This window comes from Mesoplodon densirostris, chromosome 5 (assembly GCF_025265405.1).
Source record: "Mesoplodon densirostris isolate mMesDen1 chromosome 5, mMesDen1 primary haplotype, whole genome shotgun sequence".
Lineage (NCBI taxonomy): Eukaryota > Metazoa > Chordata > Mammalia > Artiodactyla > Ziphiidae > Mesoplodon > Mesoplodon densirostris.
Window position 1 is genome coordinate 136,995,165 of NC_082665.1, and position 66,815 is coordinate 137,061,979.

The following is a 66,815-nucleotide window of genomic DNA, read 5'->3' on the forward strand; positions in this document are numbered from 1 at the left end:
ACTCACCCAATCAGACAAAAGGCAGAGGAGAGGGGAGGCATTCATCAAGTTACAGGGAGGACTCCATCTGTTATCTTAGACCTCTGTTACCAAGGGACACAAGAGGAGATACTTGAAGGCAGTTTGAAAGAGTTTTATTTTACAGATTCTTAGTCCAAAGATTTCAAATTAGAAGCAGCAGCAGAAAAGGAGAAAAAAACCAAGTAAGCGTGATGAAGCCACCTACATCCTGGCATTCTGACATTTAACCTGGTGAGAAACGCCGTCGATGGTGAAGTTGCCTTTTCAGCGGGGTTCTGTCTGTTCACCTTCCATAATAAATGCAGTCAAAGGGGCAGTCACTTCTCATCGGTCACAAAGGTCTGGTTTTTGAACCTCACCCTCACAAGAGCCATTTCTCATCATGCCAAGCCAACAGAAGAAAGTTATTTTTTGCATGGCTGGGATGTTAAGTTTTGTGTGTGCCCTCGGAGCTGTGACAGCCCTGGGGACACCTTTGTGGATCAAAGCCACCTTCCTCTGTAAAACTGGGGCTCTGCTCGTCAACGCCTCGGGGCAGGAGCTGGACAAGTTCATGGGCGAGATGCAGTACGGGCTTTTCCATGGAGAGGGCGTGAGGCAATGCGGGCTGGGAGCAAGGCCCTTTCGGTTCTCATGTAAGTAACTATTGCATTTGAATTATTTAATACTTTAGGCAAACTCTTCCAAGTGTTGCAAGAAATTATTTTTAAGAGCCTGGCCCTGTCTATTGCAGGATTTTTTAAACAGGTATGAACTATTTGAAATACCTAGGTCTCTTCTGAGCAGTTTCTTCTTCCTAGTTTTTATTATTTCATTCTTGCTATTTTTCTTCTGACAACTTATAGTTCATGAGTTGCCAGGGAATTAAACTTTTTGAAAAGAAAAGCAATTAAAATTCTTAAATATTAATATTTATGTAAGAAATTATGGGCTCCTTTTTTAAAAGGGAGGAACTTGTGCAGCAGGAAAGCTGTAAGAGATGATCTTGGTTTTGGTCTTTAAAAAAGAACCAGTGTCATGGGCTTCTTAACCAACTCTAGCTGCTCTTCCCCCTTGCACAGAACTTTGTTTCCTGTCTACACCCTTATTTTCCCTCCTAGGAGCTTTGCTGTTGAAAAATATTCTTTTTTTTTTTTTTCCTTACCCAATTTGGAACGTTTGACTATAGAAATTTAAAATGATATGCTGTGCTAACTGGGAAAGAATTAGAAGCCTATTTAGGATAGAAAATTTGCCACTGATTAACCTTCGAATCACGTACAGAATATGAGACAGATTTTCCTGTCGCGATATTTGTGAAATGGAAGTGTTACCTGTAGTATTTACAACCTGTTTATCTTAAGAAGAGAATTTTAAAAAAATTACCATGTGAATAGGCAATTCATTAAATGAAAATTAATAAAAAGTCATTTGTTATATCTCTCCTAGTGCACATTCAGAAATTATTATTATTTCAAAAGGGCTGGTTTGGAACAATCTTATGAAGACACAGCCAGGAAATTACTGCATAAATCACTCTTCGGGAAAGGAGGTTACCAACTGAGGCATTTAAAATGAATTCTTATTTTGCCTGGGTATTTTTTTTCTAGCATAGGTAGAAGGCTAAATTAATTGAATTTATTATTAACGTATGCAGTGTCTAATTAAATTTCAGTGCTGGCCTATTTATATTTCTGCAACATTCCTGACAATTTCTTAGCAGTCATTGGACACCAACCTTCAACTCACATAGGCTGTTAAGTGATATGAATTTGCATAGGGCTCCAGAAAATCCCCAAGAATTAGTCTTCAGCTTTTCAAGAAATTATCATCTACTAGATTTGATGAAGTGGATACCCACCCTTTTCACTGCATGGCTTTAGTTCATTAAGGTAATGGGGCTCTTAGAGTTGCTTAGCTTCCCTTAGGGGGGAGAAAATACAAAGCAGAATGTCACGTGATTTGCAACTGTATTAAAAAACAAAAAAGAAAAAAGATGAGTGGAACGATTTAACCATGAGTCATTGGCAGCTAAAGTGTGAGTAAAGCTTCTCACAAATGAACTTAGACAAAAGCAGGGAGCCTACGGGGATTTTTCTGGAGCCTCTGCATTTTGTACAGTGAAATGAAGATAAACTTTACTCATAGCACAGGACATGTTCCAAAACAATATGTTTTCTAAACACTTACTTCACAGTAAGCGCTATGCGTATCTTGTCTCATTTAATCCTCACAGGGCCACAGTCCTCTCTGGTTCAGTGAAGGATTTTTTATGGCTGTGTCCTATGCCGGCCCTGTCTATAATGAAGTTGTTCTAATCAGGTGCCCCTTTGCTTTCTGTGAAGACTCACAGAGCTGGTGGGGTTTAAACAATACCCTAGCCTATCTCACAGGATTGCATTAGTCCCCATGATACTCTGAACATTTTCCCCAGCCTAGTGAAGAAAATCTTGCATTGGACGGTGCAAATTTAGTTGGAGATTTACTCTGAATAAATTGGGCATTGACAGTGTCCTTATTCTAAATGAATTTTTGCTTGGTTCTGCTGTACAAGTTTACCTGTGTTATTTTTATGTGCAATGTATGTGTCACTCTTAAAACCCAAATGTATGGTATAACGTGAGGATGAAGAATGGACCAGAAAAATAGTTAGGCGATGTTGTCGTATTTGTTCCTATTAAATGTTCCCTATTGACCATTCTATCTCTTTTAATTATCACAAAAATCTTCCCTGCCAGCATGCACAATTAAGCTGGGAAAACTTCTGCCTCGTTTACTCTGGCTGATTCTCATCCATTTATGGGTCAGTGATTCATCTTCTTGAGGTCACTAGCCTTCATACCTAGCACACAATTTCATTCATTATAATGAAGGACTGTTTTTCTTTCTAGGCAACACAACTGGTCGGCTTAGTTTTTCCTGATATGTCACCTGTAAAATTTTAATGATGATGTTTAAACTCTAAATGTAGTCATCAAGACAAAAAGTACCGGTTTTTGAGCTCAGGGTGTGTGGGTGTGTTTCTGTTTTGGTTTGAAACGGTGTAGAGCATCATCAAAATATGATACCCAAGAATCATTTGGTCTCAATCATTCCTAGAGATGCTGATCTCTTCATTGCCAAGACAGTTCAATGAGCTGGGGAAAACATATGGAATATTTTTTTTGACATGTGAAAAATAAAATGTAATCAATCACATATCACAGCTTGCAACTTGAGTCAGACTTTTTAAAGCATCTTGGACCTTATGATGGAAAATTTGGAAAAAGCTTAGCAGAAATTTAGCTGACTTCACATTTTAGAGAAGCAGTTTCTTGACCAAATGAGGCAGATGACCCAGACTGCAGAGGGAATGCTGAAACTACTTCGGTGAGCAAGCAGGTGGCTTCTCAAACATATTTTGAGGTAGAAGAGTTGGGATTCAGGGTCTCTGTGACCAACACTGAGAGTTGGCCCTCTGTCTCCATGGTCCCCTGCAAGTGTGACTCCTGTCTTCTGCTGTTCCCACCTGTTCCAGGTGATCTACTTGCATCTTTCCCATCACCCTACCTACACATGGCGGAGCTGCAAGGGGCTTTGACATACCTCCTTCTAGTAACAATACCTATCTCTCCCCCCTTCCTTAGCGCACTGCCTGTGTGGAAGCGGGCACGGTGCGGGTAGGAGGGACACCTATTGAGTTTGAGGAAGACTACCTGGTGGGAGGGAGGGGGGCAAGGAAGCCACCTGTACTGTGTCACCCAGCATGCAGGGCCCCTCTGGCCTTTTAGCTCGGGGTGGGCGGGGGGGTGATACTGTTTAGTCTCACTCACCCATTAAAACAGTCCAGCTGGGCTTCCCTGGTGGCACAGTGGTTGAGAGTCTGCCTGCCGATGCAGGGGACACGGGTTCGTGCCCCGGTCCGGGAAGATCCCACATGCCGCGGAGCGGCTGGGCCCGTGAGCCATGGCCGCTGCACCTGCGCCTGTGCTCCGCAACGGGAGAGGCCACGGTAGTGAGAGGCCCGCGTATCGCAAAAAACAAAACAAAACAAAAAAAACCAGTCCAGCTAATTGTGATGTTGTTTTCCTCCCATTGGGGGGAAAAAGTGATGAGTGGGATAGCAGATCGTAATGTTCAGGAATCACTAGCAGGAAGGGAAAGCCAAATGCTCACAGTCAAATAACTGTTTCCTCCTTTATCCTTTCCAGAGCTTAATGTCACTCTGTTATTTCAAGTCACCTTGTACTAAAAGCATTTAAGGATGTGTATTTCACTGCACGGAGAACCAGAGCCCCAAGAAGGCAAGGGGCTGTGTATCCCTCAAACCATCCCGTTTCTCCCTCAAACCAGGGCCTAGCATGATGCCTGTCCCAAAGGGGTACTTAGTAAATGTTTAAGCAATTGGCAATGCAATTTGCCACTCACTAGAGGTTAGACTTCCAGCAAATTATGTCACTTCGTTGGTTTTCAGTTCTTGCATCTATAAAATGGGAGGTGAAACTAGGCTCTTTCTAATGTCTCTTGCAGTTCAAACACTCTATGATCTATACAACAAGGGGCTGGCTGTTCTAGACAAGGCCGTTCCAGCTTTACATTTGCATGACTCTTCTAGCTTCAGTTGCTTGAAACCCCCACTGACAGGTTTTAGCCACCATCATTAGAAGTGGTGAGTTTTGTGTGCCTTGGCTCTTTCATTTTCAAAGCTCCTGAGTTTTAAAGTGAAGGATTCTGAAATACCTACCATTTATTAGGACCCAGATGAATTTCATTATCAAAGTGAATGCTTCTTTCCCCCCCCCCCATCCTAACCTTTTACTTTCTGTGTAGAAAATTGCAGGTTAAAAAAGGAGAACATAAAAAATGGGGAATTCTGGAATTCTAGGGAAATGGGTTAGTGGGTTCCAAAGAGCAGGAACAGCCATAAACACTCAAGTAATTAAGAGAGAATTATTGAGAAAGCAAAAAAAGGGAGAAAATCAAAAGGCAGGGAGAGGCTGCCTTACTTCCTTCCTTTTTTTTTTCTTTCATTTTTCCTAGAAACTCCTGTTCCATTCTCACTGAAAAGCTCCTCTTGCCTGAATCTGATTTCATAAACCGGTAAATGGCAAGAAATGAGGAGTGACTAGTGTATCTAACACTCCACGGGTATTCTTCACCCAAAGGCAGAACTTAAGCAGAAATCATCCTTAAATTAGCGAGAAATATGGAAAAGATGTTTTTGAGAAAAGGAACTTCTGGCTCACCTTGGCTAGTACAGGACAAGAATGTTAATTTCTCTTTCCTCCCTAACAACTACGTTTAATACCCTGACCAGAAAAAAAAATCCACAAAATCAGCCTTCTTTGACAATTGTAATTTTGCACATATGTGTACACACACACACACATGCACACACCTTCCTTCCCTTTAAATTACCCTCCACTCTAACAGCCAGTGAAGCCATTGACCTGGGCTTTCCTGAGAGATGAAGTAGAGGCTGACGTGACGGGGCTGCTTCTGAGGCTCTATGTGGCAGGTCCTCAGTGGAACTTCCAGAACTTAACCCTGGAGCGTGAACTTCACCTGTTGGAGGATGACTCCTAAACTGTCCTCACAATTTGCTGCTCTGCCTTCTCTTTTAGTCTCTGAGGGTGACTCATCTTCCCCAAGGACTTTCAGACAATCCAAAAGAAAAAAATACTAATTTCAGCTGCCCATTTATTGGGTGTCTCACGGGTGCCAGGCATTTTGCAGATATGAACTCCAACCCTTACATGGGAGGTGTTATGGTGCTACTTCTCTTGAACAAATACAGAAACTGGAAACTCAGAGAGGTCACAAAACCTTCCCAAAGACCCAGACCTAGTAGGTAGCAGACCTAGGATTGAAATTCTTGATCTGCTCGTTCCTCTGCCACATTCTGGCTCCTTACAATATGCAAAAAAGGATGCAAAGAGTTGAGGAAAATGTAAGAGTAGGACTCGGTTTCACCACCTATTTAAAATATTATGTAGGGTTGGTGAGGATGAGGAGAAAAAGGAACCTTTGTGCACTGTTGGTGGGAATGTAAATTGGTATACCCACTACCCACTATACTATGGAGGTTCCTCAAAAAATTAAAAATAGGACTACCACACAATCCAGCAATTCCACACCGAGATATTTATCCAAGAAAGCAAAAACACTAATTCCAAAAGATATACACAGCCCTATGTTCATAGCAGCATCATTTATAACAGCCAAGATAGAGAAACAAAGTATCCATCAACAGATGAATGGATAAAAAAAGATACGTTTTATGTATACAATGGAATATTACTCAGCCATAAAAAGAATGAAATCTTGCCACTTGTGACAATGTGGATCAAACTGGAGGGTGTTATACTTAGTAAAATGTCCCACAGAGAAAGACAAATACCATGTGTTTTCAATTATATATGCGGTGAATTGCAAAATACAAATACAACAAAACAGAAACAGACCTACAGATAACGGAGAACAAACTAGTGGTTAGCAGACGGGAGCTGGGTGGGGCAGGCAAAGTAGGGGAAGTGGATAAGGGGTACAAATTCCCAGTTATAAAATAAATAGTTATAAGGATGTAATATACAACACAGGAAATATAGTCAATATTGTATAACTTTGCAGTATAATCTATAAAAAGATCAAATTGCTATGTTGTACACCTGAAATTAATATAATATTGGAAGTCAACTATACTTCAATTTTTTTAAAAAAACCTCAAAGATGAGAAACAATTATATTGGTGCTTCACAAGAGATAGTTCTCATGTGACCAGGTGATGGTACTTGGCCTTAAGATTTGAATTCATTCATTTCCTCTTTATTTCACATTTCAGTGGCCCTGATATCTCAGTCCCAATCTTTGACCTTTGGAAAGTAAAACTGTCAAGCCAAGCCTGTTTAAGAATCTAGGTTGAGCAGGTCACATGGGTTATGTAATTATATTACCTTGATGTTGACAGTTTACGTTGCAGGCAGAGATATCTGACCGCACATGTGGTTAGCTGATTTAAAATCTCTGCCAACGAAAACCCACATGGTATGATCTTCAAAGTTAGCTACTTGGACTACAATAAATACTTCACCACAGCAATAGTGAAAATGGCAGCCTCCTTCCTGAGGTGACATGAACAGTTTCAAAACAGAGGCAGGGATGGAAAAAAAAAAAAAAAAAAAAGGTACATTTGATTCACTACAAAAACTGATATTTTTTTTATGAGGAATCAATGGGATAGATGGGATAGAATGAGTATAAATCCAGATCTCTTTTTTTTCAAGAGATGAAAAATAAAAACTCATTTTAATCTCTGAACTATATCAGGGTTTTCATAAAGCTAACGGCATATTTCTTTTCAAAACAAAACTCATCTAAATTAAACAGTGACAAATGTGCCTTTCGTCTAGTCATGCAGCTGAACACCCAGACTGGTTGTGGTGTGATGTTGTTTTATTACAGGTATGACGGCACTGATGAATAGCTAACTGTACCTGGCAGACGAATTCAGGCAGGATTCGTATTTCGCTCCCTCTCAGCATGTTATAACTGTGGCAAAGCCATTCTTGGGAGTTATTACCCCAATATAATCATACCCCATGGATTCACAGCAGTTAAATGGATTCTGTTATCAGAGACACAGATGCACCAAAGCATCTGCTGTCCCTCAGCCACTGTGGGTCATTAAGACTCACTGATGGGGCTGCTTCCAATAGGCTGGAGTCAGGTACATACAGTTCAGCTGAGAGAAATTCAGGCGCGGTACCAAGAAGACTGTATTTTAAATGGTTCTATCGTATCATCATGTCTCCTCCTTTTAAGTGCTGGGGTCACGGATTCCATTCTCCCTGACCACGGAGCCATCAGAAGCCTGGCTCCATACCTGGGTGTGCGACTAGGGGTGATATTAAAGGAGATGAATGCATTGAGTTTATGTCAGGGAATGTCTTTTGCTGGATTTTCATAATGACTGGCTGCAGATGGGCTGAGGGGAAAGTCAGATCAAGAGCATTTCTGTAAGAAGAAAAGAAATCTTCCCCCTTATTCCCTTTCAAGAAAATGAATAGCTGAGCACCAAGGGGCCAAATACAACTTCTTTTTGAAACCTACCTTTTATGCGAAGGACAAGTGGAGAAGAAAAACAGGACCTCTGAAGCTACCATCACGGCTTTAATCTAGGAGGAAGTGGAGGCACCATCGCTATCATCATTACCAGAGGGGCTGCCTTCATTCCGAGAGCTTCACAGATGGTGTTACCTGCAGTTTACATCTAGCCAGATGAAGACGAATAGGGTCGACGCGACCTAAACCATTAGATCAGTGGTCTGTAACCCTGGCTGTGATTTAGAATCACCCGGGGAGTCTTGAAAACTACTGATGCCAAGGCTCCATCCCAGACCAATTGAATCAGGATCTCTGGAGGTGGGGCCTGAGCACTGGATGGTTTAGAAGCTCCCCAAGTGATTCTAATGTGTAGCCACAGTTGAGAACTATTGCGGTGGATGACGGCCAAAACAGGTAGAATCAGGTGAGCCCAAGAGTCAGAAGCCCTCAGTGTTAGGGCTGGGCAGGTCACCAGAAGGAGGGCAGTGAGGAGAATCAGTATTTAGTATTGTTTCCACCCAGCTGGGGGGTTTTCTGCTCAAATTTGAGTTGGGATGCTTGCCTTCCATTCCTTTAGCTGCATATTTCTGTGAAGGGTCTCACACTTCATCCACACCCACCTGGCCTCGGAGGGAATGAGAGATCTGATGGATGGGTTTGCAGTAAGAAACTGAGTGTACTTGGCTCCCAGCCCCAGCGGCTTCAAAGCCTTCCCCTCTTTCTAAGTCTGCCCACCAGTTACCGGAGTCTGCTCTTCCCCTGGGCAGGGTAAGGAGCCAGCTCTGCCCTGGATAGGGAGGCCCTCGGCTGTCCAGCCCTGCCTGTGGCTGGCAGGGAGTGGGGGGGAGGCTCCTAACTCAGCGGAACCGGGTGGACGATCTAAACCACGTTCTTCAACACTTTATCAGAAATAAAGCGAATATCTTGGCCTCCACCTGCGTGTCTCCTGTGGAAGGGCCCTGCTCCTTCTAAGAGTCAGGAGTCCTCTTCAGAGGTGTGTCATCAGCCCAAGCATCATGTTAGACAACCATTACAGAGAATGTGCAAGCAATTGCACAAGGGAAACAGAAGCGAGAATGGGAACAGTAGATCAGACACTGAGGGGAGTGTGTGACAGGTATCAAATAAGTGATTAACTCTCAATCCAAAGTTCTTGGATTACGTACAGCAATAGTCACCCACCAGGTCAAGAAAAAAAAAAAAACCTCCGAGCTACAAGATAGTTTGCCTGACTTGCATGTAACCTAAGGGCTCCTCTGGGAGGATCTTAGATCCTACTGTACAGATATGACCCCACCTGTGGGCCAAATAACTCCTGTCCCTCCCAGTGGTCAAGGCTGAGACTTGAAAATGCCAGCACTCTCGCCGCACTGAGTTCTTACATCCACCGCTCTTGGTGGAACTACAACTCTTCTGCCATTCTCGTCATGTTAAAAAATATTTAAGCGATTACGTAAAATTTACAAAGAGCTCCCACATAAGTGATCTCACTGTGTCTCTCAAAAATTCTGTGACTTATTTCTATTACCACCCACATTTACAGGTAAGGGAGCTGAGGTAGCAGGGGCCCCCACGAGCAGTAAATGGAAAAAACTGATTAATCTCAGACTTTCCTAATTCCAAAAGCTGTGCTTTCCCAAACCTGCCATATTGTCCTTTGGTTAATGCCTGGCTATTTTTCTCTCTTCCCCCCAGCTCCCCGCCCTTCTTGCTTTGGTCATGCATGATATTCTAACCATCTCATAGTCTTGGTTAGTGCCTAAACATAGGTTTAGACCGGGTTTACTGATTCCTGTTTTAAGAATTGCAGGCTGAAAGATACGACTGCTAGACTGGAATCAGTAAGAGATAAAAAGAGAACCAAGTTTCAGGATAAAATATAACAGAAGAACCCAGGAGATAGAAATCAAATAAATTTTAAGGCAAGTGAAATGAAAGCCATACATTTATAGCAATCAAATAAAACATGGATTAATGGCAAGTAATAAAAGAACATACTTAGCAGTTAGCAAAAACAGTTTTTTTATCTTGTTACTTTCCAATATCTACTGAAAACAATGTAACCTCACATGTAAGACACAAATTCTTTGTAAGTTAGAGTATATGTGCCCTCATCCTGCTCACACCCCCCAAAAAAAGATCATTGGTGCTTATGTGCCCAAGTGTTCTTCTAGACTCTGAGGACACAAAGGGAATAAGCGAAACAACTAAGAATCTAGCAGAAGTGTTTTTAAATAACTGACCACTTATAAGAGCTGTACAGGTTCCTCAGTCAAGAAGGGCTAGGTTGTGTTTTAATAACAAACACGTCCAAATGTTATAGGTTTAAATCAACAAAGAATGGGAGTTCCCTGGTGGCCTAGTGGTTAGGATTCCAGGCTTTTTCACTGCCATGGCCCGGGTTCAATCCCTGGTCGGGGAACTGAGATCCCTCAAGCTGTGCAGCATGGCCAAACAAACAAACAAACAAAAAAAAAAAACCCCAACAAAGATTGATTTCTTGCTCACAGTATGTATTCGTCAGAGATTAGCTATAGGTCTGTTTCAGGATGCAGCCACCATCTGGAATGTCACCAGTGGTTGCAACAAAGAGCTGTGTAGGCTCTCACACTGGCAACTAAATTCTCCGACCCGGAACTGACACATGCCACTGCCACTATATTTTCTTGGCCAAGGTTGTTATGGGGCCTCCAAAGGGGCCAAAACGTGCAATCCTATCGTGAGAACAGAATGGAGAAGAACTAGAACTGTGGATGGTGGAATAGCACCCTTTACCATCACCATGAATGTTGTTCAGAAAGCTCAAAGAAGGAGAATTACTCTCTGTCAGGGCAAGGCACAGAGAAATCCAAGGAAAGGAAGGATTAGAGTTAGATTTCACTAAATGGCATTGAAGAAGCCACTCTGAGCAAAGGAACAGCATGAGCTGTATGAAGAACCTACTGTGGCCAGAGCGCAGAGGATGCATGAGAGACAAGGTGGAGAAGGAAGGTAAGGCTGGAGAGGAAGCTGGGACCAGAATGTGAGGGGCTTTGCTGAACGGAAGCAGTTAGCTTTATCCTGTGGGCATTGGGAGACCCTTTAAGGATGTTTAGCAGGTATGTGTCAGAACAGAAGATGGATTAGAAGACCAAAAGAGAGGTGGGGAGGAGAGTCAGAAGGCTCCTCCAAGATCTGGAGGTTCAAACCAAAGCACTGTCAGAGGGCTGGAAAGGGGAGCAGATATTTCCAAGATAATCAGAATCAAAAATCAACAGGACTTGGTGACAGAGGACGAACCCCAGATTTCCTCTGGAGGGACGGTTGTGATCATCCACCAAGCTAAATACAGAAGAGGAAAATTTAGAGAGATGAAGCTACTTTGGGTCATGTTTAATGAGGTTCACTTATGGGCCAGCAACAAGAGCCTGCATCAGTTACGCAGATCTGGAGGTCATGAGCGAGGCTGGGGCAGAGGCACAGTGCCGGGAATTGGCACATTGGAGGTGGTGGTTGGAGCTACAGCTGAAGAGGAGGCTTCCCAGAGAGGGGAATCGAATGAGAATGCAAAAGAAGATGTGTTCTAGAAAACACCAATATTTCCAGGTAGAGGAGGAGGGGCTTGCTAAGGAGACTGAGAGGGGATGATCAGTGAGCTGGGAGGGAACTGGCTGAGGGGGAACCGTGGGAGGAACCCTTCAACCAGGAAGCAATGGTCAACAGTCCTGACCACCACAGGGACATCACGTGGGAGACAACGAAGATAGCCCTGTGACTCTTACAGACGATCATGGGGTACCTTTGCTAAAGCAGGCTTGATGGAGTGGTCCTCCTTTAAGAAAGGAGGTCCTTGCAGGAGCTGAGGAAGGAATGAAATGTAAGGACCCAAAGAAAGACTGAGGTCAGGGAGTAGTTAGAAGAGTCCTAAGGCCAGGCTAGGGTGTGTGTGTGTGTGTGCGTGTGTGTGTGTGTGTGTACGTGCGCACGTGCGCAATGGGAGAATCTTGAGTATGCTTCTATGCTGAAGGGATAGACCAGTAGGGAGGAAAAAGCTGAAGACAGATAGGATACGTAGATAATTAGTGGATTTAGGAAGGACCCTGTGAAGCAAAAAAGGGTGTGAGAGCACAGGGAGGACGCCAAGCCTTGGACAGGAGAAAAAAGGTTTTCATTAAGAATGGAGGGAATGTTGGCCTGGACCAAAAACAAGGGTGGCCCTGGGGTACTGAAAAGTTGAGGGAATTCCTCAGATAGCCTCTGTTTTCTCTGTGAAATGGAACAGTTCAGTTCGCTAGATATTTTTGAGCCTTTTGTAGGCTAGGCAGAGAAGACTAAGGGAAATGGAGTTGGGATGTGACAGGTGCTTAAAAGCGGGGGGAGGTTTGGAATATCTGACGAGGGACAGAAGAGGGAAAGACTGGAAAAGGCTTTGCAGAAATGGGGTGCCACAGACCAGAGGCAAGACACACAGCCCAAGGAATAGAGCCCTACCCCCCTCCGGCCAAATGACAGCAGGAGGGTAAACTTCCTAAAGAGAGCATCCCTGTGACTGCGTTTTCACTCCCAGTCATTAACTTGTGACTTACTCAGCTCTGTTTCATAATAGTAGACCATAGTCATGAGGGTACCACAGCCTTCCTCAGTGCTGAGCGAGCTATGTGATATGGGTTCCCTTTCTCTCCTCTCCCTCCTGTGACTTGGCTGCCTTCTATTCTATTGGTAGAGTCAGTCCAATGACTAGTTTCTTCTAGCTCTGTTTCTGACTCCATATCTTGTCAGAAATCTCCACTTTCCAGACTTCACAGAGGGGAAATTGAGCTTTGAACCAGGAGTTTAACATGTTTGTTACAGACTATAACTCACCATCTTTAGGTTCCCTCGACCTTTCCATATCTAGATAGCATTCTCTTAGAAAGCATGCTGGCCCAAGTAATTCCTTTCCTGGGAATTCATCCAGAAAGGTTATTCCTGCTCATCACCCACCCTCATAATAAGAGAGAAAAAGGTATGTGCTTGAAAATGTTCATGGAAGCATTAGCTATAATACTGAAATAATGGAAGGCTACCTAATGGACAATACTGCATTGGTTTGATGGAAAATCCATGTAGTTATCTAAATGGTAGTTATGAAGACAATCTGTATGACATGGGAAATGCTTATATTCTGAGTAAAAAGAACAGAATGTGACCTTAAAACTTCATTATGATGATAGTAATGTACGAAATAAATATTAAGATGGACAAAGATTTGAAAGGAACAAAAATAAAGAAAAAGCTTGCTTTTTATGTTGGTGAGATTGTGGGTGAAATTTGTATCTTAATTTCCATTTCACTGTTATAATGTTGTTCAATTATAAGATCCCCCCATAAACAGTTGGACCTTTGCTCAAACTAACAGGAATATGGAGAGAGCAAGTCCATCTTCCCCCATCCTCCTGCCCTGCTAACAAAAAAGAGCTGTGTCATGTTCAAGTCTGCGACGGATTCTTTCACAAATCCCAAACCTTAAACCTTGTTATTAAACAGCCATCAGTTTCCATCTAACATGTTGACAATCTCCCAAGTATGTTGGATTAAAATTTTTCTTTTAATAAAGAGATTTGAAATTCCATTCCAGTTGCCAGCCAGGTCTTTCAACTTCTTAAAAGGAAAAAAAAAAAAAAAAAAAAAAAAAAAAACCACGCTGGCTCCTATCATCCCTTTGGCAACTATTCTATTTTATTTCCGCATTGTCCCAGATTCTCTCCAAAAACTCAATTCAGCTTCTATTACCACCAACCCCAGAAACAGCTTATATCAAGGTCACCAGTGACTGCCTGACTCAAAGGACAAATTCTGGTTCTCAACCAGAAACTCCCATCACACTTAAAACTGCCAACACCCTTCTTCTTCTCCTTTGGCCCTGAGGTCGCTATCTGTACGGTCCTCTCCTCTCTTTCCTTCCCTCCTCACCGATGTGGCGCTAACTCCTTTCCATTAGAATCACTGGTTTCCACCAAGAACCCCCAAACCTGCTAACCAGACTCCATCCCTGCATCCTACGCCAAGCAAAACGTATCCATCCAACACATCTGGGTCCAGAAGCTACATTATGCATTCTCCACAGCAGCAGAACCCCCTAAGGAGGTGAAAATTGATTCTTGGGGGCAAGAAAATATCCCTTACTCCTTAGAAAGTATGTATTATATGTGTATAAAGTACATATACAAATACAATACAGAAACCAATACACAATATATCTGTGGTATTAAAATTTCATAAGTGGGGCCTCCCTGGTGGCGCAGTGGTTAAGAGTCCGCCTGCCGATGCAGGGGATACGGGTTCGTGCCCCGGTCTGGGAGGATCCCATATGCCGCGGAGCGGCTGGGCCCGTGAGCCATGGCCGCTGGGCCTGTGCATCCGGAGCCTGTGCTCCGCAACGGGAGAGGCCACAACAGTGAGAGGCCCACATACCGCAAAAAGAAAAAAAAAAAAAAAAATTTCATAAGCGGAGGGTGATTAGGAGGAATGTCTAAAAAGACCCCTTGGATGAGAAGCAACAGTGAAAACAAAAGCTTGAGAAATACTGTTTTGCCAGCATTCTTAGGTGCTAGGAATACAGCAGTGGATAAAACAGACCAATGCACCTGTCCTCATGTTATGGGGGAAACAAAGAAACAAATAAGTAAAAATATACCACTTATCAAATGGTGATAATTACTATGGAGAAAAATAAAAACAACACAAGATGTTGGGAGTTCGGGGGTGGGGGGGTGACTGAGCAGGGGGTTGCAACTTTAAATAAAGAAGGCCTCCCCGAGAAAGTGGCATCTAAGTAAATACATGGAGGTAAAGGAGCAAGCCATGAGTTATCTAGGGAAATATACAGGCTGAGGGAACAGTATGTGCAAAGGCCCCGAGGTAGCAGTGTTCCTGGCTCGTTTGAAGTACAGTAAGGAGACTAGTGGCTGGAGCACACCAAGCAAGGAAACAGGTAGCAGATGAAGTCAGAGGTCTGACAAGAAGTCCAATCATGTACTGCCTAGTAGGCCATTGTATTGACTTGGCTTATACTCTGGGTGAGATTAGAATTTTCTAGAAGGGTTTGAGCAGGGGACTGAAATAACCCAATTCACTTTTTTTTGTGTGTGTGTGTGTGTGTGGTACGCGGGCCTCTCACTGTTGTGGCCTCTCCCGTTGCGGAGCACAGGCTCCAGACACACAGGCCCAGCGGCCATGGCTCACGGGCCTAGCCGCTCCGCGGCATGTGGGATCTTCCCGGACCGGGGCACAAACCCGTGTCCCCTGCATCGGCAGGCGGACTCTCAACCACTGCGCCACCAGGGAAGCCCCCAATTCACTTTTAAAAGATTCCACTGGCTACTGGGTTGAGAGCAGACTGCAGGATGGAAGGGTGGAAACAGGGAGACCAGTTAGGAAGCCCTTGCAGTCCTCCAAGTGAGAGATGGTGGTGGTTTAGACCAGGTGGAGCAGTGAAGACAGGGAGATGTGGTCAGGCTCTGAAGGTGGTGCCAGGAGGTTTTCCTGATGGATTAAACATGAAATGTGAGAGTTAGAGAAGCATCAAGGATGAGGCCAAGGAAGAACTGGACTGCCAGCAACCGAAGGCTTGCTAAAGGAAGAAGGCTAAGGGAAGCAAGGGTGAGAAGAGGAGATTATGAGTTCAGTTTGGGACACATTGAGATGCCTATTCAATATCCCAGTCCAGATGTTCAGTAGGTAATTGGAGGACATGCAAGGGTGGAATTCAGGGAGAAGTCTGGGCTGGAAACATCTGCTTGAGAGTACTTCCAGTTAAAGCCCTGATACTGCATAGAGCACCAGGGGAGTACGGGAAGAGGGTGAAGAGGTCAAGGAATGAGTTGTCCCCTGGATGGCTCAGGAGATGAGGTGAACCAACAAAGTAGTTCAAGATGGTAGCCAGGGAGGTAGCAAACCCAGGAGAGTGCAGTTTCTGCAAGCCAGGGGGAAGAAAGCATTTCCAGGAGGAGGGAATGAGCCGCTGTGTCAAACGTAGACCAGGTAAGATGAGGAGCAAGATGGACCGTTGGGTTTGGCAGCTGGAAGCTCTTTGGTGCCCTGGGAAATGTAGCATTAGTGCGATGGGTTCTAGAGAGAAAGTGGAGAGAGGAATGAGATGCTGAGAGTGTAGGCAACTCCCTGAGAGCTTTTGCTTTAAGGGAAACGGAGAAAGAGGGTAATAGCTGGAGAAGGACTTAAGTGAGATTTTTTGTTTTAAGATGAGAAAATGATAGCATGTTTGTGTGATGATGGAAATGACCTAACAGACGGGGAAAATTGATGCTGTGGCAGAAAGAGGAGAGAATTCCTCAGCAGTGTCTTTGAGGAAGTGGGAAGGGGTGGATTGTGGTGGAATTGGCCTTAGGGGCGCACCACAGCAGACCTCTACGGAACACCTACCAGGCGCTAGGTTCTCCATACGCTGATGTCATTGAATCCTCACAGATGTGAGAGAAAGGTGGGATTAGTCTTATTTTTCAGATAAGGAAATCAAGGTTTAGGGAGTTCAGAGAGTTAGAAAAGAAGCTGAAACATGAACTTCCTTTGTCAAATTTCAAATGCCTGGTCATTTCCCAGGCTGCCCATGGAACACTCTCATTTTACAGAGAGAAAGAGGGACCAATTAGCCTGCTCAGGGTCCCAGAGTGGACCAGAACCTGGGCGCCTGACTCTTGGCCCAGTGATCCTTTTCTTCTCTCTAACTAAGCTCTTCTTTCCTCCATGCCAAATGGTCACGTTTGCTGAGGTTATCGTTCCCGTCTGGAGGGCCCTGCTCATTCTAGACCTTGTTCCTCCTGCTTTTTTTTTTGTTTTCAGTAAGGCTTATAGAGGTATAACTACATACAATACACCTCATCCTTTTTAGGTGTACAGGTCTATGAATTTTGACTGATGCATAGAGGCATGTAAATACCACCACAATCAAGATATAGAACACTTCAATTACCCCCCAAATATCCCTGGTGCCCCTTTGTGGTCAATATCCTCCCCTACCCTCCACCCCTGGGCAACCACTGATCTGTTTTCTGTCCTTATCATTTTGCTTTTTCCAGAACATCACATATATGGAATCATACGATACGCAGCCTTTTGAATTCACTTACTTTCAGTTAGCATAATGCATTTCAGTACACCCATCCTATTGTATGCACCCACAGTCTGTTCCTTTGTATTACTAAGTAGTATTTTGTTTTATGGACAGGTCACAGCTTGTTTGTCCATTCACCAGTTGATGAATATTTAAGATGTGTTTCAATTTTTAGCAAATATGAATAAAGCCACTGTAAACATTTACATACAGATTTGTGAGTGGACATATGTTTTTAATGCTGTTAGGCAAATATCTAGGAGTGGGATTGCTGGGTCATATGTTAAGTCTATGGTCAGCTTTTTAAGTACTGAAACAATTGGATATCCATATGCAAAAAAAAAATTTAACCTTGGCCATATACAAAAAATAACTCAAAATGGATCATAGACTTAAATGTAAACCTAAAGCCAAAAAATGTCTAGAAGAAAAACATACAGGAAATTATTTGTGACCTTGCATTAGGGAAAGACTTCTTAGATTTGACCTCTAAACGTGATACATAAAAGAAAAAAACTCGGGCTTCCTTGGTGGTGCAGTGGTTGAGAGTCCGCCTGCCGATGCAGGGGACACGGGTTCGTGCCCCGGTCCGGGAGGATCCCACATGCCCCGGAGTGGCTAGGCCCGTGAGCTATGGCTGCTGAGCCTGCGCATCCGGAGCCTGTGCTCCGCAATGGGAGAGGCCACAACAGTGAGAGGCCCGCGTACCGCAAAAAAAAAAAAAAAAAAAAGAAAAGAAAAAAACTCATAAATTGGAATTCAGAAAAATAAGGACTGCTCTTCAAAAGATACTGATAAGAGAATGAAAAGACAAGTCACAAACTCAGAGAAAATATTTGTGAATTACTTATCTGATAAAGGGCTTGTATCCAGCATGCATAAACAATTCTCAAAACTCAATAATACTAGTAATAAACAATTCAATAAAAAATGCACAGAAGGGCTTCCCTGGTGGCGCAGTGGTTGAGAGTCCGCCTGCCGATGCAGGGGACACAGGTTCGTGCCCCGGTCTGGGAAGATCCCACATACTGCGGAGCGGCTGGGCCCATGAGCCATGGCCGCTGAGCCTACGCATCCGGAGTCTGTGCTCCGCAACGGGAGAGGCCGCAACAGAGAGAGGCCTGCGTACCGCAAAAAAAAAAAAAAAAAAAAAAAAAAAAAAAAAAATGCACAGAAGATATGAACAGACACTTCAACAAAAAAGATATATGGAAGGCAAGTAAACTCACAGAAGGATGCTCAACATCATTAGTCATTTGGCAAATGCAAATTAGAGCTACAAGATAAACTACACTTCTATTAAATGACTACAATTTTTAAAAACCTGCCAAGTGCCAGTAAGAATGCAGAACGACTGGGACCCTCATGCATTGCAGGTGGGAAGGTGAAATGGTACAGCCACTGTGGGAAACACTTGGCAGTTTCTTATAAAGTCACATATGTAGGAGCTGGGGGTGGAGGACAGCTTGACTACAAAGGGAGAACAGGAAGTTTTGGGAAATGTGGAATAGTTCCATAACCTGATTGTGGTGGTGGTCACAGGATCATAAGCATTTGTCAAAACTCACAGAACTGTACGCTAAAAAGAGAATTTTTTACTGTGTTAATTTTACTTTGGTCTTAACAATAGGGGGAGAAAGTAAAAGCCAAGGCAGCAATGCCACTGTGTGACTTTACATAAATTACTCAACTTCTCTGTGCTTTTTTTTTTAACCTGTACATGGAGGATAAAATAGTACTTTCCTTATATTGTTGTAAGAATTAAGTGTGTTGATTTATGCAATATTCCTAAAGCACATGGTACATAGTGAGTGCCATATAATTAGTGGCTGTTATTTTTATTCGTATTATTATTACTCACATATTTCTCTTTGAGGAAGTCTGGTAATGAAATAATGAAGAGAAAAGAAGGGTAATTAGGGGTTTGGGGTGGTTGAAGGATAAGGAGACCTAGACACATGGGCTCATAGACAGAATGGAGGAAATCAGTGATAAGGGAATGAAAGAGAGAGAGAGTAATGCTGAACCCACAGACCAAGCCTGTGCTGCTAACGCGGCATTGGCTGCCCGTCTTCATAAATAACTTCCTTCCCCTTGTCAACAGCTAATCAAGTAATTTCTCAAGGCCAGAAGCAACGCTGGATTAATGACAGCCCCTCCACAGATCAAAATGTTCAAATCCTTTTTCTGTGTTGTAATCCTACCCCTCAAAGAATGGAAAGGACCGAACAAATCTACCTCCTAGAGACACAATATCCAATATCATTAAAGTGACACCTCCCAATATTTATTTGAATGGTCTGCTCTCATCTTCCGCAAAGGAAAACTCCTATTAGTGTTGGCTGGAAAATGGAGGGTTGTTCTCAGAGTTCTGATTGGTCATTACAGACTCAGGGAATTTTCATCAAACAAAGAAACCTGATAAAATGTAAGCATAACATGCAGGGATTAGTGTACTCCTGGGTGACTTTCTCACAAGAGTAGGAATTTTAAGAGACTTCATAAGAATTAATATGCTCCACATGAAATTTATTTTAGCTTCTGGCTTTTCTTTCCAGGAGGCAAATCAGTGCAATTTCTTCTGCCTTTGTTTCAATTTGGTAACAAACCTCAATTTTCAGACGGGCTTCACCTAGCTGCCCCATCAGACACAAAGAGGTGGCTACATTTTCTACAAGTGGGGAGATGGAAGGAAGCAAGGTTTTTGATAACTGCTAGTCAAAACCAAGTCAACAGCTAACCAAGTGTAAGAATAACAGGTTGGATTGATGGAACTATCTCAACAGTTGGAATCTCTGGAGGGCTGGTGATCATAGACCGGCTGCTTCACTCTGTACCCCCAGAGCACAGGGCAGCGTGGACCAGTACAATCACTGACAGTCGAGGCTCAGCCCCTGTGCACTTCCACACCCCGCACCCTGCACCCTCTTCCAAACAAAGCAGAGGCATTTTCTTATTTTATCTTTATCTGTCCATCCAGCCAGCCAGCCATCTATCCATCCATCCAATTTCTAACTGATAAAGACTTTTCAAAACACGATACCTTTAACATAACCAACAAAATCAATAATAGTTATGTAATATCATCTAAAACTCAGTCCATGTTCAATTGTCCTTGGTTATCTGAAAATGTCTTTCATAAAGTTTTGTTCAGATCCCAAATAATACCTATACGTTGCATTTGGTTAGTACATCTCCTAAGTATCTTTTAATCTAGAACAGATGTGGGAATTTTTGTCTTCATTTATCCTTTTAATTGCTTTTTTAAAGTATTCATGTATTTATTGAATAGATAATGCTTGCAGAGTGGTAAAAAAATTTTTTCCAAACTGTACTAAAAAGTACATAATGAAATATCCCTCAGTCTCCTCCCCCAGAGGCCGTGTTACCAGTTTCATGTGTAATCCTCTAAAAATAGTCTCTACCTAGACAAGCATGCCTGTCCCCAGGCTGTAGCCTGGTAGATAAGAGTGAGGACATGAGTTCAAGTCTGTACTCTGCCACTTACTAAGTAAAAATCTTGGGCACATCGTCTCTGAGCCCCAGTTTTTTCCTCTGGTAAATAGAACTAATAATAGTACCTACCTCATGGTATTGCTGAGAGAATTAAATCAGATAAGTTAAGTACCTAAATAACTACTTGTTATTATATACATTCTCCTTTGGCTTTTTCCCAAATGATAGAATGAGGCACTTTTCTCTGTTTGGTGTGTTTTTTTCATCTAACATCGCATTTTTGATGATAATTCCACACCTGTTCTTAAAGATTTGCTTTATTGTTTGAAATCATTGACTTAATTCTGTTGTATGGATGCCATACTGATAGACATGTAAGTTATTTCCAACCTTTTGTTTTTACCAAAAAAATGCTGCCATGAATATCCTTGTACTATTTTATTGGATTCATATGCAAAATATCCATAGGATAAACTCCTGGAAGTAAAATTGCTGAGCTAAAGGATATGTGCATTTTCATTCTTTATAGGCAGTGCTCAGCTGCCCCAAAGGAAACTGTACCAATTTACACTCCCAAGAAAACGCACAAGGGTCTCCATTTCCCTACACCTTAGCTCACACAGGATATTACTAAATGTTTTCATCTTTGTAAATATGATTTGTGGAAAATGGTATCTCATAGATTTAGTGTGCATTTCTCTTATGGGAAGGTAAAAGAAATATAGCGCAAGTAAACCTCAGTAGTCAAATGACCTGCCCATGACTTCTGAGCAAGGACCCTGAGTGAGCGCCGGCAGGGCACAAACAAATGACCTTGTCTGTACTCATGAAGAGGATGTTCCCTATCTGATAGCACTAAGCATGTTTTATGCATGTCTGGATGTAGTTAGTTATATCTAGCAGTGGTGAAGGGTTTGTTCTGAACCCTTCAACCGGGTTGCAACTCCTTCACCTGGGTGCTTTCTGACACGTGGTCAGGAGCACAGCACTGTGGCCTTAGGACATGTATTTGCACAGCTGACCACTTCCTCCTTGAAACATTTTCTTCCCTTGGCCTCCTGCTGTCCAATCCATGGATTTGCTCCTAACTCACAAGCTCTCTTTCTCTCCTGGGCCCTTCTCTCCTCCAGCTACAGCTTCTCCACAGGTGATAGCCACTCCCCTGGCTTTAAATACGAGCTCCAGAACCAGGGTGAGGCCACAGAGGCACCTAGGTCATAAAAGTTAAGGAGACATTTACTCTTGGGCTTGTGCAAGGGCAGGCTTGGCCCCAGAGCGTGATTGTCTCCTTAAGTTTCCCTATTTGCCCTAGGTCCCTTGCTTTCCTCACCCTAGTTTCACCTCCTTAAATACCTCCACCCTCTCCCTGGACCTGCAGACAAATCCTATTTGTCCTCTCTACTTGGATATCCCAAACACAGCTCAAACTTAAAATATCTAAAACAGAACTCTTGCATCACTTCCCCCTCCCCTGGCCAAACCTGTTCCTTCTACTTATCTGTCTCAATAGCATCACCATTTATTCAGTTACTCTAGGAGTTATCCTTGATTTCTTTCTTTCAACAAGTTCTATCTTCCATCTCCACATCTGACAAGCTCTCACCACCTCTACACCTTAGGCCAGGCCTCCATCTCTTATCACTGTAAATACCCGCCACCTCCCCACACCCACCCCCAGCATCCCAGCTTCTACCCTCCCCCCCTCCCCTCCCCTCCCCCTCCCCCTCCCTTCCCCTCCCCTTCCCCTCCCCTTCCCCTCCCCCTTCCCTCCCCCCTCCCCCGTGTACTCATTACTCAGCAGCCAGAGCAATCTTTTCACATCATGAAGTAGATTAGGTCACTCTCCTACTTAAAACCCTCTAGTGGGAAAGAAGAGATATGGGAACATATGTATATGTATAACTGATTCACTTTGTTATAAAGCAGAAACTAACACACCATTGTAAAGCAAGTATACTCCAATAAAGATGTTAAAAAAAAAAAAACCTTCTAGTGGCTTCCAAATGAATTTAGCCTAAAGGCAGACCACCCCACCCCTGCCACCATGGTCAACAGACCAGGATCTAGTAGGTGCCAAGAATCTGATCCCAGCCTATAGCAACCCACTTCTTCCTCCGCCTCATTCGCCAGGAACCGTGGCCCACACCGGCACACTGCGGCCTCAGCTGTGTTCCTCTTCCCTGCAACGCTCTACCCCAGATCTTTATACAGGCACTTCCTTCTCAACATTCAGGTGTCAGCTCAGGCGTCACCTTCCTAACCACCCCCATCCACTCACCCAGTCACTCAAAATCCCATCACCCTGTCTTCTTTCTCCACAGCATTATCACAATCTGAAAGTGTCTTGTTATCAGTATGTAACAGCGGCTCAAAACTCAGGGGCTTGAAACAGAAATTTACCAGTTCAGCTGGGCAGTTCTTGATTGGGACTTTCCCTGGTGCAGTTAAACAGCAGCTGGGGTTGGAGTCATCTGGAGGCTTTTCTGGGCTGGATGTCTAAGGTTCTTCCCTCCCTTGTCTGGTGCCCCAGTGCTCCTCCGGGTGGCCTCCTTTTCCAGCAGAGAACTGGACTTCCTGCATGCCAGCTCAAGTCTCCAAGAGAAAAGAAGTGGAAATGGTTGGTCCTCTTATAAGCCAGGCCTGAAAGTGGCACAATGTATTTCTGCTGCCACATTCAAATGGTCAAAGCAGTCATAAGCCAGCCCAGGTTCAAGGGGATTGAGGAATAAATTCTACCTCTTAAAGCAGAAGTGACATATATGTAAAAGGAGGAAGGGAATTGATGGTGGCCTTCTTTGGCAATCAACTATCACATTCATTTGTTTACCTATTGTCTATCAACTCCCATTAGGTTATAAACTCCATAGGACAACAGGGACCTTGTCTATCTTATTTTATGGCTCTATTTCCAGCGCCTAGAACAATGTCTGGCAGACAACAGATGCTCAACAAATAAAGTTTGGGAAACTAAAATGGACTAAACTAAACTTCTCCAGTTTGGTTTTTCCAGATTCACTGATGCTAAGCATGCTGATGAGTCACCAGATAAGAGAAATCCTACATTTATAAAGTATTTCATTTCCTCTGCAAACAAGAAAAACTTGCCCTGAACACAAAATCTAGAAATAGATCTGGCATGTTTTCTAAATGGAAAATATTTCTTGTATCACCAGAAATTATTTTCCCACAGCTTGCGCTACATCAAAATATTGAAGTTGACTGAAAATACCCCATTCTTTAATCTTGGTGTGGACAAGAAACAATTTTTGGTTTTGTAGCAAAGGAAATATAGAAACCTCCTGATGTTTGAACTCCCCCAGTTCTGAAAATGTCATTACAAGTTAAGATAGACTTTTTTTTTTAAAGACTAATGAGAAATGTCATTAAAAGTTTGGTCATCAAAATGTATAGATTTTGATTATAAAGCCAGCACTTGTTTATTTAGGTAATTACATATGACCGAGGGCAAAAAAAAAAAAAAAAATTCCCTCAAATCTCCCCCTTTGCTAGTTTTTACTGGTGAGTTCTATAAAATAATCTCATGTTTAAACCTTTTTGTAAATCCCTTGTAAATTAGTAAGTGAGAATGTAATCACCTGAAGGATTTTAGTGATTTTTGAAGTTAAAAAAAAGAGGGATTTAATTTTTTTAAATTACACTTGCAGATGACCTCTGTTGAAATTTCCTCTAATCTTTGTTTTATCTTCAGTTTTCCCAGATTTGCTCAAAGCCATCCCAGTGAGTATCCACGTCAACGTCATTCTTTTCTCCACGATCCTTATCGTTTTAACCCTGGTGGGGACAGCCTTCTTCATGTACAATGCTTTCGGCAAGCCCTTTGAAACTCTGCATGGTCCACTGGGGTTGTATCTCTTGAGCTTCATTTCCGGTGAGTACAGAATTCTATCTCTGAAGACAAATGTGCTTTTCAATGTGCAAAAGACAGAGCTACCCAAATGTAAAGTGACAGTACATATACGTGGATGTTCACAGTGGCACTATCTGTGAGAGGAAAAAGTGGAGACAACTATAATTATCCAACAACAGGGAATTCAAGAAATTCATTATGGTGATCTATTTGACTAGATGGCATTGAACTATATTTTTGAAGAAGATGTAATCAAAAGGACAAGTGCTTGTATCAAAAAGTTAAGTGAAAAAAGCCATATGTAAGATTTTATAAACATGAACCTAATTTGATTTTATATATAAATAAAGAGAGGGCTTCACTGGTGGCGCAGGGGTTGGGAGTCCGCCTGCCGATGCAGAGGACACGGGTTCGTGTCCCGGTGCGGGAGGGTCCCGCGTGCCGTGGAGCAGCTGGGTCCGTGGGCCATGGCCGCTGGGCCTGCGCGTCCGGAGCCTGTGCTCCGCGGCGGGAGAGGCCACAACAGTGAGAGGCCCGCGTACCGCAAAAAAAATAATAAATAAAATAAATAAATAAATAAAGAGAATATATACATATATTGTATATAGACTCTCCTCCATATATATAGCCTCCATATATATACATAAATACATTATATATATATACACACACATAGAGAGAAAGAGAGTGTATTCTGTTGGTAATAGTTATCTCTGAGCAGTAAAATTATGGGTGATTTTCATTTTTTCTCATGCTTTCTACTATTTCCAAATATTCAGTAATATGCTTTTATTTATTCATAATCAGAAGAATAAATAAAAGCCATCAAAAAAGAGTAAAGAGCCAGTGTTCCACCCACACATGAGTTGCCATATTCAGGCCTATAGGGTCTTTGTGTAGCCTAAGTAGGTGTATCTGGGCAAGGAGAAAACTCTAAACCCAAAAATTAGTTCATTAATAAACATGTCCTACTCAATAACTAGGGCTGATGGGAAACAATATAAAACCCAGTCAGTGCCACAGGGTGCTTAGGATATATTTACAAGAAAGAGAAAGAGATGAGAAAATCAAAGTGTCTACATAACTCATATGCACCATCCTTCAGGGAGATCTCTGATTTCACCCCACTCCAAACTTGCAAAAAAGACTCAATGCTTTGTCGTATCCCCAGGAAGCAGGTAATTGTATTAGTGATTTCATGGAGAGATGAGAGAGAATACATCTCACACCAGCAAACAGTGTATTGAAGATCCATATCAGACTCTTCCTTCTCTGCAGCTGCCCTTTGGCTGCTAGCCCCCAGGCCACCAGCCCCCTTCCCTCTCTTGACACCACTCCCTTCTCCCTGCACAATTCAACTCCAGCCACAAACTCACACAGCTCCCTCTCTATCAAACAAAGCCTTGTAGTTAACGGGTGCTCCCTTGTCTTAGAAAGCAGTATATGAGCCTCTATTCATGATCACTTGAGCACCCTTTGTTACCAACCTGGGTTATTGGGCTCCTTAATCAATAGAAACTGGAAAAATGCAGAATTCAGGCAAGGCTTTACTGGGACTTGTGCTGAAGCACAAGGGAGTAAGACCAAGTAACAGGTGCCCTAGCTTGCTCGCTGAGGTGGGGGGAGCCGGTTCCTTAAATGGGGTGAGGGTGGGAGCAGATCGGTGGGTCAGGCTGGAGGGGTGACAGGTGGTCTGCTCACCCCCTTGGTGGTGCTGTGTGCAGGGATCCTGCACAGTACCCCGCTTTTGCTCCCCGCAACTCAGAAGTGGCAGTTGTGCTTTGACCTTTTTGTATCTTATTGTTCATAATTTGCCCCACGTGCGCATGTGTGCAGTGATTTTTAGTCCCTTGTAGTTTCTTTGTATTCTTTTGCTCGAGGAGACATTTGTCCAGGGGCAAGCACTCTGGCAAAGGGTCCCAGGTCTCAGCCTGTCTCAACCTCTTGGGGTCTTACGCCATCCACATCTTGCTATTCAAATAATTTACCCAATCCAAATAGTTCTCTCTCTAGCGGGGTTTCTGCTAATATTTTCTCCATATTTTTCACAAGCAAATAATACAGTTTCAATTGTGCAGAAATGATTACCCTATGACGGCAGTGTCTAAGTCCTTCTCATCTTTGGATCACTAGCGAAAGCATCCAGCATGGGCCTCTGCACACAGTAAACGATTCAATACATATTCACTGACTTGCGAAAGCAAGTCCCGAAGGAGATGTTAAGCCGGTCACTTCAACAGCACAGGTTAGAGGAATCAGAATGCGAATGGGATGGAATTAGCAGAGTAGACCTGCAGAGGCGGTGGGACAAGATCCAGAGAGAATCAGAAACTCTCGAGTAGGGCCCAGCCATCTGTGTTTTACCAAGCCCTCCAGGTGATTCTGATGCAAGTTCAGGTTTGAGAACCAGGGCTATAGGGAGTTGATTAAATAGATGTTGGAGGACTGAAAAACAAGGAGACGCTGAGGCAACTCAGAGATGGCAATGTCACAAAGCAGTGGCCAGCCCTTTGGGAACTCCTCAGCTGAGGCCCAGAGAAGTGCTACCCCGTGGCAAGGCCAGCCAGACCTTCCTCCCCTGCCCTGGTATCCTCCCTGTTGGTAGGACTGGGGCAGGTGACAAGGCAGACCCAGAGTGGGGGCAGTCTGCACCCAGCACCACAAAGCACAGAAAAGAAGAGCTGCTTTGATGCCAAGACACAGCAGCTTATTAAGTGGCACAGCCATCTCACACTCTGGCTTCTGCATGAAACTGAGAACAGCCCATTTGCAAGACAAATTATTTGACCGTTCTAACGGACGACCAAACTAACGGTATTTGAAAAGCAGGATGACTTAGAGAATGCAGACTTTAATCCAAGCCCCAGATCTTATCTCGGCTTTTGGCCAAGTCTAGTGCAAAGAAAACCTGAGCACAGAAATATATGCGGGAACACAGACCCTGGACTCACACTGTACTGTATTCATCCTTGAACTTGTTGCAAAAGCAGGTGCTCAGTAAAGGTTTGTGGATGAGGGAAGGAAGAGAGAAGGAGAAAGGAAAGAAGGAGCCAGCTCCAGATCTGCGTCTTACAGAGGATAAAGGCCTAGTGTTTCCAGATTATCTGTTTTTTTAAAAAACAGATAAAATTCTTTTTTTTTTTTTTTTTTTTTGCGGTACACGGGCCTCTCACTGTTGCGGCCTCTCCCGTTGCGGAGCACAGGCTCCGGACGCGCAGAGCCGGAGCACATGGCTCCGGCCATGGCTCACGGGCCCAGCTGCTCTGCGGCATGTGGGATCTTCCCGGACCGGGGCACGAACCCGTGTCCCCTGAATCGGCAGGCGGACTCAACCACTGCGCCACCAGGGATGCCCTAAAATTCTTATTTTTAAAATAAGAATTCTTATTTTTAAAAACCAGAATTTTCAACTATTTTTTAAAAACTGTGCCTGACAACGAAACATGTTTGAAGGTCAGATGGACTGATAGTTTGCGACCTCTAGAGGTAACAGGTCACTCTTGAATCACAGACTAAGTACTTCATTCCCTTTGATCTACATATAGTACCCGTAAGCCCCTGGAGGCTTGGAAAAGTTTATTGAAAGTTGTAATATTCACAGAGACCCCAGCTTTAAACCCCACTCGTGGAAAGATGGGGATTTCACGGCCCTTATCACAAACACTCGGAAAGTGAGCCAATGAATCACACACTCAGAGGCCAGAGCCTGTATTGGTGGGGGCGGGGGCAGGGGTCCCTTAATGCCCGCGGGAGTCACACTTCACTAGAGACCTCCTTCCCCTGGGGCAGCTCTCTTCTGCTGAGTTTCCTCCCCTGTTTCTCTACCCCGGCGGCCTCCCTCCTAGCCAGCAGAGAAAAACTCCTTCCTCCCTTTCCTTCTTCTCCTCCTACTCAGCCCTGGGTTCCCCAAGATGTCACCTTTCCTTGTGCTGATGTCATGCCAGGGCTCTTTCTTCAGCTGTCTACCTCCCTGCTGGATGGGACCCCCAGGCTTGGCATCCTCCTTGCGGGGAAGAGAAGGGAAAAGAGCTCTTCCTGCTGGTCTGTCTGGGACCTTGCATGCTGCCTAGAGTAACAATGCTGCGGGCATCTCCTTGTGTTCCCTGATGCACTGCAAGCCAGACCTCAGGGGGAGAAAAGGAAAGGGCGCCAACTTCTGGATGAGGTCGGCAAAGGTTTCAGTCACCACAGCCTACTTGTCCTTGTGGCCCAATATCCTGTTGCTCTCCTGGACCAGAAAAGTGCCTTCCACTTCTCATGGCCTTCAGTCTGGCTCACATTCCTCAGCCTTCTTCGTGTAACTTTTCTTCCCACTATCATTGTTCCATGAAACCCACCCAAGTCAGTTAATTTGCTCTTTCTCGTCTTATCAATCATAACCCAGGCCTGAGAAGTCTTTCCCTGAGTTAGGATTTTAGTAATATCTTAATGATCTCCCATGGTTCATTTTGGACAGTGATTCTCTTCCCGGACCATGCATTAGAATCACCAGAAGGAAGTTCCAAAAATACTGATGCTGGGTCCCACATCACAAATTGGAGTCTCTGGGGGTGGAGCCTGGGCACTGGTCTTTTTTTTTTTTTTTTTAAGGTTTCGTAGGTAATTCTAATGTGTGACCAGTGTCAAGAACCAACTGATACAGGTGCACTCATTTCATTTATTCAACAAACGCTGACTGAGTGCCACCACGAGGCAGCCATTATGAGAGGTGTTACCACAACCCATCAGGCACACAGTCCTGCCTTCGTGGAGCCTAAAATCTAGTGGGAGAGTCAACAGAAGTTTACATAGGGAATTAAAGATCACAATAAGGGTGATGAACAGGCTGTCATGATAGAGAATGAAGGGAAGGGAAGACCGGGTCTTGTTATGGTGGTCGGCAAAGGCTACTCCAGGTAGCTGAGTTCTAAAGATACAGAAAAGCTAAGGATCCTCAGAGAACTTCCCAAGGAGAGGAAAAAACACACATGAGGATGCTAGGGAAAGAGGCCAGCTTGTTGTAGGCACTGAAAGAAGGCCCATGTGGCTAGAGAACAGGCAGTGAGGGGAAAATGGCCCCCCAAAAAAAAATTAGGTCAGTTGGTGTCAGTTAATGTCAGACCTCAAAAGCCACGGCAAGCCTTTCAGAATGGATTCTGATTGCAGTGAGACACTTCTGAAGGTCCTTAAGAAGCTGTCTGATAGCTGATTTACCTTTTAATTTTTTATAAATTTATTTATTTTATTTTTGGCTGCATTGGGTCTTAGTTGCTGCGTGCGGGCTTTCTCTAGTTGAGGCGAGCAGGGTCTACTCTTCGTTGTGGTGCACAGGCTTCTCATTGCTGTGGCTTCTTTTGTGGAGCACGGGCTCTAGGCACTTGGGCTTCAGTAGTTGTGGTACATGGGCTCAGTAGTTGTGGCACATGGGCTTCGTTGCTCCCTGGCATGTGGGATCTTCCCGGAGCAGGGCTTGAACCCATGTCCCCTGCATTGGCAGGCGGATTCTCAACCGCTGCACCACCAGGGAAGTCCAACTGATTTCCCTTTTAAGAAATGTCTGGTGAAAGACTAGGCTATTGCATTGGAGATGGAGAGAGATGAATGTATTCTAAAAACATTTTGAAAGTAGATCCAAAATGTTTTGTAGGTAGCTTAAGCAATTAGTAGACAGTGGTGGCATTAACCCAGCTGAATAAGACAGGGGAGGAACAGGCTTAGAGTTTAGGGCAAAAAAGAAGTGGGGAGAGGAGCTTAGCATTAGAAATCAAGTGTTCCATTTAGGGCATGTCAAGTTTGAGATCCTATGACATGTTCAAGAGGACATGTCAAGCAGACAGTCAGATATATGAGTCTGGAGCTCAGAGAAGAGGTCTAGACAAAAAACATAAATTTAAGAGTTGTCAGGACATAGATATCATTCAAAGCAATGAAAATGGGTGAGATCATCTAGGAGGAGAATGTAGATAGAGAAAAATTGGCCTAGGACCAATCTCTGAATAACACCATCAGTTAATTTTTGGGTTGAGAAGAAAGAGGAGAAGGAGGCAGCAAAGGACACTGACTAGGTGTGTCTGGAGAGGAAGAAGGAAAATCAGGAGACGTGGTGTCCCAGAGGCTACAAGAGGGGGACGTTTCAAGAGTACAGGCCAACAATAGAAAACAAACTTATGGTCACCAAAGGGGGAAGCGGGTGGGGAAGGGATAAATTAGGAGTCTGGGATTAGCAGATACTGACAACTAGATATAAAACAGATAAACAGCAAGGCCTACTGTAGAGCACAGGGAACCATAGTCAGTATCCTGTGATAAACCATAATGGAAAAGAATATGAAAAAGGATATATGTACATACATACACGCATATATATATGAATAACTGAATCACTTTGCTGTACACCAGACACTAACACGACATTGTAAATCAACTACACTCCAATTAAAAGTTAAAAAAAAAAGTACAGATCAACAGTGAAGTATGGGAAAGGGAGGCCACCTGCGAGACTCAATGAGAGGTGGGGAAGGGTGTCAGGGGAAGGCAGAATGGGGAAAACAGGGTGAAAAACACTTTCCTCAAGGTTTATAACACAGTAGGAGAGAGAGAGGCACTCAAATTAAGGAGGTAGAGAAAGAGCAGGTGCCCAAATAGGAGGAGCTGAGTACAGCAGCAACTAGACCCATAGTTTCACACTGGAGCACTGATATACGCCTTTTATACATTCCATTCGAGAAGGTTCCCAATTGATGATAGAGAGTCTAACCCACATACGCGTGTAAGAGAGCAGGTTACCTGGAAGACTTGCCATGGATCCTTAGTGGAACATCCTAGACCGTTCAGGGAATATTCCCTGAGGATGCTATGAAATGTATTGGTTCAGGCCTTTTAGAGGTGATGAAAACCACTGAAATGTGGACTTATTGCAGCGTGTACTTATTATGCCTTCTCTTACATGTAGCATCATGTTTGAGTTACACCAAGCAAGGCTAACAAAGAAAATAACTGCCTTTCTTTAAAAAGGGGACACTCCTAATGTGGACATAATTAATTACGAAAATTACAGCCGTGGCATGGAACATAAATAAGCTCAGTCATATGTAAAACAAGAAGACAGGAAAATAAAGAGCAGTACAGAAATAGAAGGATGCTTAACGTTATATATCAGTTTCAGTATTAATAATATCCCAGCCTCTGTAATAAGTCTAGGGCATATTAATCTGCAACGGTTAGTGAAAAACCATCTGCAACTTAGTTCCACTTCAGTCCTTATGGAGGAGCTGTTGTTCAGAGTCTGAGAAAGATCCAGGGACACCTGGGCATTAAAGCCACAGAGCCGGAGGAAGGATAGGATTGGTGGTAGGAAAAGTCAGCCACAAAAAGACTAGTTTCTCAGCATAAACTTTGGAAGGAGGCCACAGAAGGAAGAGAAGTAATAGTAGCCAGCCCATGATGGTCAACGGACAAGGAATTTTGTCTTGAGATACAGGGCAGCATCTAAAGGTACAGAACCGTAGTGACGGGATTGCATTCAGGTCATTCACGGCAAGGACGCAACAGAAGGACTGTTTAACTCACTTTGCACAGGGCCCGGCCGTGCAGGACCTGGTGCAAGGAGATGCTCGATCTTGTCCTGTCACAACTGCAAAGAGACTCCTGCCCTGTTCAGAACATGCACACGTGTCTCCCCTCTGTTTCATTTAGAGTCACAACCCAAGTCCTTGCTACGACCGCCAAAGCAGCATTTGCTGTGCCCACCCTAGAAACCCGCACACATGCCTCACCTCTTACTCCCCTCTGCCTGGTTCTCTTCTTCTCTCTGCTCAAATCCCCCGGTTCCCTTTGCACTCGCTGTTCCCTCAGCTTGAAATGCTCTTCCCCTCAAATACCTACCTTCTCACCCCCTGACTTCTTCAAGAGGCACTAAAGTGTCAGCTTCTCTCTGAGGCCTCCCCAGGCCATCCCTCTTCCCTGCTTTAGTTTATTCTCCTTAGTACACATCACACTCTGATAAACTACAGAATGGAATTACTTATTTTGTTATAGCCTCTCTCTCCACTGTCTCTACCACTGGGAGCTCCATGAAGATAGGGATTTTTGTCTGCTTTATTCAGCGCTGTATCCCCAGGGCCCAGAATAGTTCAGTCAGCAACCAATAAGTATTTGTTGGTAACTGAATAAAACAGAAGCAGCTCTACATGTTTTCTAGCAACACATGACAATCTCCTTTTCTGAAAATCAGTTCAAATGAGAAAAAGATCTTTGCATGAATTACTCTTCTCACTAACATGACATTTGTAAAACTTAAGTTAGATATGGGCTCTTCAACTCTCCATTACAGAAGACATTATATCACAGGAGAAGGGGAAAAGCTGAACCCAACTGGTGTTATAACTTCCTCCACACCTGCTCTTTGGAAATACGTGACCAAATTCCTCTCCATCATGACCTCAAAATCTACTCTTCGGTATTAGCTTGCTTTACTAGTCTAGATGGTAGCCATCGGTCTCTAAAGCAGTTTGGAACTCGAGCAGCCTCCATTTGGGGAAGAAATCATGGCTGGAGACCTCACCAATAATAACTGACTTTCTAGTGAGATTACATAATTTCACAGAAAATTAGCACTTACACCTGAAACGTTGTGGCTTTTTCAACCCCATGTATCATCTCTCAAGACCCCTTAAAGAAGGAAATTTTCAACTTATCATTCTGTAGAGGAAATGGAATGCCTCTCACAGTTGTCATGGTAGGGGAGAAAAAGTTTTCACTCTTCCCTTCCACGTTCTTTGGCGGCCTCATAATTAAACTGACATAAGACAGGTTAACAGGAGAAGAACAAATTTAGTTTCATACGTACAGGAGCTCATAAAATATGAGACTCAAAGAACTGACCCAAGCAGGCCGCGTTTATACCTTTCAGACAAAGAAACAATAAATTTGTGAAAAATTGACCAAAGTAGTTTGGGCTTGGGGTAGTAAATTAGTGAAGAAGTAGCAAGGTTTGTTTACACAGCCATCTCGGCCCCGAATTCCCTATCTCTGGTGATAAGGATGCCTTCTACCCTCCAGGTGCAGGGAGGGTACGCTTCACATGGGAAACTTATTTCCTGATTTCAGGGAGACAGAGGAAGGTCAGAGGGTCCTTCTTGCACTAGTTGTTTCTTAAGTAACTTTAATTCAAAATAATCAGTCTGTTGAAGTGGTATATTTGGGAGTGGCAAATCCTGCTTCCCCTCATCATCTCTAAGAGAGTTTAAAGATGACATGTTAGGGCTTCCCTGGTGGCGCAGTGGTTGAGAGTCCGCCTGCCGATGCAGGGGGCACGGGTTCATGCCCCGGTCCGAGAGGATCCCACATGCCGCAGAGCGGCTGGGCCCGTGAGCCATGGCCGCTGAGCCTGCGCGTCCGGAGCCTGTGCTCCGCAACGGGAGAGGCCACAACAGTGAGAGGCCCGTGTACCACAAAAAAAAAAAAAAAAAAAAATGACATGTTAGCTTTCTGGAAATCTTGGCCATTACTTTAAATGGAATAGAAATTCTAATTTACTATTTCCCAGATGCAATCTTAGTGATAACAGGAGAAAAGTTTCAGAGGTTTTTTTCACCTTTGAGAACACATTTCTACTGAAACCCATGGTACCCTAGACTCCCATGGACCCTGGCAGGATCTTCCCACCCATAAAGTATAGTCACTCTCAGGGGTCACCGAGGGATAAAGAAGCAGCTTTCTTGTTGGCTGTGACCTTCATTCCCTATATTGCAAGGGACTGGAGGGGACAGGTGACCGATTCTGTAGTCTCAGCTGCCAGAGGAGAGCCCTGAGTGTGTAGTGTCTACTACATGACACATGTTTGTTAATTGACTGATAATTCATGGTGTGACAGCCCTATAACTCAGCTCTCCTATTCAGTCAGAAATTAACTCAGTAATCAAAGTCATTAAAAGGAGAAGGGAAAAAAAAAAAAAAAAACACTACGGTACCAGCCAGATGGTGGGGAAATCAAACACGTGAAAGGAAAATGGCTCGTCTTTGAGTAAGACACCCGGCAGCCTGGTTATGTTCCAAATTCTAGCTTGAGCAAGGCTCGTCGGGTTTCCCTAAATTTGGTGTACTTTAACCTTTCTTATGAGCTGGAGCAGTGTTGGTCAGATAGATAGACAAGGGGGAAATCTGTCCAAATGACCCCAGCTGAGTTTGGGCTCTTAGGTAACTGGGAGGAAGCATGCAGGCTTGATCCTAACCCTTGGGCAAGAACACAAATGAAAGCCCACATACCACGTGTCTCAACATTTAAAAGTTATAAGCTAATAGACTATTCAGTGAGACATGTTTCTCCTTCACCCTTGACACACGTCTCTCTAGGACCTGGACCTGGAGGCCAGATTCCAATTTAGACTTCTTGAGCCCTGGGAATTCTGCACCTGATGTGATGATGAGAGGAGGGCCGAGCCCTGTCTATTCGTCTCTCTTCCCGTGGCTGGTTCCATCCACACTGTAAAGGGCCTCGAGCATAAGTGTGTGAACACTCCACCGCGTATCCGAGCTCTAACCACGCCCCTCAAACAGCTGTTCCTTGGCCACCCTCAGGCCTGTAGAGCAGAAGCCACAAAATCCACCCCTGTGTAAATGGACCCAGGGAAGATGCTCGTGCCAGCCCAGGAAGTATGCTCAGGGCTGTTTGCGGAGGAAATTCCTGGGTCCCAGGGGTACCATCTGGCATGTGGTCAGGGACTCCAGATGGCCCCATCCCACTGACATCAAGCATTCCTCACCCCATGGGGAGGGGTGTCAACAGGAGCAAGAGGAGGACCCTCTAAATGTGGGACCCATAGCAGGAGCCCCCTTGCTGGAAGCAAAGGGCCAGACCGGAAAACGTGTTGAGCCCTGTTTTCACCACCACTCACATCCCTTACACACCTCTCTTCGTGTCCCCAGCAGCCAGGCCACAAACAGAAACTCTTCCTGGGTATCTTTTGGTCCATAAGCCATAAATAGGTATTGGTGGTCCCACATTTCCTTTAGAGCCAGGGACAGAGAGAGGCAAAAATATCCTAAATTCACACTGAGTTGTTTCCCTCCGCGTGTCCTAGTGTCGCTGAGGGGTTGGCAGAGACTCAGGCTGGGTGTCCATGCTCTGACTCTGAAATGACCAAGTTGACCTCATGGATAACCCCAGACTCCAGAGCAGAATCTCAGACCATCCTCTTAGCGACTACATCGTGTTTGGGAAGCTTGCATGCTTGAAGTATCAGCTTCAGCAAAGGGCTATGGGTCAGATACCCAAGCAACTTTTACTTTAAGAATTTGAAATGCAGTCTCAGTGTGATGCTTTCTCCTTAACAAAGCAGTACCTCTAAAATATTTAACAACTTGAAAAAGGAAACCGAGCTTGAATTTTCCTTTCAAGCACCAGGGAAATACAGTGTTTCGCTTCTGTCTGAAATTCACCATCTCCTCACACAAAGAGGTTCTTATGGTAAAAGCAATGGCATTTTCTCCACAATTTTCAAATAAAAGATAAAGAGAAAACAGCATCTCAGCTTTTTTGTTGGATCTAACAATAAAGGAATAATACAGTATTGCCACGGGAGAGCTCTGGTTTTAAGCTCAGAATACAAAAATAGGCTGACAATTTTTACAAAGGAATATTCTCCAAGGCTGGTGGGAAGTGAAGCTTCAAGAAAATTATATCACTTAATTACTTGGGGATGTATGATGGTGAGGCTCAAGCTGGTGGGAGCCGGTCCCAGGTGAAATTCTCACAGAAGAAATGGAATTTCACCTTTCCTCCTCACCCCCAGCCCAACCCCACCCCCATCTTACCAACCCAAGCCCAGCCTTTGGAAAAGGAATGGGAACATCATATGCATGACAGCACCTCATGTCTGGAGCGTCCTCCCCACACAGCCCAAGCCTCCCTTGGCTAACTTATCCTACAGCTACTTCCAAAGGACCTTCTAGGATGCTGCCCACCTTCTCAGTAATAGCCACCTGCACCTCCCTTACTATGACACCCACTGCGATTGGTTTATAACTGTTTTATCTGAGTTCCCTGCCCGATTATACTCTCTGTTACAGCAGAAACCATCTGCATTTTCTTTAATGTTGAAATCTCCACCACTATCCCCATGCTTGGCCCGTAATAAGTCTAATGGAACACATGAAGGAGTGAATTAATGAATGGGAACTGAAGCCACAATGTTGCTGCTCCCGGGGCATTTGAATTAACTGTAATTGGAGGCAAAAGCACTTACCCCTCCTCAAGGAGTCATAAACCTGATGGGAGAGCCTGTGGAGGAACGGGGCACTATAATATCAGTACGTTCTCTGTGGTGGCCTCTCTGATGGATTCAGGGGGTTTTTTGGCGTGTGGTGGAACGAAGCAAGGGATGATGGTAAAGACTTGCAAGACGAAAAAATACATAAAAACCAGAGGAACAGCTACCAGTTAGTGAGCACTTCTATGTGCCAATTCTAATACCAAGTGTTAATCTTGAATCATCTTTATTGTCCACATTTTATAGGCAAGGAAGTGGAGACTTGGAGGTTAAACTTGACTACTTTCACATAGCTACTGGCGGAATCAGGATTTGAACCCAAATTGGTTTGACCAAAGTCTGAAAGCCATCTCAGCAAGTTTCCTGTTAACTAGCGCCCCGCTGTGATGGCCTAGGATGCAGATGTAGCTGTGGGAGTCCTGGGAGCCCTGGCTCTCCTCGGTGCCCCTGACTCTGCCCCTCTGGCCACCTGCTTCTGCCCCCGTGCCATCCACCCATCTTGGGGGGGGCCTCTCATTCTCCATCCTCACGGGAGAGGGACCATTAGAGTTTCCAGGCACCACTCAACATGACGTGCTCCTGGCCTGCAGAGATCTCATCCAGGCCACAGCCACACCACTTAAGATTAGATTAGTCTACCAATGAGTGATAAATAAGGGGAAAATAATAATAATAATAATAATAATAGGGCTTCCCTGGTGGTGCAGTGGTTAAGAATCTGCCTGCCAATGCAAGGGACACGGGTTCGAGCCCTGGCCCGGGAAGATCCCACAAGCTGAGGAGCAACTCAGCCCGTGCGCCACAACTACTGAGCCTGAGGTCTAGAGCCCGCAAGCCACAACTACTGAGCCCACGTGCCACAACTACTGAAGCCCACGCACCTGGAGCCTGTGCTCCGCAACAAGAGAAGCCACCGCAATGAGAAGCCCACACACCGCAACGAAGAGAAGCCCCCGCTCGCCGCAACTAGAGGAAGCCCGTGCGCAGCAACGGAGACCCAACACAGCCAAAAATTAATTAATTAATTAACTAATTAATTAATAATGGGTTAAAAAAATACATGTTTATTATTCTCTCACACAAAAATCTAGAGGTTAAAGTCCACTGAAGACACTGGTGGCTCCCAGCGTCTGATATCCAAAATTCCTCCTTTCCTGTTTTTCCGTAATACATGGCTTCCATTTCTAAGGCTACCTTGTCCAAAACGTCTGCTGGTGCTCCAGCCATTGCATCCATATTTCAGCTACAGGAAGGAGGACAGGGGAAAGAGAGTGCAGGCCCCTAATACTGCACACTTCAAGGAAACTTTCCGGCCCCTACATCCCAGCCCCCCTCAACCAATGTAGCCCTCATTCAAGTCAGCCACATGCCCAGGTAAAAATCCTGAGTTCTATTACAAACAAGGAGAACAGATACTCTCCGCCTTGACACCTTATCCCTGGCTGCCTTTGCTCAGGGACACGTCTGGGCACCTGTGGCCATGTGGGAGCCCGAGGAGGGGGAGAAGCCATGTAAGCCTTCTGAAGGAAACCCTCAGCCCTTTCACAAGGGGGCTGGATGACTGCTATTTCTTCTGCATGACCTGTGAAGTACAGAGAAATTGTTCTTTTGAAGCCACACCATAGCAGTAGCTGCTTTATAGCCTGATTCCACCACTGTGCTTTTAAGGTGCCCAGCAATCCAGCCTTCTCCTCACGCAAAGTGGAACATCTCCCAGTCTTTGTAAGATCGGCTTGATTCTACCCACAACACCCCCGAAAGTCTTCTCACGCAGAGCCATAATCCAGGCACTACCAGCCATCGGTTGGAGAACCAGGCTCGTGATTACAAGTTTGAAATATATTTTTGCAGAAGAATGCAAATGAGGATGACGGGAAAAGGCTTTCTTTAGTTTGCACACAAACCCTCTTCCCTGTGCCTTACAATCAGGAAATATTTGTCCCAACATGCTGTTTGTTCTTTCTCTTGCAGGCTCCTGCGGCTGTCTTGTCATGATACTGTTTGCCTCTGAAGTGAAAATCCACCATCTCTCAGAAAAAATTGCAAATTATAAAGAAGGGACTTATGCCTACAAAACGCAAAGTGAAAAATACACCACTTCATTCTGGGTGGTTTTCATTTGCTTTTTTGTTCACTTTTTGAATGGGCTTCTAATACGATTTGCTGGATTTCAGTTCCCTTTTGCAAAATCTAAAGACACAGAGACAACGAATGTAGCTGCAGATCTAATGTACTGAAGGGCAAACATGGTTAATTTTGTCCAACCTTTTAGATGCACAAATTAAAGTACCAAACCCTCTGTGGTAATGTTTACAAACTATGTACTAAGGATACAGGCCAGGAGGTAAAGGGAGCAGAAAGAAGGCTTTGGAAGGTTGTTTAACCTGGTGGGAAATGGCTTCGCCTGGGTAGTCAAGACAGTTGACTAGAATGGACAAAGTGTTACTCCATATTCACACCAGAGTGCAAAATGCCTGCTCCATCAGGGAGGAATTGGAAGGCGTGGGGAATATATTTTAAGACAAATACTCTTTCTGATATATCTACATATTTGTTGCCACAGGTACCAGAAAACAGAGCTGGAATCATTTTCCTAAAATGAGAGTGCATTAAATGAGCATTGATAAAGTATATCAATGCACTTTTTTAAAGTCAGTTAAAGCACAGTCTTACTATCCATGCCTGTTGGTCAAAATGTGTAAACTTCTAAGAGGAAAAAAGAAGAAACACAGTACTTTCAACAGACGTAATTGCTGGGACCACTGAGGAATCGTGACAAATGATTCTTCCTAGTAAACTTGATGCAAAATGACTCATTGGGGCTGTTGCTTCTAACTTTTTAGTGTTTTCAAGCACTAATTCCCAATTATGAAATTATATTACATTCTGGGATTACAGCGATATCACTGTCATCTTGGGTTTTGGTTTGTCACAAAAGCATGACTCAAGTCAATTTTTTTTCCTGAATTACCCATGAAATTGATCTGCCGCTGACCAAAGGCCGCAAGTGAGCCTGGAACTGACCGTTCCTCTATCCTCCACCTGCTGCCCTCGAGAAAGCGCTCAGGAAGAGGCAGAGAATGACAGAGAACACACCACCAGGCCCCTCACCACCGCTGCTCGGTACTCAGCCGCCATACAAGAGGTTTTGAAAGTGCTGGTTTTAAAAAATACTGTTTTCTCTTCGGGAACAATTTACAAGAAAAAAACAACTGTCTGGGGCCTCCCTGGTGGCGCAGTGGTTAAGAGTCCGCCTGCCGATGCAGGGGATACGGGTTCGTGCCCCGGTCTGGGAGGATCCCATATGCCGCGGAGCGGCTGGGCCCGTGAGCCATGGCCGCTGGGCCTGCGCGTCCGGAGCCTGTGCTCCGCAACGGGAGAGGCCACAACAGTGAGAGGCCCACGTACCGCAAAAAGAAAAAAAAAAAAAAAAACAACTGTCTGTCTACCTGAGAAATAACTTGCTCTGATGGTGACCTGCAGCCCACAGGCTGACATCAGAACACTCCGTTTCCAGATGTTAATCTCTCTACCTTCATTCAGGAAATATATCTGGAGAATTTCTAGAAGACTACAAGTCAGTCTAGTGATGAAGAGGATGCTTATTTCAGTAACGGGCTAGCGGAGCCTAGTTCTGGAAGTCTTCACGAAACAGTTACATACAGAAGCATCTCGTGGTCCCGTCTGCTTCTTCAGAGCAGCTCCTCTAGGAGTGGGCAGCAAAGCACAAGGAACTTCACCGCCAAGGGTGACTGGTCTGAGGTCCTGGAAGTCCCCAGAGTCCCACTGGATCCCCCTCTCTCTTCTCAGCGTTTTGAAAAACTTCTAACACGAAGCTTTCTTCTTTAGAAAACAACTCCCTGGTTGTTCTCCGTTCTGTAAACAGAGAAACCTCAGCGCGGCAGCTGAAACCTCAGTGACAGCCTAATAGGCCAACTAACGATCTTCCTGATGGGAAGGAGAGGACTGCTGAGCCCCGCAAACTGGGTGGGACAGAAAAATACAAGCAGATGCACCCTGGGCCCTCAGAGGACAGCACTTAAGCTGTCCCCTTCTCTTCTCTCAGATGAAAGGCTTGTGACACACGGCCTGAGGGTAACCCTTCCAAGAGGGATATGGCCAGGACGTGCTCTGCGGCTCCCCCTGTGGGGATCGGAGGCCCCGGGGTGACAATCGTCGCCCTGTGTCCGACCTCCCACCCCAGGTGGCAGCCACTGTGTCACATTCTGTCTGGGACTCGGGGCCGCCTGCTGGCTCCAGGGCGGCAAACACAACACCACGGTTGGGGGCTCCTTTCCCGGGGTCCGTACACACCCTCAGCCCCCAGAACATCAGTGCTTATTACGCTGTGGGAAAGAAGGGCCAGAAGCTGTGAGAGCTGGGTCCTCTGGGCCAGCGCCGGCAGTGGACATGGCACAGGAGGGTGGCTTCCCTCTGTGCTCACTTGACAGTTTCCAAGTCTTTTGCTCTGGAGGTCCCATCGACTCCTTCGGAGCAGCTGTCCCCATGCCACTTTACAAGCATCCAAGGTTGATCACTTGGGCTGGTGACGCACACAGCACACAACCCTGGGGCAATTCCTCTCCTCTCTGGAGGCCCATTTGCAGGGAGAGAGGTGAGATGGGGAGGTCTGCCCGTCTCAGCTCTGGTGGAGGGAGGAGGGGTCCACACTGGCGGCAGCGTCAGGGTGCCCCAGCTAGGAGGAATACACTAGCCTGCCGTTACAGTGGATATTGTCCCAATCATGTACCCACGGCAACCCGAACAACTGGCCAGGGAGAGGCTGGGGAACAGAGAGCTTAAGCTCTCTCAATTTCCCTCAACCTGTCCCCTTCCAACACGACCCAGTATAGGTGAAAAGGGTGATGGTTTCGAGAAATGCTGCTTCAAGACCAGTCCCAAGCCACCAGCCCTGTTTCTCTAACTGCCTTGCTGCCCCTGACCCCTTCTATTTAGATGTTAGGAGGCTGTGCTATTTGGGTGCTCGGGGTGTGATCTGGTGGTCCGCCCGTTCTCAGTCCCCTTCCTCATGGTTCATGGCAGTCATTCATGGCTCAGGGCAGGTGGCTGCTTCAGCAGATAAGCCCCCTCCTCCAAGTGACCAGGGACAGAGCAATGCTGGTCAATTTCGAGGAGAGGTTCCTGCTCTTCTCTAAAGCAGAGAGAAAGACTGGGCAGGCCTGGGGCCCTGGCTTCCAGGATAAAATTCTCACTCAGGAAGACACCCCTTTGCTGATAAAAATGCAAGCTCAATACACTTACACTTTGATTTACAGACTTTGTGATTCCCCCGTATCCCCTTAGATAACCAGACACACCCGCCGTGTCATGCCCAGAGCTGGGCATGTTTGGAAGGTCCGAAGGAGCCCAAGGCCAACTGGATGACCCTGTCAGAAACTTCCAGAAAGTGTCCCCTGAGGGTCCTACAGGACAGTATCACACAATGGCGGTAGAGACCCTGGGGAATAACTATGGTGCTCTGAAAGCCACCCAACAATGAAAAGGCACACAGTATTGTAAATCAACTACACTTCAATAATTTTTTTTTCTTCGGTACACGGGCCTCTCACCGTTGTGGCCTCTCCCGTTGCGGAGCACAGGCTCCGGACGCGCAGGCTCAGCGGCCATGGCTCACGGGCCCAGCCGCTCCGCGGCACGTGGGATCTTCCCGGACCGGGGCACGAACCCGTATCCCCTGCATCGGCAGGCGGATTCTCAACCACTGTGCCACCAGGGAAGCCCTTCAATAATTTTTTAAAAGGCACATGTCTTGAAGGGTAATATCTCTTTACTATAGAGTCTTGGTTGGAGGGACTTCGACTCACTCGGATAGAACAGGATGAGTCGCAAGCTGGGTGTGTCCCTCCCTCGGCACAAGTTCTCTTCTCCCTGCGGGCCAGCAATCCAATCCTGGAGGAGGGGGAGAGTCTCAGGGGCTCCTGATATAGCCTCTGTTCCCTCCCTCCTCCAGTCTGGTTTGGAAGGGGGAGCACAGAGAAGATGTCTGGATCCTCAAGCAATTCAAGCCCATATGCCCCAACAGAGACACACAGTCTCGGGGCACACAAGCCGCTCACCCTGTCGTTGCAGCCTCCTCAGGTTCCAGTTTGTCACGGACTTTACCTAGTGCAAAAAAGGGTATCACATCTAATTCACAGGTATGCATTCTAAGATGCCCCAGCTCACTAACTGCACTTAAATTGCCATCCTTTCATTTAGCCAAGGAAAAGGAAGAGTACGCCTTCCCGTGGGGAAGGACCATGTTCGATGCACGTTCCTTCCAGACACCCCAGGAGAAGCTGCTGTAGACACTCGTCTGCTCCCACATAGGTGCTCCCTTCGCCCTGGTCTCTGGCTGTCACCCCCTCCCCACTGGCCCTCTGTGGCAGACACTGCTAGGCACTCCCCACCCCGGTCCACTCAGGAGCACAGCTGAGGCATGTTTCCCAGCTCCTTTGCAACTGGGGCCATGGGAGTGAGTCTGGATGGATGGGACTCACAGGCTCAAGTGACCCAGGCCATTTTCGGTCCTGGTCCTGAAGACCCTCCCATGCGATGCTGGAGCTCTGCCTTCCCCTGGCACTGCAGCCTGGGAGGTCATGGGATCCAAGTGGCGAGGCTACAAAGCAGAGGCAGTCTTCGTGACCTGCCCTGGAGCATGACAAGAGTGGTAAATAAACTCTCTGTAGAGCCGCTGAGTCTGGGCGGTTATTTGTTACTACTTAGCCTCGCCAACAAAGCCCTGCTCTCCAGGAAAGTTTTGCTTCATGACAGTGAGACGCTCTCTAAGTGCCTTGAGATACAGCCTGAGGCCAGGTACACCCTCCACCACCACCACTGAGTGGCTCCTCCTCAAAGCCATGGCCCTCTGGCCACATTACTCAACACCCCCCACCCCCGAAATGAAGACCAGAGAGTGAATTTTCTGCATAAATATCTAAAGAGTAAATAAAATACTTCTGCTATTGCTGGTATCCTTCAGGATTCTTTCCAAAGGACAATCAATAAGCCCCTTTTCATTCATTCAGAAAGGTTTTATCTTGCATCTACAGTGGATCTAGCTGCGTATAAGGCGTTGAAGATGGGGGGAGGAAATGTAGAGTCAGAAGAACATTCTTTCTTGATCTGTGGTTGAGAGCAGGGAAGAATATCTGTCGATATCCTTACTTCCTTTTTAAAGCTTCAATGTATTATTAAAGACAGAGCTTTAAAATTTGTGCAGTAAAAACTCCAACTAATCAGATGCGATTCCTTAACTACATAAATCCCCCCCAAATCAACAATTATCCTAGAGTTTCATTTTTCACAAAATGTTGTAAGAACTGTGAAATTCATTAAATAATGGCAAGGAAGGTTTTTTTTTAATGTATCTGAAAGAGCCAGGAGGGAGGGGGGAGGCTTCCATCACTGCCCAGGTTTGGGGTGTCACCTGGCTCATGCCTAGGCAGGTGGCCATTTTCCCTTCCACGGTACCACTTGCCCTTACTTCCCCCTCCTGAGGGGTCAGGGCACTTGGAGGAGGTATTTTTCCACAGTTCTGGGTCAGACGAGTCCTGAGTGAAGCCTTGGGGTCCTGAGCAGAGTCCTTCCTGCAAGGACACTGATGGGAAACCCTCTCCCTGCTGTCAGCTGAGGCTTCACCTGGACGGCAACGAGGGTGACACCCAGGCACTGCCTTCATTTCCCCAATATTCTCTGGTGCTGGAAAAAGATGGTACTTAGTCCAGCAGAGAGTCTAGGTTTAATCTAGGTGTACCTCTCCCCCTCCTGCCCATCCCCAGCCCCAGGAATTTTCTAGCTAGTTTGGAGACAAAAGCAAACTTTTACTTCAAGAATGTATCTGACTCTGTTTCACACCTAAATTAGTGACTACTGAACTTAACGTCACTTTTTAAGTCCAGCATCGTCACCCCCTTCTCCCCAAAGCTTATGTATAGCTCCCTGGACTGGGCAGAGGTATCTGGAATACAGGTGAAGAAGTGAAACTGACACAGGACAGTAGAAAAGCAAATAGAACCAGTGAAATTTTGTACCCTCCACCCAACACACACACATTAACATGAAACTGGCAACAAGGGCCTACTGTATAGCCCTGGAAACTATACTCAGTATTTTGTAATAACCTATAAGGGAAAAGAATGTTAAAAAGAATACATATATATATATATACAACTGCATCACTGTGCTGTACACCTGAAACTAACATGACATTGTAAATCAACTATACTTCAACTTTAAAAAAAAAACAAACTAGGAGCTCTTTTCTACACTTTTTTTTTTTCACTTTCTACCAAACTTCACAACTGTCCTCCCACCTGCACAAATATGCTATTTCCTTTTTTAAATTCATAAATATATAAATACATAAAGTATATTTATGCTATATCAATTAATCCTCTATTCTTTACCCCAAAAGAAAGAAAACTTCCTATTTTACTTAATATCTTGGTCAGTGAATATTTAATATAGGGAAAAAAAACCCACTTAAAACATCTTAACCGGGCCTCCCTGGTGGCGCAAGTGGTTGAGAGTCCGCCTGCCGATGCAGGGGATACGGGTTCGTGCCCCGGTCTGGGAGGATCCCATATGCCGCGGAGCGGCTGGGCCCGTGAGCCATGGCCGCTGAGCCTGCGCGTCCGGAGCCTGCGCGTCCGGAGCCTGTGCTCCGCAACGGGGGAGGCCACAACAGTGAGAGGCCCGCATACCGCAAAAAAAAAAAAAAAAAAAAACAAACATCTTAACCAAGGAAGGAAAGAGTGAGAACAAGAATGCATGGGAGAGAAATCCATCTGAAAGACATAAGGCATCTCCATCACACTAGTACACGAGGACGGCCCCAGGGAGAGGCAGATCTCGTGGAAAGCCAGTAGGACCAAGGTTGCCCTTCCCCTCCCTTCTCTTCTCTCCTACACCCTCGTGTGTGTGTGTGTGTGTGTGTGTGTGTGTGTGTGTGTGTGTGTGTGTGTGTGTGTGTGTGTGTGTGTCTAAGGCCACATGCCTCTGGCCCCTGTTTCTCCCTGTACCTCTAATTCACTTTCCTCTCTCTCTCTGCATACCAGCTTTCTTTGTTTTTTCAAAACATGAGGGGGAAAAGTCCAGCTCTACATTATCTGCAGGATCTACACTATCCCGAAGATCCAGAACCAATGAGTGAGAGGGAGTGGGGGAGGGAGGGAGGGAAGGAGGGGGAGAGAGAGAGAGAGAGAATGAAATCAGAATGATGCAGCCCAGCCTCTGCACCAGATGCCCTTGGTCACGTGCCCATCCTTACTCCAGGCAACTGAAGAAAGAGAGAGATGAGTCACAGCTGCAGGGAGGGGCTGGGCCCAGAGGATGAGAGAGAGAGAGAGAGAGAGAGAGAGAGAGTGTGTGTGTGTGTGTGTGTGTGTGTGAGTGTGTGTGTGTGTGTGTGAGGGGAGGTCTCCTAGAAGAGGATATGAGTTTGGCAGGTACCCCAAAACTACCCATCCCGGTCGGTTATGTGATTCTGCATCCTATATATTAATCTTTATTCCTTGTTATCTTTTAGTGTCATTTCCTGCCTTGTAATGACTCATCAAACTTCCTTCACAATTTCTTACCCATTTTATTGTTTTCTAAAATCAGAGAGAGAAAGACATGGAGATACACTGAGAGAAAGACGTGGAGACACAGCTTCACTTTTTCTCTGTGTAGCGCATTCACAGATATCCCAGCTGACCGAACAGTAAGTACTTCCTTAGAAGGGGGGAGGGGGAGGGACTCTCTAGATGATTTCTACGGATAAGGCAAAGCAGTTTCATTTCCAGATGTATTCATTCTGTTCTAAAGTGACAGCCTTTTCCCATCCTTTCTCTGGCCTTCTTCACCCACTTTATAGCACATCTGTGGCCAAACCCACACGTTCGTAATGAGCCAGGTGAGCAAAAGGGCCTGAGCAGAGATTGTTCTGATCATGTTTACAAACCCACATTTCTCTGCAAGAAGCTCACTTCAAGCCTTCTTATCTTCCTCCTGCCTTGCTTCCAGCTATTCTGTGAATCACATTAAAGTTCTTTATCTCATGAAACACATGCAGGATCAATAGCCATGCTTTCCCATGTGTTTAATGTCTGCTGAAGAAAGCGGCAGGGCCTGACTCACTATGGGCACGCTTGCCCCCCCTTGTTGCAGGAGATGCCATGTGAAGCCACAAAGCCCTGGCCATTGGGTTCAAGGTGAGAGCTCTCCAAGCCTTACCTGAGTGGCCTTTGGCTTGTGATATAGGCCCATAGCACATCCACAGAGCGTCCTGTTTTTTGGAGGATTCTTAAAGGAATTTCCTTCCAGTCTTGGTATTAGGATTTGTTGTTCTTCTTCCAAAGAACCATGGTTGGTTGGTTGTTTCAATGGTAGTATCACCACCACCCCAAACCTCCAAGTTGTTCAGTCACTGAAAAGCCTAAAGCCGCATCTGTGGCTCACTTGTGGCATCTAGGACTTCAAAGATACATGTTGTGTCCTAGTAACTAGCCTTATTCCTGGCTGGATTCGGGTTCCAATGATTTTTAAATTTTTTGAAATGTATTTACCTATTACTTCTACTTCTATTTTATGATAGCTTCATGAATTGTATACTACTTTAGAAGTTGCTGTAAGTTGTTTTGAACAAGCTGGGATATAAATTTTACAAATCCAAGTCTTTCCATCATCCTAGGACTACAAGGGCTTAAGGAAAGATGTAAATAAAATATAACCCAATCCTCAAAATGCTTTCTCCGTAAATCAATTCTGTTTCATCCACTGCTGAATCCCTAGAACAATGCCTGATGTGTGCTAAGCACTCAATAAATTTTTGTTGAATGATAATGGCCAATTTTCAACCCTTCTTTCTGTCCCAGAGCCCTGACTGCTTCTAATCTTTACTGAAGTCCCCAAACTCAGTCCCCTCCCTACCATCTTGCACGTACCCTTCCCCTTGGTTTCTGTCTAACCATAAATCTACCAGGGCTTTCACGCCTTCATTTTGGAGGGGGTGGTGATGTTGAGATATAAGGTCTATGGTACTGCCACATCTGCCCAATCTTTTGCCAATAACTGCCTACAACACTCCAGAGAAGATGCTGATGCTGATTCTAGTGAATGAATCAAATGACTTGCAAGCTATTGATTAAGCTTCAACCACATGCCCTACAGGAAAGATGTACAAGGCATTGGCCCCATCAGTTTCCTAAAATCACTGAAACTACACTGCCACTAAAATACAGCCTATTTTCTCAGTTAGTAAATTCAAATTGAACCAGCTTGTTGAAGCAGGAAAGAGACTTGGTTTAAGCCCAAACTCTTGCTCTCGCCATTTCTGTAATGTTGGGGCATCATCTAACTTTTCCTGACCTTTGTTGACCCATCTGAAACCAATCTAAATATCCCTAGACTTCCCCAGTAGATGAACATAAATAACAATCATACTAGATTTAATTTCCAAATTTCGATGGCTCTTAATAGTCAGCCCCCTGCCAAAAAGAGAACCAAGGCATTGCTTCCCGCCCTGCCCACCCACCCGAGTCCCTCCTACTTCATTCTGGAAGTTTCTAAGTCCTCCTGTTTCCTCTGCTATCCCAGCTCCCACACCAAGGCAGCTCACAGCCTACCTGCCTCTGAGGCTTCTATGACAAGACTGCTTTCCCAAGGCAAAGGAATTGTTCCCCAGGGACACTCTGCAACCCTAGGGTTCTAGAATGCATGGAGTCTGTGATAGAGAGAGGGCATGGGTAGAGAAGAGCACACTCTGTCACCTGTACCCCCCACTAGCCTTGTTTGTGCCTGGGATGTCACATATCTTTCAGGAAAGCCCAAAACCAGACCTGTAGGCTGAACGCAACCCAAATGCCACACATGGGATGGCATTCTCTCCTGTCACAAGTCCCTCTTCTCTCCTCTCCAGGCACCCAGCTACAAAATTTCCTTCTCTGGCCCAACAGGTCATGCTTAACAGCTCTTGTCGATGTCTTATAAATGCATCCAGAAAGGACCCTAGCCTACAACCTGTAGAGTCAGGGCTGGATCCAAAGCTGCATTATACATGAAAGACGACCCACTCAAAACACCTCTACAGTCCCTCTCGACTAAAGCAGCTAATGACTTGAAGGAATCCAGCCCTTCCTGGAGGGCACAGCAGGGCCAGGCAGGACAGCACGTCACTGGGAGCACTGACTTTGACTGTGCAGGAGTGAGGAGGTGGTACCAGGACCTGCCCTAACCTGGCAGCCCCACATCAGAGGCATTTGCGAGTCTGTTCTGCACAGGGTCCTGCCATGCAGACCAAAGAGGAAAGAAGGTGGACAGTAGGTATTTTAAGCCCTCAGTATTCCTTACTCATCTAATTTTAAGGCTTCTTCTTCCTTTTCTTTCTTCTTCAGTTATATTAGTACTACTTCCCTTTTTCCTTTAAGCAGTGAAAGGTTTATATCATATTTTTTAAATGGCTCACTTTGGACATTGGAAGCTTCTGTGTAGGGCAGCTTGGGAGTTTCTAAATCTGCTCCCTGCTCAGAAAGTTCAAAGCTATCTATATCTTCAGCACCTTTTGAGTTACAAATACCTCAGATTCCAAGTCAAAGTAATCAATGCCTTCAACCGAGGTATCACCCTGGCCCCCATTAAAGGTAAAGAGAACTATGTTGGCTCAGCAAGGTCACAGAGCCAGAGCAAGAGCAATGCAATGCCGATTTAGGTCTACTGGCTGGCCGTGGAGAGATGCTTAGGGACCTGGGGAGGCCATATCTGTGGAGGCGGCACCTGGGGAGGCCATATCTGTGGAGGCGGCATGGAGGAAGCAAGAACCCATCCTGGGGAGGGGACCTTGTGTGCAGTTGTTTCACAGCAAATTATCGAAAGGAAATGGCATGTTTGGATTTACGTTATAGAAGGACATGCTGGGGCCTGCTGAGGAGGGGTAGGAGCAGAGACTGGTCAACCAACAAGGACATTTTATAGAAACTCACCCAGGAGATGATGAGAGTCTGACTCAGGCAGTAAAGGGATGCAGAAACGTTTACGAGGCCAAATCGTCAGGGTCTGGTGATTGACCAAATGTGAGAAGTAGAGGTGAGTTCAGTTCTATACCAAAGTCTCTCTCCCCTACTGCAGTAGCTTGAATAAAATCTCTCTTGCCATTTTTAATAAGTGTCTGGTGGACATTTTTTCTGTTAAACCAAAGACAAGCTACCCAAATATGAAGTGGGTGAGGAGTGAGAAGACAGAATGTAGGACTAGAGCCTCCGAGGTCGGGCCCCCAGTTCAGTGAGAGCTAAATGCTTGGGAGGTGTCTTGGGGGCAAGAAGAAATAGCCAGAAAAACAGGAGAAACCAGGTCTTCTGCCTTCAAATCCAGTATAGCTAAGCTTGCTTGTGATTGCACAGAGTGTGGTGTGGATGCATACAAATGTGGAAACGTACACATGTGGGCACACACACAAGCAAACTAGGCAGCCAGCTGTGCAGTACAGTGCTAAATGGGGGTGGAGAGGGTCGAAAGCTCTTCCCTTTTGGCAGAAAGGCCACCTTTTCATTTCTGTTCTAACACATAAAATTATTTTATTAGAAAAAAATATGTTTTATTATGTAATTAGAATTAAGGCTGATTTGATCAGCCTGGGAGAGGTGTATATCTACAAATTCACATTTTTTACAGTGTCAATAATTATTGTTGGATCCTTTTCTAATGGCCAGTTTTGATTGGGAAAGAACATGGAAACAGAAGAAACCACAATTTACCTTTCACGTTGAGAGGGTGAAAGGGCACAGATTTATAAGATGAGGGCACCAAATGTTAAACACTGCCAAGTTTGCCAATAACAGGGTTTAGTTGAGGTTCTTGTACGGAAAAGAAACTAACCTAATAAACTGAAGCAAAGAAATGGAATTTATTGAAGGAATAAGGCATCTCACAGAATACAAAGACTTGCTGACCTCTAGGACCCTGGAAAGACTCCAGGTCCCAGGGTTTGTGATTGGCCCCTACAGACCTCAACCACTAGTAGGATTCTCTCACCATCATCTGTCCCTCCAGTCCAAATGCATATTCCCCAAATAAAAAATGAAGTCTGTTTGGGACAAGATTCTATGCCTGAATCAACCAGCTGGAACTGGGATGGGGTCATGTGCAGACGCAGGGCTCCTGGGGGCTCCCTCCGTGAGAAAGGCAGTGTGATCAGATTCGGGAAAGGTGCGGTGTACCTGGGCTCTGTCCATACATTACTTCCCAGCCAGGTGGCTCTTAACCCTTTATAAAGCCCAAGCACTTCCCCACAACTATTCTCATCCTCACAATTATCACATCTGTAGGCTAAGCAGGGACTCTTTCAGATGCAATGATGCCTTCTTTCAGGTGAGGAAGATGAGGCTTACAAAGCTTAGTGGACTTACCCAAGGTCACAGATAGACTAAGTAGAGGAGGCAGGTCTTAAACTTATGTCTCCTGTGCTGCAAAACCAGGTATATGAGTGTGGGTGTGGGAGAGACAGATGACTACATGGGTAGAAATGCATGAATAATAGGTAAGGGGGTGTCTGGATCAGAACAACCAGAACTGAAGGAATGTGGTCACTTGCACTCTCAAACTAAGCTATTTACAAGAGAGCAAGAAAAAGGGGAGGAGGGATCAGAATACAGATGGAGGAAAGAGAAAAGCAAGAAATAGACTCAGATCAAGAGGAAGACTTCTGGAATCCGCACATAAAACATACCTATAATGTATCAATGGCAGAGGCTATTCATGGCCCCCCACAATGGCTAGTCTCCCCTTACAATATAGTAAAAACATTCTTAGTAGAATGAATGGCTGCCCCACTAAGGGTTACATTTCCAATCTCCCTTCCAAGTAGTGGCCACATGGTTCTGGCTTTTGGGGTGTGAGCAAAAGTGACATATACAAATTCTTTGTCATGCTCTTAAAGGGCGTGTCTTTTACCCCTTCCCCCTTTCTACACTCTGGAATACAGAGTTAATGGCAGGAGGTAAAGCAGCCATATTGGACCATGAGGTACAAGCCAAGTATGAGGATGGCAGAGACACAAAATGGATAAAGCCTGGGTTCCTGATGATTAAGAAGCCACTATACTAATCACTGCCAACCCAGACTTATTTTCAATTCCAAGAAATAATTTTATTATGGTTATATTGAAGAAATAATATAATGCCATGCATCATGCAGTATTATAGTAGTCACTGGTAAATGCTAAATATTTACATGATAGATATGCAGGCTAAAAAAAAAAGTCAGTGTATATGGCTAGGGAATTTGTGGTAAGTTCTATGTCTTCTTTATCTACTTTAAGATTTAAACTGATTATATATCAATAGTGAAATTATTAATAAACTATATTCCATCAATTGAAATTTTTTGAATGCTTACAACTTTTAATACAATTATTCCTCTTCAAGGAATTTTTTTTTCTCATAGGGAAACTTTTTACCAGAAATTTCTATCAAAAACACAATGACGGTAATTATATACTTTTGGCTCTTGTGTGAGATTTCTCATACACTAAATTCCTTTAAAATACAAATTTTAAATCACTGGTTATGAACATTAAATATTTTAAACTTTTTACTATGGAAAATTTCAAATGTATACATGATTAGAGAAAGTAACACAATGAGCCCCTGTATACGTATTACACATCTTCAACTACTGACTCCTGACCGATTTTGTTTCATCTGTATGGCCTCATCCACTTCCAATCTTCCCCAAGTGGATTATTTTGAGGCAAATCACAGACATCACATCATTTCATCCATAAATATTTTAGCATATATCTCAGGATAAGGACCTTTTTTTAAAAACATGATCATCATACCATTCTTTGTTATTATCATTAAACATACAGTGTTTAATTTCCCCAATTATCTCATAAACTTTTCTGCAGGATCCAAATAAATTCCATACATTGCAATAAGTTGATACGTCTCTGTTAGTGTATAGGTTACTTGGACGTCTATGGAAAAGACCAACGATCTTCTGGCTTGTTTAAGCCACTGTTACTTGGAGTCTCTCTGTCACAACAAGGACATCCTAACACCCCATCTCTCCACTAGACCTGCAGGGGCCTAGGCCTAGAACCGCTGCAGGCTCCGGTCCTCAGGGCAGGCACGTGGCTCACTACCCTGCTCCCCAGGCCTGGACCGACCCAGACAAGGGCAGGACCAGAATCCAGCACCCGATCCTGTCTTGGGCTGAGATATTTCTAGTCCTTATCAGGCCACCCATCAGCCAGGGCAATAATCAGGACTTGTTGGAAGCACCAGATTTTCTCCAGAAGCAGCCCAGGTCTGTCTCACGTAAAGTCTGAATTTCTTTCCCACGTTGAGAAGGCGCTATACTGAGAATTGGTCAGTTTGTAAATTGACTAAGAGACCACCTAGGTCAGGGGTCAGTGAACTTTTTCCGTAAAGGGCCAAATAGTAATTATTTTAGGCTTGGCAGGCCATATGATCTCTGTTGCAACTACTCAACTCTGCTGTTGAGTCTGAAAGCAGCCATAGGCAGCATGTAAAAAAGTGAGTGTGGCTGTATTCCAACAAAACTTTATTTATGGACACAAACCGGGATTTCATATAATTTTCATAAATATTATAATGTACATTATTACAAATTATAGTTATGTATTGTCAAATTATACTATGAAATAGTAAAATATTTTATGTCATGAAATAGTATTCTTTTGATTTTAACCATTTAAAAATGTAAAAACCATTCTTAGCTTGCTGGCTGCACATAAACAGATGGCAGACCAGATTTGTTGGTCTGTGGGCTGTCATTTGTTAAGCCCTGATCTAGCCGAACCTTCTCATCACTTTTACTGAGAATTAAACTGAGGACCAGAGAGGTGAATTAATTCACCCAAAGTCACACAGCAAGTTGATGACAGAGGTCAAATTAGAACCCCAAATGTACCAAAGAGTAGAATACTCTAATATGCAAGAACAGGGTACTCAGGAACCATTTGAAAGGCCAAAGACAGAGAACCAGAGCTTATATTCAATGCCATATGGATACATAATGACAATAGACAGCTTGACTGCAGTGCCCGTTTCCTAGTAACCACAGTCTCTCTGATGAAAGATTGTTCCCACTTGTTATTTATAACTTATTTCCCAATTGGGAGGGTGAGTGATTGGTTTATATTTAGTTACAAGAGCCAGGGAAATCCTGATCTACCATCTCAGGATAGACACAAACCTTATAGCCACAGCTGCCGGGAGATGGGAGAAAGCAAAGGAAGCTGCAGTGTACAGTGTTGTCCCTGTAACCAACAGCAAGGGTCACATATAGCAATTACTGACTGCCTGACACAAAAAACAGATGGTGTGAGGGGAGACGGGAGGAAAGGGATGCATTCCTATTTATGCTCTACGGAAGCAGTCATTATGAAAAACCTCTCTGCACCTTGTTCATTACTGGGAGCATCTGTTAATTTTGCCTGCCTTTTGACTTTGTTAGCATTACTTTGCTTCTGGCTCCTAGAATTATTATTCATTCCTGAGAATGAATTCTGCTGTCTCTGAAGGGGCTTTCTTGATTCCATTGAAAATTAGGTGATCTAAAGTCCAGGAAGAGAGCACAAAGCCTTAAAAACCATGAACAGCCTATAAAAAGAAAAGAGTTCATGGGTCTGAGTCAAGAGATTCCAAGTGGGGTTGGGTAGAATTGACAAATAAAGCCAAAATCAGAGAAGGTATCCACTGAAGGGGTTATCTGGAGATTAGCTACTGTTGTCCAACCCCTTATTTTACTTCTACAGGCTCAGAGAGGGTGAGTGACTTTCATAAGATCACACAGCAGCTTAAGTGCATTCATATCTCTTTATTTGCTACCATGTGACCTTTCTGTTGCCTGAGCAGCTGCTACAAGGCAGAAAATATCTCAAAGCAGGCAGATGTGAAGCACCAACATGATGAATAGATGCAGAGCCTTCACTTCCTTCCATGCACAAATGTAAAGAAACAATTATGTGTCATTGCACAATACAGGAAAGTAGTCAAAAAGCAACATTTGTTAAAAGAGTGAGGAAGACAAGCCCTAAAACAATAACCCATCCCCACTTGTGTGGTGCTTTTTAGTTAACAGAGACCTTGCATTCCCCTGAGTTGTTTTGTAACAACTCTAAGAGGTTGACAGTGCAGGAAATGTCCCTATTTTAAAGAGAAACTGCTAAAAGTCATAAACACCTGCTATGTTCCACTGTTCCAAATGCTTCTTAGGTATTAATAAATCCTAATAGTGATACAATGATGTGGTTAAAATTACTATCTCCATTTTTCAAGGGTAGAAACTAAAGTGCAGAAAGGTGAAATGATTGGTCCAAGATCACTGCCAGTATCTAGATATGGTGGACACACCCTAGGTTGACCCCCCCAACAAGTCACTGTTCTATGTAATAACCTCCCCTTGAATGTTGGCAGGACTTGTGACTTGCTTCTTATCAACAGAATTTGGGATAAAGAAGTATATTACACAATGATAAAGGGGTCAATTCTCCAAGAACACATAGTAATTCCTAAAATGTATGTGCCTAACAACAGAGCATCAAACTTCATGAGGCAAAAACTGATAGAACTGCAAGGAGAAAATAGATGAATCCACTATCATAGTGCAAGACTTCAACACCCTCTCCAAGAAATGGGCAGATCCAGCAGGTGGAAAATCAGTAAGGACATAGTTCAATTCAACAATGCCATCAATCAACTGGATATAATTGACATATAGAATATTTCATCCAACTAATAATATATATTATTCTCAAGCTCACACAGAACATTCACCAAGATAGACCACATTCTGGGCAATAAAACACACCTAACATACCATAAGATGTTAGGTTGGTGCCCAAATCCTGGGCCATGAAACACATCTACCTGGTTCACTAGTTGAACTCTTAGAGTTGTTACAAAACCTAACAAATTTAAAAGAATAGAAATTGTGCAACGTCTATTCTTAGATTACAATGGAATTAAACTAGGAATCAATAATAGAAAGGTAACAGGGAAATCCCCAAATATGTGGAGATTAAACCACACACTTCTAAATAGCACATGGGTCAAAGAAGAAATCTCAAGACAAAAGTTAAAATATTTTAAACTAAAAGAAAATAAATCACAACTTATCAAAATTTGTGGAATGCAGCAAAAGCAGTGCTTAGAGGGAAATTTATAGCATTGAATGCATATATTAGTAAGGAAGATCTAAAATCAATCATCTAAATTTCCACCTTAGGAAACTAGAAAAAGAAGAGTAAATTCAATCCAAAGTAAGGCAAAGAAAATAAATCATAAAAATTAGAGCAGATATCAATAAAATTAAGAACAGGAAATCAATAGAGAAAATCTATGGAACCAAAAGCTGGTTCTTTGAAAAGATCGATAAAATCAATAAAGCTCTAGCCAGGCTAAGAAGAAAAGAGAGAGCATGACTAATATCAGAAATTAAAGAGAGGGAGAGACCTTCAAGATGGCAGAGGAGTAACATGTGGAGATCATCTTCCTCCCCACAAATACATCAGAAATACATCTACTTGTGGAACAACTCCTACAGACCACCTACTGAACACTGGCAGAAGACCTCAGACTTCCCAAGAGACAAAAAACTCTCCACATACCTGGGTAGGGCAAAAGAAAAAACAGAGACAAGAGAATAGGGATGGGACCTGCAACTCTGGGAGGGAGCTGTGAAGGAGGAAAAGTTTCCACACATTAGGAAGCCAGGGGGAGACAGGGGGATGATGGCGGGGAGTTTCTGAGCCACAAAGGAAAGCGCAGCAACAGGGGTGCAGAGGGCAAAATGGAGAGATTCCTGCACAGAAGATAGGTGCCACCCAGCACTCACCAGCCCGAGAGGCTTGTCTGCTCACCCACCGGGGCGGGCAGGGGCTGAGAGCTGAGGCTCAGGCTTTGGAGGTCAGGTCCCAGGGAGAGGACTGGGGTTGGCGGCATGAACACAGCCTGAAGGGGGCTAGTGCACCACAGCTAGCTGGGAGGGAGTCCGGGAAAAAGTCAAACTGCCTAAGAGGCAAGGGACCATTGTTTCGGGGTACATGAGAAGAGGGGATTCAGAGTACCGCCTAAATGAGTTCAAGAGACGGGTGTGAGCCGTGGCTATCAGCACAGATCCCAGAGACGGGCATGAGATGCTAAGGCTGCTGCTGCAGCCACCAAGAAACCTGTGTGCAAGCACAGGTCACTATCCACACATCCCCTCCCGGGAGCCTGTGCAGCCCGCCACTGCCAGGATCCCATGATCCAGGAACAACGTCCCCAGGAGAACACATGGCACACCTCAGGCTGTTGCAACGTCACGCCGGCCACTGCCACTGCAGGCTTGCCCCGCATTCCATACCCCTCCCTCACCCCAGCCTGAGTGAGCCAGAGCCCCCGAATAGGCTGCTCCTTTAAACCCGTCCTGTCTGGGCAAGGAACAGATGCCCTCAGGTGACCTACATGCAGAGGTGGGGCCAAATCCAAAGCTGAACCCCAGGAGCTGTGCAAAGAAGAGAAAGAGAAATTTCTCCGTGCAGCCTCAGGAGCAGCAGATTAAACCTCCACAATCAACTTGATGCACCCTGCATCTGTGGAATACCTGAATAGACAACGAATCATCCCAAAATTGAGGCGGTGGACTTTGGGAGGAACGATATATATATTTTCTTCCTTTTTCTCTTTTTGTTAGTGTGTATGTGTATGCTTCTTTGTGTGATTTTGTCTGTTTAGCTTTGCTTTAACATTTGTCCTAGGGCTCTGTCTGTCCATTTTTTTGTTGGTTTTGTTTTGTTTTGTTTTGTTTTGTGTATAGATTTAGCACTTGTTATCATCGGTAGATTTATTTTTTGGCTTGGTTACTATCTTCTTTCTTTCTTTCTTTTTTTCTCTTTTTTATTACTTTTTAATATTTTTAATTTTTAATATTTTTTAACAATTTTATTTTATTTATTTTCTTTCTCTTTTTCTCCCTTTTCTTCTGAGCCATGTGGCTGACAGGGTTTTGCTGCTCTGGCTGGATGTCAGGCCTGTGCCTCTGAGTTGGGAGAGCCAAGTTCAGGACATCGGGCCACCAGAGACCTCCCAGCTTCCACATAATATCAAATGGCAAAAGCTCTCCTAGAGATCTCCATCTCAACGCTAACCCCCAGCTCCACTCAACGACCAGCAAGCTACAGTGATGGATACCCTATGCCAAACAACTAGCAAGACAGGAACACAACCCCACCCATTAGTAGAGAGGCTGCCTAAAATAATAATAATGTCACAGGCGCCCCAAAACACACAACCGGATGCGGTCCTGCCCACCAGAAAGACAAGATCCAGCCTCATCCACCTGAACACAGGCACCAGTTCCCTCCACCAGGAAGCCTACACAACCCACTGAACCAAACTTAGCCACTGGGGGCAGACACCAAAAACAAATGGAAACTACAAACATGCAGCCTGCAAAAAGGAGACCCCAAACACAGTAAGATAAGCAAAATGAGAAGACAGAAAAACACACAGCAGGAGAAGGAGCAAGATAAAAACCCACCAGACCTAACAAATGAAGAGGTAATAGGCAGTCTACCTGAAAAAGAATTCAGAGTAATGATAGTAAAGATGACCCAAAATCTTGGAAAAAGAATGGAGAAAATACAAGAAATGTTTAACAAGGACCTAGAAGAAATAAAGAGCAAACAAACAGTGATGAACAACACCATAAATGAAATTAAAAATTCTCTAGTAGGGATCAATAGCAAAATAACTGAGGCAGAAGAACGGATAAGTGACCTAAAGATGAAATAGTGGAAATAACTACCACAGAGCAGAACAAAGAAAAAAGAAAGAAAAGAATTGAGGACAGTCTTAGACACTTCTGGGACAACATTAAACACACCAACATTCGAATTATACAGGTCCAAAAAGAAGAAGAGAAAAAGAAAGAGACTGAGAAAATATTTGAAGAGATTATAGTTGAAAACTTCCCTAATATGGGAAAGGAAATAGTCAGTCAAGTCCAGGAAGCAGAGAGACTCCCATACAGGATAAATCCAAGGAGAAACACACCAAGACACATATTAATCAAACTATCAAAAATTAAATACAAAGAAAAAAACATTAAAAGCAGCAAGGGAAAAGCAACAAGTAACATACAAGGAAATTCCCATAAAGTTAACAGCTGATCTTTCAGCAGAAACTCTACAAGCCAGAAGGAAGTGGCAGGACATATTTAAAGTGATGAAAGAGAAAAACCTACAACCAAGATTACTCTACCCAGCAAGGATCTCATTCAGATTTGATGGAGAAATTAAAAGCTTTATAGACAAGCAAAAGCTAAGAGAATTCATCATCACCAAACAAGCTTTACAACAAATGCTAAAGGAACTTCTCTAGGCAGGAAACACAAGAGAAGGAAAAGACGTACAATAACAAACCCAAAACAATTAAGAAAATGGGAATAGGAACATACATATTGAACATTACCTTAAATGTAAATGGATTAAATGCTCCAACCAAAAGCTATAGACTGGCTGAATGGATACAAAAACAAGACCCATATATATGCTGTCTACAAGTGACTCACTTCATACCTAAGGGCACACACAGACTGAAAGTGAGGGGATGGAAAAAGATATTCCATGCTAATGGAAATCAAAAGAAAGCTGGAGTAGCAATTCTCATATCAGACAAAATAGACTTTAAAACAAAGACTATTATAAGAGACAAAGAAGGACACTACATAATGATCAAGGGATCAATCCAAGAAGAAGATATAACAATTTTAAATATTTATGCACCCAACATAGGAGTACCTCAATACATAAGGCAAATACTAACAGCCATAAAAGGTGAAATAGACAGTAACACAATAACAGCAGGGAACTTTAACACCCCACTTTCACCAATGGACAGATCAACCAAAATGAAAATGAATAAGGAAACACAAGCTTTAAATGATACATTAAACAATATGGACTTAACTGATATTTATAGGACATTCCATCCAAAAACAACAAAATACACTTTCTTCTCAAGTGCTCATGGAACTTTCTCCAGGATAGATCATATCTTGGGTCACAAATCAAGCCTCAGTAAATTTAAGAAAATTGAAATCATATCAAGTATCTTTTCCGACCACAACGCTATGAGACTAGATATCAATTACAGGAAAAAATCTGTAAAAAATACAAACATGTGTAGGCTAAACAATACACTACTAAATAACCAAGAGATCACTGAAGAAATCAAAGAGGAAATCAACATATACCTAGAAATGAATGACAATGAAAACACGATGACAAAAAAGTTATGGGATGCAGCAAAAGCAGTTCTAAGAGGGAAGTTTATAGTAATATAATCCTACCTCAAGAAACAAGAAACATCTCAAATAAACAACCTAACCTTACACCTAAAGCAATTAGAGAAAGAAGAACAAAAAACCCCCCAAAGTTAGCAGAAGGAAAGAAATCATAAAGATCAGATCAGAAATAAATGAAAAAGAAATGAAGGGAACAAATAGCAAAGCTCAATAAAACTAAAAGCTGATTCTTTGAGAAGATAAACAAAATTGAAAACCATTAGCCAGACACATCAAGAAAAAAAGGGAGAAGACTCAAATCAGTAGAATTAGTAATGAAATAGGAGAAGTAACAACTGACACTGCAGAAATACAAAGGATCATGAGAGATTACTACAAGCAAGTATATGCCAATAAAATGGACAATCTGGAAGAAACGGACAAATTTTTAGAAAAGCACAACCTTCGAGACTGAACCAGGAAGAAATAAAATATAAACAGACCATTCACAAGCACTGAAATTGAGACTGTGATAAAAAATCTTCCAACAAACAAAAGCCCAGGACCAGATGGCTTCACAGGTGAATTCTATCAAACATTTAGAGAAGAGCTAACACCTATCCTTCTCAAACTCTTCCAAAGTATAGCAGAGGGAGGAACACTCCCAAACTCATTTTACGAGGCCACCATCACTCTGATAACAAAACCAGACAAAGATGTCACAAAGAAAGAAAACTACAGGCCAATATCACTGATGAACATAGATGCAAAAGTCCTCAACAAAATACTAGCAAACAGAATCCAACAGCACATTAAAAGGATCATACATAATGATCAAGTGGGGTTTATCCCAGGAATGCAAGGATTCTTCAATATATGCAAATCAATCAATGTGATAAACCATATTAACAAATTGAAGGAGAAAAACCATATGATCTTCTCAATAGATGCATAAAAAGCTTTTGACAAAATTTAACACCCATTTATAATAAAAACCTTCCAGAAAGTAGGCATAGAGGGACTTATTTCAACATAATAAAGGTTATATATGACAAACCCAGAGCCAACATCATTATCAGTGGTGAAAAACTGAAACCATTTCCTCTAAGATGAGGAAAAAGACAAGGTTGTCCACTCTCACCACTATTATTCAAGATAGTTTTGGAAGTTTTAGTCACAGCAATCAGAGAAGAAAAAGAAATAAAAGGAATCCAAATCAGAAAAAAAGAAGTAAAGCTGTCACTGTTTGCAGATGACATGATACTATACTAGAGAATCCTAAAGATGGTACCAGAAAACTACTAGAGCTAATCAATGAATTTGGTAAAGTAGCAGGATACAAAATTAATGCACAGAAATCTCTTGCATTCCTGTACATTTTTCAAAAAATGTACAGGAAAAATCTGAAAGAGAAATTAAGGAAAGAGAAATTAAGGAAACAATCCCATTTACCACTGCAACAAAAAGAATAGAATACCTAGGAATAAACCTACCTAAGGAGACAAAAGACCTGTATGCAGAAAACTATAAGACACTGATGAAAGAAATTAAAGATGATACAAGCAGATGGAGAGATATACCACGTTCTTGGATTGGAAGAATCAACATTGTGAAAATGACTTTACTACCCAAAGCGATCTACAGAGTCAATGCAATCCCTATCAAACTACCACTGGCATTTTTCACAGAACTAGAACAAATGTTCACAATTTGTATGGAAACACAAAAGACCCCGAATAGCCAAATCAATCCTGAGAAAGAAAAATGGAGCTGGAAGAATCAGGCTCCCGGGCCTCAGACTATACTACAAAGCTACAGTAATCAAGACAGTAGGGTACTGGCACAAAAACAGAAATATAGATGAATGGAACAGGTAGAAAGCCCAGAGATAAACCCACGCACATATGGTCACCTCATTTTTGATAAAGGAGGCAAGAATATACAATGGAGAAAAGACAGCCTCTTCAATAAGTGGTGCTGGGAAAACTGGACAGCTATATGTAAAAGAATGAAATTAGAACACTCCCTAACACCATCCACAAAGATAAACTCAAAATGGATTAAAGACCTCAAAGTAAGGCCAGACACTATAAAATACTTAGAGGAAAACATAGGCAGAACACTATGACATAAATCACAGCAAGATCCTTTTTGACCCATCTCCTAGAGAAATAGAAATAAAAACAAAAATAAACAAATGGGACGTAATGAAACTTAAAAGATTTTGCACGGCAAAGGAAAACATAAACAAGATGAAAAGACAACCCTCAGAATGGGAGAAAATATTTGCAAATGAAGCAACTGACAAAGGATTAATCTCCAAAATTTACAAGCAGCTCATGCAGCTCAATATTAAAAAAACAACCCACTCCAAAAATGGGCAGAAGACCTAAATAGACATTTCTCCAAAGAAGATATACAGATTGCCAACAAACATATGAAAAGATGCTCCACATCACTAATCATTAGAGAAATACAAATCAAAACTACAATGAGGTATGCCCTCACACCAGTCAGAATGGGCATCATCAAAAAATCTACAGGGCCTCCCTGGTGGTGCAGTGGTTGAGAGTCCGCCTGCCGATGCAGGGGATGCGGGTTCGTGCCCCGGTCTGGGAGGATCCCATATGCCGCGGAGCGGCTGGGCCCGTGAGCCATGGCCGCTGAGCCTGCGCGTCCGGAGCCTGTGCTCCGCAACGGGAGAGGCCACAGCAGTGAGAGGCCCGCATACCGCAAAAAAAAGAAAAAAAAAAAAAATCTACAAACAATGAATGCTGGAGAGGGTGTGGAGAAAAGGGAACCCTCTTGCACTGTTGGTGGGAATGTAAATTGATACAGCCACTATGGAGAACAGTATGGAGGTTCCTTAGAAAAGTAAAAATAGAACTACCATATGACACAGCAATCCCACTACTGGGCATATACACTGAGAAAACCATAAAATCATATACACTGAGAAAACCATAACAAAAAGAGTCATGTACCACAATGTTCATTGCAGCTCTATTTACAATAGCTAGGACATGGAAGCAACCTAAGTGTCCATCAACAGATGAATGGATAAAGAAGTTGTGGCACACATATACAATGGAATATTACTCAGCCATAAAAGAAGAGAAATTTAGTTATTTGTAGTAAGGTGGTTGGACCTAGAGTCTGTCATACAGAGTGATGTAAATCAGAAAGAGAAAAACAAATACCGTATGCTAACACATACATATGGAATCTAAAGAATAAATAAATAAATAAATAGGTTCTGAAGAACCTAGGTGCAGGACAAGAATAAAGACGCAGACGTAGAGAATGGACTTGAGGACATGGGTGGGGGGGAAGCATAAGCTGGGAGGAAGTGAGAGAGTGGCATGGACATATATATACTACCAAATGTAAAGTAGATAGCTAGTGGGAAGCAGCTGCATAGCACAGGGAGATCAGCTCGGTGCTTTGTGACCACTTAGAGGGGTGGGGTAGAGAGGGTGGGAGGGAGACACAAGAGGGAGGAGGTATGGGGATATATGTATATGTATAGCTGATTCACTTTGTCATAAAGCAGAAACTAACACACCATTGTAAAGCAATTATACTCCAATAAAGATGTTTAAAAAAAAAGTGAGTAGATAATATATAATAGCTAAGGGCTTTTAAAATTCTGCTTGGTTACTTTTTACATATGATGATATAAGCCATATATAATAATTAACATAAATCAAAATTTAAAAAATGAAATTAAAGAGGGGACATCACTACAGATCTCATGGACATGAAAAGGATAATAAAGGAATACTATAAACAACTCTATGCTCACAAATTTGATAACTTAAATAAAACTGACAAATTTCTTGAAAGATACAACTCACACAAGAAAGAGACCATCTGAAAAAGCCAACAGACTATGGCAAAGGTGGTGGGATATCACTCCCATGATTATGTTACCTCATATGGCAAAGGTTAAGGAATTTTGCAGATGCAATTAAGGTCCCTAATCAGTTTGACTTCCAATTAATCAAAAGGGAGATATTTCTGGGTGGACCTGGCCTAATCAAGTTAGTCCTTTATAAGAGAGCTTAGGCTTTTCCCAAGATCAGAGACTTGAAGCATCAGAGCCTCCCTTTCTCCTGCTGGTCTTGAAGACATAAGTTCTAGAGTCACAAGCCAATGAGTTCTGTCAACAACTATGTGAGCTTAGAAGAGCACTGTGAGTCTAGATGAGAACTCAAGGCCTGGCAAACACCTTAATTTCAGCCTTGTGAGACCTTGAGCAGAGGATGCTAAACCATGTCTGGACTCCTGAGCGGGAGAAACTGCGACATAGTAAATAGGTACTGTTCTAAGCTGCTAAATTTGTGGTAATGTCTTGTGCAGCAATAGATAACTAATATAGCAGAGGAGCAAAGGTTCCCACCCAGTCTGACTCCAGGATATGTGCTTTAAGTACTGGTTCTCAGATTCCTTCTGACACCAGAGGAGAGATGTTTTTTTCCCGAAACCAACTAATTCGCTATTTCTCCAACACCACCTAGGTGTTCTACAATTGAAATTCCAACGGTTTGACAGGAACTGGGGACAAAGACCAAATATGTATATCCCATTACACCACATTGGTCTTTAAGACCTTTTGGAGGAGGACTGTGGCCCATACCAGTGACTAAGTGACCAACCAACGACCTCATGGCCACTGACTGAGGGACAAATGCCCCAGTCTTCATACTTTAGGACTTTTTGACTTCTAGCTCTATCCCAAGCCTGTGCTATCACCCCTAGAATGTGTAAAGGCAGGAAAAAGTAAAACTTTTAAAGGAGAATTTTTAATATATAAGAGGCAAGAGAACATTGGCTAAAGGTTAGGACTTTTCGCATAGGTCATATTCATTATGATTCTGTGAGGTAAGTCAAAGGAGATACGGAAAGTGAAGCTCAGAGAAACTATATAACTTCTCCAAGGTTACGGTCATGGGAGAGGCCCTGGGATTTGACCCTGGGCCTGACACCCTCTTTCTTTTCCTTACAACACCACCAAAGAACAAAAGGGGAATATATCAACTATCTTCTAGTTTCCAGTGGATTGGCAGAATTCTTTAAGGAAGGACTATAATCAGGAAATTTCCATCTCCACAGAAAGAAGAACTAAAGAAAATGAATGATAATTAAACCATAAAGGATTTAACTTAATCCTAAGGAAGAGCTTTCCAGGGGTAAGGTTAATTAAACACTAACAAGATTTTATTTCAGAAAAAAAATCGAAAGGCTCTAAAATTCTGCTTCCAGATTTCTGTTTATAAAGTCTCATGTAAAAACATCAAGAAGAAAGGTTGGGGATAATTTTTCAAGCCGGTCAAAATGCTTGCAAGCCCAAGGTCTTCAAATTTGACCCTAAGGATGAACTGAGTAAATACTGTAATGATCAGTCATAGTTTTCTGGGAACCTATAGCAAATGTTAATAACATGAAATGTTTACATGTTAATTTCCAAGTTTGAAATAAAAACTAGCTTTTCTCATGAAATCATTGGTATTATTTTTCAAAATTATCAAGAAAGAAAGCAAATGGATTCAGGCACAGGTTTCTGCACTTACATAGTGTATGTCCTTTATAGGTGAAGGATTTCAGACCCTGCACCATCCCCCTGCTCCACTGCAGGGCTGCAAAACTTCCCTCCTCCCCCATGGCCCCTGCTTTGTACTCTTTCCTTTTGCTGCTGCAGATCCATTGCTGCATGAGACCCTGTATTCAGCCCCAATCCTTTGATGCATCAGGGGCAGTCTTGGGACAGGAGATTTAGGTGACTTCATGTGCCGTGGGGTGGGGGCAAAGGTATTAAAAAGTGACGGGGATAACCCCAAATTCTACATATTTGTGTGCGCCTTTCCTGCCCTATCTCTCCAGATCTGGCCCCAGATCCCCCAATCCCATCTTTTCCTTCCACCCTACTTCTTACACCCAGCTCCTACTCTAACTCTTTTGACAAAATGCCCAAGAGAGGGGTGGCTTCCTCTGGATGTAGCTGAGTCACATTCTTAACTCCTGGTGTAGTCCAGAGGCCAGCCCTTTCCATTTATAGAACTCTTATCAACATCTAACTGAAAGAAAAAGAAAGGAAGGGTAGTAAAGACAGCACTTTCTTGATTGAAAAGAACGGGACCATGAATTCCAAGTTAGAAATAAAAGGAACAAAGGGGGCTGGGCACGGAATGCTCACAAACAATAACAAAATTTGGCAGTAGCAAAACTCTTTAAAATAACCATAACATTTGGTTCAGGCATTCTACTTTTAAGGATTAAACAATGGAAAGATAAATAAGATCTATATAAGTAGAGTGATACACCATTTTCATCGATTAGAAGTCTCAACATGATAAAGATATGGAACTATCCCCATTTCACAGATGAATAAACTGGGTACAGAGAGGTTAAATAACTTGCCCAAAGCCACACAGCTAGCAAGTGGTGAAACCATGATTCAGAACTAAGCAGCTGGGGCCCAGAGGCCATGCCCTTTACCACTCTGCTTTCCTACCTGCCCCCCTGTACTCCCACGGCCCCGAGCCACTGTTCTCACAGCATTTTCCCCTCCCTGTGTGCCTGTTTCCTCTGCTAGAAAGAGCAAGAACCACATCTTACTCAACTTGGTATATCCAAGTGCCTGGCACACAGGAAGTACTCAAAATATTTTTATTGAACCCAACAGAATGGTGCATTAGTAAGTTGTCTAGTCAATGGGGCTTACGCTTCTACCTTTATAGAATTCTCTGTAAACCAGGACACAGACATAGTTCCAAATATACAGACTTAATAATGATTC

General features: G+C 43.7%; 1 protein-coding gene across 1 annotated transcript; it reads left to right on the plus strand.

Moving 5' to 3' along the window:
- The first annotated feature begins 403 nt into the window (after positions 1 to 403).
- Positions 404 to 38,979, plus strand: CLRN1 (clarin 1). The gene is made up of 3 exons (XM_060099536.1): positions 404 to 656; positions 24,336 to 24,515; positions 38,714 to 38,979. Exons 1-3 carry the CDS (start codon positions 404 to 406, stop codon positions 38,977 to 38,979), a joined length of 699 nt encoding a protein of 232 aa, XP_059955519.1.
- The last annotated feature ends 27,836 nt before the right edge of the window (positions 38,980 to 66,815 follow it).

Excerpts from the sequence above, each read along its gene's own strand:
- CLRN1 (XM_060099536.1), top strand. The coding sequence starts at position 404 with ATGCCAAGCCAACAGAAGAAAGTTATTTTTTGCATGGCTGGGATGTTA. Across the intron at positions 657-24,335 it reads AAGGCCCTTTCGGTTCTCAT|TTTTCCCAGATTTGCTCAAA; the intron begins GTAAGTAACTAT and ends TTTTATCTTCAG. Across the intron at positions 24,516-38,713 it reads TCTCTTGAGCTTCATTTCCG|GCTCCTGCGGCTGTCTTGTC; the intron begins GTGAGTACAGAA and ends TTTCTCTTGCAG.